Raw genomic sequence first — 71,110 nt, 5'->3', positions numbered from 1 at the left:
AAACTTCAAACTTTAAATTGAAAGAAATCGTTTCCTGAATCACTAGAGCGAGTGTTAGGAGAGATATAATGCTAGACTTTTAGCTTGTTATATATTTGAGTTAGTTATATAAATAGGCAAGGACGAAGTAAGAATTATAAATTTGAAGGTGCCGTAATCCATATACTTTTAGACTAGAATAATGGTAGGTTTGGCGTCTCAAATGAGATGCAAAATTCTTATCTAATCTCGTTTTATCTCATTCCATCTTATTCCTAAATATAATTTAAATACAAAATTTTCAAACTAATTATTACAATATTTTCAAACTAATCATTACAATGTTTTCAAAATTTTAAATAAAAAACAAAAAATAATTCCATTTTTTTCAAATTTCAAACAAAAATAATATTATAAAACTTTATTCTTATAATATTTTAACTTTATAATATTTTTTATTCAATTTCTTTTTTCCAAAACCTAAAAAATACTTAATTCAAATTATCTCACTATTATTCACAAACTATCTTACTACTATACATAAAATTCTCATCTTATCTCACTCTCCAAACCTGTCCTAAATAGTTGAGTTGAAATTTTTTAGAAACCCCATTAGTAAATTGATAAAAAAAAAAGCGAGTAAAAAAATAAGAAAGAAAATAATTTCCAAATTTGCATTCTACTAAGAAAATTGATAATTTTACATCTAATATTTTTATACATTGTTGCAATTAAAAGAAGAAGCTAAACTACGAAAATGAGCTACGTAAAAAATATAAAATAGATCAGGCACTTAAATGTCAACCATACACTAAGTTTTATATTTTTAATAATAATTCCAAATAATTAAAAATCTTCAAAAGAGAAATAATAAAATGTGAATATCATTGTATTCTAATTTTATTGAAATAAAACAAAATTGGAAAAAGAGGTAATTACCGTGTACAAAATCCTAATTTGATTCATGATGATAGAAAATGGTCAAATGAAAAACTGCAAACAACATGCAAGGTACATGTTGTTCTTAAATGGGAGACTGCCCATGTAAGAGCCAAATTATCACTTAGGGGGGGGGGGGGGAGAAGAGACAAATTGCCAAAAGTTGAGGAAGCAAACATAAAATCTAGGTAAAAGCATTAGTTATGAAATGTCTTTTTGTCGGAGATTTCGGGTGCCAGCTTGAACATGTATTCTATATGGAGTTATTTTAATTAGTAGTTCTACACTACACACCTGTATTTATTTTTTATATTTTTATAATTATTTATTCTACTAAGCAGCCCTACACTATACATATGATGAGGAAAAAAATAAAAAATAAATGCAGGTGTGTGGTGTAGGGCTATTGAGTAGAATTTATCTTCAATAATTAAGCTCGAGTGAAATCTCTTGAGACCACTGTGCGGAGCAGAGGTGTGAGGAACATGGATAGAGCGTTTGGTGTTTTAGGGACACCTACACCTACAGTTGATGTTGTAGGGCTGTCAGGATGATCGAACCTCCATCTACCTACCTTAAACAATATCCTATTGACAAAAGATAGTGAAACACAGTACAAAGGTGAAATCTTAAGAGGCAGTTGACTGGACTTCCAAGGAGGAAGCAGAAATTGAAGAGGAAATGGGTATGTTGACTGAAGATAGAAAATGTTAGCAGCAGGAGGTGGGTAAATCGCTCAGATTAGAGAAGAGGACGTCAACAACAAGTTCTCTGACGTTTGCCAGGTCGATTAGAGATTTAATATTTCCAGTGCAGTGGGAGTTGTGAGTCGTCCAATAAATGTGCTGATTGGGGGCGATATACATGAGAGACTAAAGTCGGACTCAACTTTAGTGCGTCTTCTAGCTTGACGATGGGAGATGTGAGCTACAGAGGTGATAGGGCAGGACTGATGTTGGAGAAAGTGGTTGGCATGTGGAGAATCAGGCCTCATTTGGAATTTGGACTCAGCAAAGATAAACTTAGTTTAGTCTAATTTTAAACTGAGTCTAACATCCAACACTCAACTCTCAAATCACTAAACTCACCTTAACTCAAAACTTCATTACACATGAGACTTACAACCCTTTTCAACTCAACATCTATTTACAAGCGAGACCTATAACATTTTTTAATTTTTCATAAATACATCCAAACTCATCTTAACATCCAAACTTTTCTTAGGTGGACTCTATAAAACTCACTCTACTATTTCAACTCACTACTATTCATAAAGAACTCAATTAATCTCCACTCAGCTTAACATCCAAATGAGGTTTCAATATCTAAGTGGAAGATTGTTGAGTTATGAAGTCTGATTGGTTCTGTGAGCTGGAAGAGGTGCAACCAGATTTCTCACTCGATTGTCACTTGACTTGGCGCTCGAGTGAAGCTCAAACAATGAGTTTGCTCGATATATACTCGATAATTGACTTGAGTGAAACTTGGATCGAAAGTTCACTAGAGGCTTGCTTGATAGTCTGCATGAGTCAATGTTGGATTGGTTGTGCGGTTGACACCCGCTCGAGCTAAGAACTTTATTTTGTCATATTAGAGTTTTCAGCATTGTTTTCTATATATATATATATATTATGTTTTGGGACAGAAACGTATTAGTGAGCATCAAATTGAAAGAACAATGAGAGACAAATAATGTAGAGCCCTCTTGAGAGAGAAAAAAGCCATAGAGAGATAGAGTTAAGATTGTGTACGTAAGTAGAGGAAAACTCTTGTAACTCACTGTGTGATTATAATTTTCTCTAAAATAAAATTTTCTATAGTTCTATAAATTTAAACATGTTACTAAATCACGTTAAATATTATGCGTCGACATGTGTGCTTATTCTTTTATTTTCTCAATTATTTTACTGTTGACCTTGTTATTATTGTGTGAGTGTGGTGTTTTTTCTAGCGCATTAATTTCTTCAACTCGCCTTGACTACAATATCAATATAAAAGAACAAATTAAGGAAATGACAATGTTATATATCACGCAAAGCAAGGAGACAATCATATTAATTAGTGTCCTTTTGTTAAAAAGATGGTTAGTAAATGGTTAGGCAGACATGCGTACGTATGTACCTCGCTATTCGGTATCATCTTTTGGTCAGGTAGAATTTAGTGTGATACCACCCGGTAAGAGAAAGTTCAAATCACTCAAAGTTTCTAGATAAAAAGCCTCCAAAAAAGTCTAGAATGCTAATTAATTCTAGCAAAGTGCGTAAAACCACCTATAAATGGCATATTTGGTCTACGGTTATTAGCAAAAATAGTAACATGACATAATATTTAAAGAAATATTTTATTTACAAGAAGATTATGTAAAAATAAATTTATAAAGAGGTTTTGCAAAGAGATATAAGCCCTAATATTTAAGGCATTCATGAACATGCATGATTGTTTGAAGGAGAAGGGAATCTTTCCATTCCATTCAAAAATTGGTCATATTCCTTAAATTCAAAATAATATTAGATTGTTTGATGGTTGTGCAAGTGCTTAATAAAGAAATCGAAGCTGTAGCTATGTTGGATCTTTTAGTGCATGAAATCAAAAAGCTTGAAGTGCTATATGTAGATTGTCAAGTACAACATGTTTATAGAGAATGAAATCGGGTAGCTCACAAGCTTGCCTGCTATGTTTGGAATGTTGAGAATCTATCAATGTAGTGGGATCACTACAACATTCTCGGGATTTTGCCATGGTTGAGAGTAGTCAAAAAAGGTTAGGATTAAGTCGCAATAACATTTATCCCATCAAATTACATTCGTGGGAGGTTGGTGGCATATAATAAGTGGGAAATACTATTTTTCCCACTGAAATTTTTTTCGTGGAAATTAAATGATATTTCCCACGAATATGGTTTGCAGGAAAATTATGATGGTGTTGTGGCAAAAGCTATTTGGATTTATTTACCTGTGGTCCTTTAAATTTGTTTACCTATACATATTTTTGGAGGGAATTCTATATTTCCCATGATGCCATTCATGAAAAACTGTGGTGGAAAATTTTTTTTTGTAACTGTATCTTCTGGTTACTGTTACACAATTGTAACCAACTTCGTGGTGCCTATTATATCATAATTTGGTTTGTAGTTGTGAAACTCTATCTTTTCCCACCATATTATATGATTGCTAATAGATTTTTATTGTCGAAATGAATAGTCGGAGACTTGTATTATCCATGATTACAATCGTCTCACTTATTATGGCAAACAGTTGCTCCCCCACTAATAGCTATTATGACAAAACTATATTTTGGGACAATTACTTCTTGTGGCAATCTATTATTACCCATGTTATGACAATTGCGGCAAAAGATTATTTCTTGCCACTTTGAGTAATTGGAAATCACTTAATGCCATTTAACCAAATAGTGAGAAAAAAATCTTTTATCCATACACTTTGGTCATGGGAAAAGCTAACTGGGGTGGCAACTAGGCATTTTCCACTACATGCAAAACTCGTGGCTATTGATTCTTAAAAACAGTAAAGTTGTAATTGCATCTTTTCACATCAGGTGTGCCAGTGGGAAAGAAATTGGTGGATGTTTTGTCATACCTACACAGTGGTGGCAAAACTAGGGGTGAGCATCGGCCGGTCCGGACCGGCACTGTTTGGACCGGACCGAATTGGATTCGGTCCGGTCCGGTCCCATTTTTAAGGGACCGAAAAGATTCGGTCCGGTCCCGGTCCGGGCGTTTTTCACCCCGGACCGGACCGGACCGGACCGAATAGAAATAAAAAAAAAAATATTATTTATATATATTATTGATATAATAGTTGTATATAATTAAATTATTAATTATATAATTATATATGGTATAAAAAAATATTAATAGTCTAATATAGACTATAGTTATACTAATATAGTTATACTAAATCACTATAACTAATACTTCAACAATAGTTATAGTGACCTATACTAATAGTCTACTATTAATACTAATATACTATTATATAATTTATATAGTTATACTAATCACTATAATTAATACTATGTATAGCTATATAATATATTTATCACTTTAATTAATATAATTTAAATATCACTATACTTATATTTAATGAATATATAAAAATCATTATAGTTAATACTTATATAGTTATACTAAAGCATTGATTTACCATAACTAATATTACTAATATATAGCTATATTAATGGTCTAATACTATTATAATTTGGGTAGTTATACTAATCATAATAAGTTAATAACTAAATCACTAGAAATATAACTATATATATTTAGTATGAATGTATTATTATATTATTTAATATATAACTATAATATATAGTACTAGTATATATTAATATATTATAAGAGTTATAGTATAAATATAATATATAAATTATAATATACTAAATCACCATAATAGTAACTAATACTAATATATAGTTATACTAATAGTCTACTATTATATAGTTATACTAATCACTATAATTAAAACTAATATATAGCTATACAATATACTTATATAGTTGTACTAATACTATTAGTCTATTATATACTCTAAAACTCAATTCTAATATAGGCTATATAGTTATAACTAATACTAATATTTATATTAATACTAATGATGTAAATATAGTTATACTAACTAATTGATTCAACATAACTAATATTACTAATATAATATAGCCAAATTGAATTATTAATAGTCTAATACTAATACAATTATATAGTTATACTAATCATAAATTCATAATAACTAAATCATTATAAGTCTATAACTATATATATTTAGTATCAATGTATTACTATATTCTTTAATGTATAACTATTAACTATAATATATAGTACTAGTATAACCGATCAAAAATATATATATATATATATATATATATATATATATATATAATACTAGTATATATATTAATGTATTAACATATTATAAAAGTTATAGAATAAATTATAATATATCATATATTTGTAAATTTATAATAGTATTAATATAGTTAGCTTAATATATAATATGTTAGTATTAAATCACCATAACTACATAGAGTATTAGTAATAAGAGTATTACTATTATTTAATATAGTATTACATATAGTATTACTATCATTACATATAGTTATTAGTTATAGTATTAGTACTAGTATAGTTATTAATACTAGTATAGTTATTAGTACTAATAGACTAATAGTATTAGTTATTAGTATTATATATAGTTACATATATAGTTATCACTATTACTATTATTATATATAGTTATTAGTTATAGTATAGTTATTATTACATATATTTATTAGTTATAGTATTATTACTAATAGACTAATAGTATTAGCATATTACTAATATATATATATAATAGTATACTATATGTATATATATTAAATATATTACAATATAATTACATAAATATTAAAAAAAATGTCATTAAATATTAGCATATTACATAAATATATAGTTATCACTATTACTATTATTACATATAGTTATTAGTTATAGTATAGTTATTATTACATATATTTATTAGTTATAGTATTATTACTAATAGACTAATAGTATTAGCATATTACTAATATATATATATATAATACTATATGTATATATATTAAATATATTACAATATAATTACATAAATATTAAAAAAAATGTCATTAGATAAAAAAAAAAAAAAAAAAAAGTCAACCTTGGACCGAATGGACCGGACCGGACCGGTCCTGATGGAGTTCGGTCCGGTCCAGGGTGAGAAAACCCTGGACTGAATAGGTCCGGTCCGGTCCACAAAACCTCCCCGGACCGGACCGGACCGGTGTGGACCGGACCGGACCGGACCGAACTCACCCCTAGGCAAAACGGCTGGGGATGGATGGCTGTAATTTTTTTCCACGAAATGGGAATATGGAAATAACCTGTTTTAAGGAAAATACAACCAATTTTACAGTTCATAGAAACCATCACCCATGTCAACCAATTCACATAATCCTGTTATCCCAGCTCAGAATCCAAGTATTTCCCTAAAGGCCATACCATACATACAAAGGAAACACTTACCATTGACTTCCATAATAGAAACCTGTCAATATACTATATATTGCCACTTGTACAAGATATACAAGGCATGCAAACATCCATAAAGACACAAAAGAGATTATGCAATCTCCCAACATTCATTAAAGTACCAATTCAGTACATATCTACAACCTTAATGTTAATTCATCACAAATGAAATCAAGGCCATGAAATTTACAGTTTTTTTTTACAACTGATATTCCAAGTACATGAGGGAATTCTATCTACTGGAAATTTAATGACTGAAATAGGATGAGGTGAAGGATATATAGATGGATTACTAAGCCTCAATGTGATTCATTTCCTGAATGTGTGTTTCAAACATGAGGGTTAATGCCTGTTGCTCCATTTAGGTCGGTGCTTATTCCTGAAAATTATCAAAAACAACCTTCTGTTAGACAATATACTTAATTGGGAAATGCATTACATGACATGCCTTGTAAAAGTTCTACATATATTGTGTATCAGTTTCCCCTATACATTATGAAAGCCTGCAATGTACTTTTGCCCATATATCATACACATATTGTTTTTGTAACTCCTGTGCATAATTAATCATCAAAGGGTTTGCCAATATTTAGAGTTGATATTCCCATATAAAAATCTATTTGCTAGTAAACTATTTTCACCACTATGATCTCATGGTAAAAGCCATGTTTTGCTCCCACAGCTCAGTTTGGTGACAATACCAGACTAATTGTCCCGATATTATGTCGTGGAAAAAGAACTCGTGGCAAAAACCAACTTTTGTTGTAGTACTCTATTGTTTTTCAGATTTCCTTAACTTGACAAATGTTTGTAAAAACTTAATTAAGCATGGTTTGTTTTCACAAATTAACCAGTTCAACTCAACTCATCTAATTAACTATCTCATCATTACAAACTTTCCATATCCCCATAAAAAATAAAAGAATTCAACATTTTTAAATCTCAAAATAAAATAAAATAAATAATTCAAGTGCTTTTTCAAATTTTAAAATAAAAATAATATTAAAAAAATATATTTTAACAATATTTTATTCAACTTTCAATTTTAATCTCAACTCATCTCAATTCGTTTTATCTCTTTTGTGAAAACAAACGATGCCTAATGAAATATTTTGTTCCTATATATAAAAATAAATTAAATATAATATTAGATATGTTGGACGTCATCGATTAAGTTGATAAGTAAAATGATCAAAACACATCCTATTTTGAATTAATCGAATACTATCAACTTAAAGCGAAACGAAAAGGATATTTATGAATCAAAACGAAGCTTTCTATGCATTGTTATGGTATATATTATCTTCTTTGCAGCATTGGACTTGTGGATATCATAGGTTTGAAATATGAAAGCCGGGGGTGCCTGCAGCATAAACAAAGGAACGGTCTGAAAAAGGCTCAAGGACACAATCAAAACAGAATCATATAAATCGGATACTGAAATATTAAAAGCCAGCCTGTGTAAGGGTTGAGGGTTGCTCTCAACTATTCAGCCACAAAGACCCCACTTTTTCAAAGGGAATCGAGTTAAAGCCATAGTAGAAATAAGTAGTTTAACATAGGTATCTGGCAGTCTACTTGATGTCTTGATCATGTTTCATCCAGAAAGAGAAAAAGAAGCATATTTCTCAGTTAAAATGGGCAAGCTGCGTCTACGGGTTTTCCTGAATTCTATCAAAAGTGAACAATTTCAATTAATTCTAGCAAAACAGCCATGTATATATTGGAAGAGATACATGAGCTTCTTCAATAATAGACAATATGGTGATGCAGCTATGCCGTTTTGACAAAGATCGAACAGCAGGTTGTTGGTCTTTTTTTTTTTTAGCCCTCACATCCACGCTAAATTAAAAGTCTGGGAAATAAATAATTCTGGGGACCAAACAGCTCATTTTTCCAACTAGAAAAAACAGTCATGTCAGAAAAATCCCCACTTTCTTTTTGTATAAAGTTTATCTTTAAGAGAGAGAAAAGAAGGGGGGGGGGGGGGGGGGCGGGGCGGTTGCCGTCCTTCATTTTTCAACCCTTTTGCGGCTTCATTTGGATGTTTCACCCTCTTGGTTAAAACCACTGATGACTCTTATATATATGTTTAATGTATTAATGGTACTGTCTCCATGTATAGTAGCTAGTTTTACAGCATTAATCCACAGGCTATGATGGGAAAGAATGTCCGTTTTGCAAGCTTTATCATATAATATATATATATATATATATATATCTCGTTGTGATCATTTTGAAAAATTTCTTGTGGCATATGATTTCGAAGCAGTCATATTTGGAGTACCATCACACGTCGGTACTGCATGCGGGCCTGGAATTAGAGGACCTAGTTAGCGCCAGGTCATTGCAGCGTGAATGCTTTCTAGGAACATGATATATATTCGGAGATAAGACAGGCCTAAAAGTTCGAGAAAGAAAATATAATACATAAAAATTTGGAGAACTGTGCAATTATGCTGGAAAAGATTCCTTTATTTATTTGTTTTTAATATGAGAATCTTTTTTAAGTTCTATATATGTAGATCTTTAATTTAGATATATATAACATTAGGTTCTTGATAGGTGGATGAAAATTAAATATTAAAATATTATATTTTAATATTATTATTATTTTAAAATTTAAAAATATTAAGAAAAAATTAAATTATTTATTATATTTTATATAGAAATTTGAAAAAATTATAATGATAAGATGAAAATTAATATTTATATATAGATCAATCTCTTTTGGATATATATGTTAATCCCAATTATAAAATAAGCCAAACAAGATTATATATCTAGGAAAGAAATTATATTTGTAATGAATGTGCAAACATCGTATAATCTTTAAACAAATAAATAAATATAAAATTTATATGAAAAAATACTAATTTTGAAAAAATACTAAATAGTTGGTAATGCTGCAAGACATACAAATTTTGTACAAATTATAAAAAAAATATTTTTGTTTTTTATTTTTTCAGAAAGTCACTTTTTCTTTTTTAAAGAAAGACATGAGATTTTATATTCTAAACTTGCACAGATATTTTCAAAAATGGAAAAGCTGTGGGCTTTTGTTACGTACGTGCAGAAGACAAGTGATGGCAGAGATCATCAGGGAATTGAGAACTCATCAAGGAAATGATGAAAGCGCTTAGAATTATAAACAAAGTATTTTAGGGGTTTTTTTTTTTTTGGTATGCGTTCATTATCAGACTCCAAAATGGTACTACGTAACTCCCATTTTCTTTCATTGTTATCTCCTCGGCCTTGAAAGCAACCAGTACCTTAGAACACTTTGCTATAATATATATATCATGGGGTCTTTATAATTATGCTAGCCTAGAGTGATCAGGCTTAGTACTTCAGTTCTAGCTAGGGATGGATGGAGCTAGAGAGAAGATGATTTCAGTTAAGTGGATGAAGGACTGCAGCCTGTATAAATGGAAACAAAGGTCGACAAAGAAAATGGTTAGGGCTTTCAAGTGTGGATGGGACTATTGCCATTTTAAAATAAGATGAGATTGGGATATTTTCAGCCAGGGCACCTGGTGATTGGCTGGGTTTTGTAGACGGTCTATGATATAGCAGTGGCAAGTACAAGCAGAAGCAACTCATTCTTGTGAGAGAGACAGAGAGAGAGAGGAGAAAAAAAGCTAAACAGATAAAGCACGCTTGGGAAGAAACTCATTTGACATTCTCACATAGAGTTGAGAGAGAGAGAGAGAGATGGGGATGTCTTGCTTTCTCACAAAGAGTTGAGACAGAGAGAGAGAGAGAGAGGAAGAGAGAGATGGGGATGTCCTGCTTTCGATGAAAGGGACGTGAGGCCCGGCCCGGTCAAAGGGAGCAATGCCTCTCATGGCAGGCATACAGTGCATTCCCCCTGGAGCTGAAATAATTGTCCCTCCCTTTTGATTAGACAAAGCCCTCCATTGAGTTAAAAAATCACAGCCCTAGCTAGCTGCAGCAACAAAACCAATTACCATAACACTTATGACTTCCAACTTCTCACTATATATGATACTTTCTAAAACACAAAGTTTGATGAATATAGTCAATGCAGCATCATTGTGAATGAGGTGCGCCTGCTGAAGATTTTGGGGGTGGAGGAAGTTCATTATCAAAGTCTCATCACCTGCAATACACGTGAATTGGCACGATTAATTGTTTTTTTTTTTCTTTTCCATCCACTCGATACATCTCAGTTATCACTTCAAACTTCAAAGGAGTCAAGTACTGTTCTCCCAAAAAGATAAAAAAAAAAAAAAAAAATGATTTAAGAAAAAGATACATGGCTCTTTAATTTGTCTGCAATAAATTCCCCTTCCCGGGTGGTGCTTGCTTTACCTCCTCACCATCTTTATTCAAATCTCTTTCGGTTTCTCTCTCTCTTTCAAACCCCATGGTTATGGCTCTGTCGCTGTAGTCCTAATTGTTTAGGAGGAGGTAAATGCACGAGTCTCTCTCTCTCTCTGAAACACACAGAGAGATACTGATACACACACATACATACATTGTATCATCTTCAGGCTGTTCTTCTCAAAGATCTGATGTAAAACACTAACTCGGGACCATCTTTCTCAAGTCTTGTTATCCACTTGCAGAGTGGGAAAACGAAATGAGAAGAAAAGGATTGATTATCAATCCTACATCATTTTCAAGCTAGCTCTAATATATATTAGACCTGCAGCCGGCTACCTTCAAGCCTAGCTAGTGTTGTCCAGTGCAAATGAAATCACAGATGTATCCCTCAAACAGTAACTATAATATCTGCAATGACCTGATCTCATATTCTGAACAAGCATTTTTGCAGTTGCCTAACCTTAATATTATCTCCAATTCAAAACAAGAAGACCCTTCTCCTTTATGTTTCTTGGGTCATATCTCCTCTTCTCCCTCCATAGATGGGAATGCTTTCCTCCAAAACCACCATGACGTGTTATTTCACCAGCAATCCATGGTGAAATCCGACAAGAACACAACCGGAACTGTCACAAACACGGTCGATTCGAGGAAAACTCACATCAATCGACAGAAAGTGGCCGAGCAGATCCCAAGAAAACGAACCTACAAGGGAGATCGGCACAGCAAGATTAACACTGCGCGAGGACCAAGGGATCGGAGAATGAGATTGTCCCTTGAAGTTGCCCGCAAGTTTTTCGGTCTCCAAGACATGCTAGGCTTTGACAAGGCAAGCAAGACCGTCGAGTGGCTACTCCTGCAGGCAAAAGTTGAAATCAAGAAGCTGGCAAGAGAAATGAAGCGCAGTTGCAGCGTTGGTGTCAAGACTAGTGCTTCTTCTACTTCCGAGTGCGGCGAAGTCTTGTCTGGCATTGATGAGGTTGCAATCTATGATGGCAATCAACAAGGCAGGGTTGTTTCAAAAGAGAGAGCCTCGACGTGTACAGCTCCTAAAGAGAAGAAGAATATTAGGCAGTGGCGGAAAAGTGCATTTCACCCTCTTGCAAGGGAGTCAAGGGATCAAGCTAGGGCAAGGGCTAGGGAGAGGACAAAAGAAAAGCTGAGGACTCGGAGACTGGATGAATCAAAATTATGTGAAGTGGATAACAACTCATGTGATTTCAGCCGATCACGTCTTTGGAGTCTTTTGGAAACTGGTGAAGAATCTGCTGGAACCCACAGCCATAACATGAACCCTTCCATGGAAGTACTACCTGAGATTGAAGAAGAAAGCTCTCATGCCCAAGATGATGGTTTAGGGGCTGCGGAAGACATGGTTAATGATGATTCTTTGGTGATTATTGGAAGGTGGAGCCCATCTTTGATTTTCAATACTGTGAACATCAATACTGGAATTTCCCAAGAGGCAAGTTCCATAAACATGTTTAATTACTGAATTTTGCAAATGCGTACTCTTTTTCGTGTTAGTTTTGTGTGCAATGAACAGCATGCATCTTCAAGAGGATAGTGTCATAGATGACCTAAAACTTTCAGATTACTGACCTCTCCATACAATTGTTTGCAGCATCATGAATTTACAGACTTTCCATTCTTTGGCAACAATAATAATCAACATGACAAGGATTATCTCTCGTATGTCTGGCGCTAGCTTGGATCAGTAAAGAAACATTTGCAGCATGACAAGTGGTGCCTTTTCCTTTTGAAATGTAACATATTAGAGAGAAGTCTCTCGTCTTACAATTCTTGTTAATTATTTAGTGAATGATTATTAATGGGCCTCTTTCATTCTAATAATATCATGTTTCTTTTAATTCGTGATCATGATCATCTGTTTCACATATATTAGGACTGAGTTTCACATAATTAAGTACCCTATCTATATGATGAGGTCGATTAATTGTAGGCTTGATAATGCTAAATTAAGATGTCTTCCGTGGTCAATATGCATTAAAACTTCATTAATTCCAATAAATATATAATTCCTTATTTATTTCTCAGTAATTCCCTTAATTTTGAAGCTTTTGCCAGCAAAATTTCCCCGAATACTTGTGTTTCTAGGCTCACTGCAGATTAATTAACCATGCTTTGATATTTTCTCTAGCTAGTACTGATCATCTATCTATATATACATGAGGGAAATTGAAGGCCAATTAGGGGGGTTGCTTCTCTATAATATTTTTGTATATTTTTTTTTTTTTGTAAGTGCATTACGTCAGTAAATGTTGATTTATCTTTTGAGATGTGATTGAATAGACGCTTCACTGATCCACTTTGAGGCCATGCTTTCAAAGTCCATTGACACCCAGGTAGTGAGATTATTTCAACATACCGATTATCACATTACTTTTACACAAGGAAATTATGCAAAGTTGATTTGCAACAAGTACACAACTAAATTCTAAAATGGAAAATTTAATTTTCTTATGTTGGGAGGGAGATGGATAGCCATCATGAGCTAGCTCATGTTCCTGTATTGATCTATTAATTAAAAGCTACTAAACTCATTAATGCATCATAGTTGATCTCCATGGCAAAAACTCAAGCTGTGAACTCAATTAATATCTGATCAGTAAGGAAGAGGAGGGAGAAAGAACAATCCCTATAATTAGTTGATGGGTCCCAAGGTGGACCAAGTCATAAAGATCCTTTACAAGTTTCAGGTGGGTCAATTACAAGATCAGGAGTTAGGAAGATCAAGGAAGCTATGCATGGATGGGGGTGCAATGCACTTGAGACTTGTTTAGCAAGAGCCCAACATTCAAGATGGGCTTGAGAGGAGGAGATCGGGTGATTTAGATTCTCCATCCATTGACTTGAGTTTGGTTTTCTTGGGTTTGTTTTTCCAATATTATTAGTGGGTCTCAAAACGAGTCAATTGAGGTTCACATCATTAGTACTGCTCTAGTGCAGAAAAACCCAACTTTCAGCTTATTCCGAATGAAATTAGAGACCTAGATATATACATCTTTCGGGGTTTGTCCAAAGAAGAGATATGGTTACCACCTAGACTTTTCTAGAACAGAAACTTGTGTCTTAAAGAAGCAATAATTGCTCTCACTTTAAAAAGTTTTACAGTGAATATCATTGTTGGCGGGCTATGATTATATATATATATATATACACACATATATGTATGTATGTATATATAGGAGGAGGAAGGTTGAAATATGCAGAACTAGTGGAAGTCAGGGTGTTCCATTTTCAATCTGTTTGTTGAAGTTGTGGGCTGCCCAAGTGGTAACATCTATTGCTTGTACTAGTCATTAATTATTTGTATTCAAGTATTAAAGGAAGGTATGTATCTATACTATTAATCGCTTTTCAAGGGGATTTATAAGATGGTAGTAATACTCAAATCATTTACTTTATGTAGCACATCATAGATGATCTCTCAGAGCTAGCTGTGAATAAAAACGTTTGTAATTGCATGTGTGTGTGTAAAGATGTCATCTCTCAGTCTATTTTTTTTTTTTTTCTTATCTGATCTATCAATCAAAGTGCTGTTGGATATATATATATATATATATATATATATTTGTCTGATTAGTTTTCTGTCTGCATCTTCAAATTTAAATTTTCAAGTAAAGATGAAATATAAATTAATTTTATTCTAAGTACTATCTCCATATATATCAAAGATCCCTTCCTTAGTTAATTCTGATCTTTGAAATGTGAGGGAAACTGAAAGAGAATTGTTGCATTGATTTTCCTTTATTAACACAGTAATTTTAACCAATTTCTTTAATTTTGAAAATATTAGTTTGGTTCCATGCATGGTAGGTATATATAAGTGCAGCACAGGAGGTTACTTTGGCAAATTCTTTCCTTATTTTTTATATCCTAATTATTAGCTAGCTATATATGTAAACATTCCTGTCCAATCTACTTGGCTGGAGATTTATAAGAAAACTTTTCTTAGTATCCGAACATAGGTGAATTAAAACACTTTCACACATGCAAGAGCTATCCTCAAATGCTTGGATGATTAGAAAAGGAAATGTTAGCTCATTCAAGGTCAAGATCAGGTCTAACTTAGTATATATGAAAGACAAACACTGAATTCAATCATGTCCTCAAATACTTTTGTCTCCTTAATTCCCGTTTTCCTGTAATTTTTTTCTTAGATTTAATGAGGATATATATTGGGAGGTGCTAAAGGAGACACATGCAAATTACGTGGATCAAGCAGAACAAAATAAGAGTAAGCCGCATTTAGCATAAGATCAGAAATTAAAATATACTGCGAAATATGATAATCACATTTATATATCCATATTTTGAAGGAAAAAGCTGGACCTCAAGTTGCTTGACTTTCAGGGATGAAAAGCCGGAAAGCTGTCAAGCTTGCAAGTGGTATATACATGTATACATACATACATATATATATGTATGTATGTGTTATAACATGCAAAGTATCTAAAATATAAGGATTTCATGACCATTAAAATTATGAGAATTAATTATAGGTCATACAGAACAATTTAACTGCATGTATCCATAATTATAAGAAAAACGCTCATTCATGTTCAATGGTCAATTATTTGTGATGAAAATGGCTACTATCTGTGATGATTAGACATTATGAATTTTGAGCAATATTTAATTTTAAGATGAGCCATTATAATTACTTTCTGATAGTTTAAACAATTTAGGGGAATGCTTAATTGCTATATAGGCTGCGAGGATAAACTAATTGGTTAAGGGACTGATCCTGCAGCAATTTTTCTTTCTTTCAAAGCTATGATCAGTGTATATATATATACATATAGTTCAGCCCCGTTTGGTTGTACGAACTAGTACTAATAATTTATGAGATTTCTACTCATCATCGTAAACAACACAGTCCTAAATGACCGGATTTTTGTTGACTTGTTGCTCAGTTTTAGTCCCACATCGGTGAGATTAAATTTCTCTGTAGGCCTTTTTGTAAAAAAGGGAAGAAGCTAGGTATAAATTTAACGTTTTGTTAGTGGGAAAGCTTTGTAAGTGTGTTTAAGGTGAGGAGAAAAATTGTATAATTGTAATAATTTTTCATATAGTGAATTTTCTTCTATGGATCTGGTGGTTTTTCTCCTGTTTAGGAGTTTCTATGTAAATATCTTGTATTGTTATTATTTCTCTATTTTTCTTGTTATTCTTTCAAATGGTAGATCCTAGGGGGGTGAATTTGGAATGTTCAAATTTTCAACAATTGGTATCAGAGCCACTAGGTTATTTTTGTGAGGTGGAGTTTTGGTGTGGTAGTGGTGTGCATAAGTAAATTGGTTGCTAATAGTCTTTTCGTTACTATAAATTGGTCGCAAAAGGCCATTTTTCTTATAGTGCATTGAAGGACAGACCAACACCTGAAGTTAGTACTGGTACTAGTGTGACTGGTGAAAGGAGCAGATCTAAAATGAGCGATGAAGATTGGGAGGATTTGGATTTGATAACAGCAAGTGCGATACGCCTGTGTCTGGCTAAAAATATTCTTGCAAATGTGCATGGAATATCTACGACAAAGAAATTTTGAGAAAATTTGAAAGTTGTCTGAGATGAAGGGCGTCTCAAATCATGTGTACTTGAAGAAGTAGTTTCATACACTACGGATGAGTGAAGGTACAACTATTTCAGATCATTTAAGCATTCTCAATGGCATTGTCGCTGAGTTAGAAGTTATTGGAGTGAAAATTGATAATGAAGATCATACCTTGAAACTCATCTGGTCTCTTCCACCTTCCTTGATACATGGGAAGGAGAAAATAATTTTTTCAGAGGTTACCAGTAAAATCTTTTCTGAAGAGAAAAGACTAAGTAGTAGAAATAATATTCCACTTAAGAACTTAGTAATGGTAGTAGCTGAAAATTGGAAGATGAAAAACTCCATGAAGAAAAAACTAGTCTGCTGGAAGTGTGGACAATCTGGACACGTCAAGAAAAATGGTCCAAGAGCTGGAGCAGGTTTGGCAAATAGCTCCAAGTCACTAAATAGAGATACTGGAAATGATGCTAATGTTGTGTCTCTCTCCATGAAAGACTTTGATATTTAAAAGAGACATGTACATTCTCGTGATATGTCGCTAATTTTCAAAATTACCATGATAGAGGATGTGTTAATGTTAGCGGGCTTATAAGTTTGCACACAAGCATTAGTTTGGCATTGATGTAAGGTGTGTGGTGGAAATTCATGTCGATGACTGATAAACTTTCAGGAGAGCCAAACATGGAAGTTACATCACAATTTTCAACAAGGTTGTTATTCGACATAGGCCGAATTGAAATGTTTGGAATTGATTTATTTTAAGTAGGTATGCTTTTATGGTGAAACATGATAGCGGAAGTTATGAAGATTTTCATTGAGGTAGAGCTTGGTTGTGGGACTAGTCAAAGTCATAAGGTAGAAATTGTTGATTTGTTGCTCCTTTTTAGTCCCAAATCGGTGAGATTAAAATAAAGGGCATAATCCTTTTTAGTCCCACAATAATAATACTAAAAAATAATATGTTAAACTTTCATTTCAACTCAAAATTTTAATCTTACTTGCAAAACCTGTCCTAAATTGTTAACCAAGACATCTCATCTAATCTCTTCTTTATAATTTTCACAAATTTCTATATAAAATATAATAAATAATTTAATTTTTTTAAATCTTACAACAAAACTAACATTAAAAAATTATATTATAATAATTTTTTTATTTAATTTTTAAAAAGAATCTCATTTCATTTCATCTTATTTGTATAAATAAAAGGAATCAAAATTCTTTTCTGTTAGAAATGAAAGCTGGCTTATTTGATTTCCAGCTCGTTGATCTATAAAAAATAATAAATATTAGTGTCGTAAAATGGTGGAGGAGTGTGCCCTCACGCATCGTCGTCCAAAATGACGCGTGAACCCCATGTGTGCCCATCACCAAAGCTCCAATCGCTACACTCGCCACTCCATTTGATTCCTGCGTCTGATATCTTCAAGATCTTACCATCTGTGCTCCTCCACTGCTGGCACATGGGCCCCATGTGCTGGTACAGTTCTTCGTGTTCCTTGGACGCCTACAAAATTGTGATCTGTCGACCTTCTGTTTCTACCTATCTTATTCTCCGAGTTGACAGACTTACCTATCTAAGTTTGTGGTGTGGATGATAGAGACCTTAAACCTATCTAAGTTTGCAACCCCATATGCAAATATCGTGTTTCACTATTTCAGTATAAAACTTGGGCAGACCTCTTAGAGGATTACCAAAAAAACACATTTATGGTTAGTGTTGTCTTGAAGCATGTTTCCATCTACTGGCCAAGAGAACATATATGGGACCTGAAATACTTCGTTTGTCGACCCAATTTCCCCTCTATGCAGTTTATTTTCTTTTATCCTTGTTCGGATGTTTGGATTTTTTGGGGTAGGTTTTCTTTTTTTCTAGTCTTGTAAAGAGTGATCAGACATGTATAAGATCAGAGTTGAATGAGTCATAATAGTCTTTCTGGCTTTTGCTTTAACTTTACAGCCGATTTCGTTGAACGGGATCAGTTTCTTGATATTACTATATCTTTTTGGTGTATTGATCCTTAAAGAGTGCTGAGAATTTATACCTTTTTTGGTGTATTATTTTAAGAGTGGTGAGTGTGATTATTTATTTAGAGCGGTTATGGAGCATATAATATATATGCAGTATCCTAAATTACTCTCTCTAGACACCCATTTGTATCTCTAAAAACCCAATACTTACCTAAATTTGCATCATCCCTTTGCACTATAAAAAAACAAAAGCAAACAAATTAACATGAATTGATTACGGACGCAAGGATATGCATGCTAGCTTGTAGCTTAATATTTAAGAAAAAAAAGTAGATTATTGGTGCGAATTAATCCAACATCTTTTAAGGCTAATTTAGTTCGAGTTATAATCTATACAATCATTTTGCATATTTTTTGTATACTCCATTGATGTAATTGATTAAATCAATTATTTTATATTTTTAAAAAATAACACATTCAATCATATTAGTAAAGTACTGTATAAAAAGTACTCAAAAGTTACATATAAAATTTTTGATTTAGTTATAGTAATAAATAAATCAGGCACTCCAAACCGTTGACAAATCTCATGTTATAATTTTAAAATTTTGAATTTATAATTTTTAAAATAATTAATGTCTAATGTGCCAAGAGTATTTCTTCGCACTGGCTTGTAAATACAATTCTTCCTTTTCGATCTTATAAGAATAACAATACTTATTATATGTATATGTTCTTTCTGTTTAATATATATAAATTCTTCTGTTCAAATACGTACATTAATGCTTGATCATAGGGCAACATGATATAGATCGATCTATGATCATGGCAATCATTTAGATTCCAAGTTGATTACCATCTAATTAATTTTTTTTCCTTTAATTTGATATAGAGCAAGCTAGCACCCCAACCCCAAAACATGAAAAATATTATTTTAATTTATTGTAGTTTCTTGTAAGTGCAGCTTGGGAAAAAAACCATTTATTTCTGAACCCAATTAACTCGGAAACCCTAATTATCAGACTTGAGCATTAAACCTCAAGATTTCTATTCCTTAAAAAAAATATTATTTTAATTTCTTGTACTTTGACAACCCCAAATACCTAAAAATATATATCGATAAAACACTGTTCGTTTGCTTTAATATATATTTCCCACACTGCTGGCTGAAAACAAAAACATGCAAGATCGATCATGACCATAGTCCTACTTTTGAGATGCGAATTCACTGTTTTGAGCTTGAAAACCTAAAAAATCTCTTCACTTTCTGATGCAAAGAATAAAAAAAGTTTTATTGAATCATAATATATAACTAAACCCTAAAAAAGATGCAGAAAGATATGATCAGCTAGCTGGGAGACACAGACCACGAACATGTTCTTAATCCATTAATTCCAGTACTCCACTTCCTGATGAGAACTATAAAAACCCCATGCCGTACTATATATGAAAGAAAAGCCTAGCTACATGGTGATCATGATCAGTACTATATATATGCAGATGCAGGAACCTTATAACAAACCCTAATAATGTAATATGGTTTGTCTTGGAGTGAAAGCTGGACCAATTTTATAAGTGGGGGAACCAAAACCAAAAGCTTTGGCTGATTACAGATGATCAAATGAAAGCCAAAGTGTTGTACGTACAGTTGGTGCAGTTTGAAAATGACCCTTTTTGTTCGGGTTGGCTGCAACTCATTATTAGTAAATAGAAAGTTATTGCCCCCTACCCCAACCCCAACTACTTGTAGTTATCCATGTACTACTTCTGATCCCTTTTCAACTTCGTTTTCCTTTTTCAATTCCTTTTCTATGAGGGCCACAGAAAAAGTTTTGTTGGCTGTATCAGTCTAGAAATCACGTGCTACAGATCATAATATTTTTTAATTAAAACTTTGAGATTCGGGAATGTTTGGATCATTTCATAATTTTTCATTTAGTAGTGATGAAATCATGGTTTGAGTGAAAATATTTCATTAGGTTTTGAGAAAGCAGTTCAAATAAGAATCATGAAAAGAGGGATCATGTACTCTTAAATTCATGAACATAAGATAAGGGATAAAGCACTTCAAATAAGAATCTCATTAAAGTTGTAGGATATTAAATGAAAAGAGGAGTGTTCTTTCTGAGTGTTTGGACGTTTTTATATATTTATACACAATTATCCTCGACAAGAATTGAGTCCCTCGACCTAGTACTCATCATGTAGCAGCTAGCTAGCTAGCTAGATAAAGGAAACTGCATGCTAGATTTTCCGTTGGGAATTTTTATTTTATTTTATTTTCATTTCGTGAGTAAGGAAGTAAATTAAGCTATTAATTAGTTTTTACTAAGTAAAAGCCCCGTGCATGACAGTAGAGCCATCCTTTTATCTAATTGAACAGCTTGTTGCGGATGGAGGACCACAACTCGTGTTTTTACTCCTAAAATATTGGTTTTGAGGAGGTCAGATTAATTGACCACACGTTGCCTAGATTTTCGTGAGAGTTTTGAAGATATAAAATGATTTACTCTTTCATAACCGATCGATTATTTATATGTTTTTCTTTATATATATATATATAAAGAATACTAATTTGTTTTTTCGAAACGGAATATTCTATATTTTGCAAAGCTATTCATTAATATTTAATTTAGTTTATATAAGTTGATTTAATTAGTTAGTAATTAGATGCTTGATTATGTTCAAGATCATAGCATTTAGTTTGATTAGTTTGACAAATTGTGTATAGATGAATTTTTAATAGTTAAATAGACACTCTTGTATTTTAATAACCATATAATTTTTAAGTTCATAGTTGATTATGAATATTAGATCTTATAAACTTAAGCTTTGACCAAAACAAGTTGAGTTTATATAAAAGTATTTATTAATGACACGCTTATATTCATAAGGATTTAAATGAACTCACAGTATTAGAAACATCATTCTCTATCATATTTTTTTGTTGGGAACAATAAGAAGAAAAGGACAAACAAGATTTTACGTGGTTAGGTAATATTCATATACATATAGAGTTGTAGAAGATTTTATTTTCTTGAAAGTTGAAACACATAGTGTAGCAAATACAATGAGCGGCTGTACAGAAATACAATATATGTGTGTGTGTCTTTGTGTGGCGAAACCCTATTTATGGTAATTAATTAGTCTATAAACCTTAATTATGGGTTGCATAAATCTTAATTCGGTTAGGCCTACGCCTATTAGCCCAAGCATAATTATCGGATTGAGTCATCAAATCAGGTAGCCGCAAAATAAACCAAGCTCTACACAAAAAATCCCAACATTTTTAAATACTTAAGATGTTTTCATTCTAACCTTAAAAGTAAGAGAAATGTTTTGTTTATAGAGATATCTCACAAATGTAAAGCCATTTATTTTGCTGGGATCTAAACTTTGGTGGGACCTAGAAGTTTCTTCACTGCACATACAATTGAGTAAGTATTTCCTCCCAACTCAACTAGAGTAGTACACTATAACCCTCCTCCCCAAATCTCTCATGATCTACTTTATCAACATAATAAGGAGGCCGAGTTTAGATGAGCAACATGTTAAGTGAGTAAGGTCAAGCAAGTAATACATCGAGCGAGCATGGTACCAAGCGAACAAGGAGGAGGCAAGCAAAGTACTGAGCAAGCAATTTAGTGAGTGAGCAACGAGTAGGCAAGGAAAACACTCGATGAGCAAAATAGGTGAGGAAGAGTAGTAACCAAAGAACTTAGACCCCCCAAGGTTCCACAAATGAAGCATATCACACGTGATGTTTAACCAATCAGAAAGCTTACATTATCATGTAAAATATTATAGGTTCAATGCAAAGCTTGGAGTCACGCATGATTAGCTTAACTTGCAGAAGAATTGAGGTAAGTGACTATGATCATGTTCTTCGATATATATATGGTAAAGGTTTAGAAAGGAATATATATTTGTATGTAGTATTAGTCTTTGTTGACAGCCCTTTTTTACGAACCCTATTTATGATGAAAGATGTTATATGATTTTAGAATAGTATAAATGATGGTGTGACTAAATACTATATAGTATAACTATTTATTTTAACGAATGCAAGATAAGACAATATTAAAGAAAAGAAAAAAAATGAAAAGGTATGATTATATGTGTTTGATTAGGTTAATGAATGGGCCAAGATAAGGACAATACCATGAGTTTGAGACGGATGACAACGCCAAAATATATCACTAGCGGTTGACTTAGTGATGACTCATTCTTGAGGTTCGATTTTACCCGATAGCTATGGGAATAACCATTGATCACAAGGGTTGTTAACTCTAACATACGAGGGTTAACAGAGTATCACATCCATTTAGGATGAGGTTAAGGTAATAAATGATTAATACTTGAGGTTGAGAAAAAGAAGGTTGTATGTTTGTTATAATATGAGGTAAATGTTTTATGTATGCTTAAAAGTAAAGTTTTTCTTAAAAACCAATGATGTTTATTGAAATAGTATATTTATATTATGCTTTCTGCATGATGTGGGTATTATTGAGTATTTAACTTATTTTAGTTATTTTTATGTTTTCCCACCTTAGGTGAGGAAGGTTGTGAGGATGTTGTCTAGGAAGGTGACATTGATTATGAGGCTTGAGGCATTGAGAAACGATTTTGATTTTACTTTTACAATTCAATGATTTATATTTTCCACGATGTGTAGCAAGTGACATAATATTTTCTTTCAATAAGTGCTACCAAATAAATTCTTTCTTTTTTAAAGATTTCTTTTGCTAAAGCATTAGGTGTTTTTATAAATGCAAGTAATCTTTTACACCTGGCACAAATAATATATGTTTTAATGTTAGTAGCACAAGTTCCTCTAATTTTACAAGGCCTAGAGGGATGTAGTGTTACAACTGTGTTTCAATTATCAAGTGTTGACCTATAAGAAGCTTGTCCATACTTAATTATCCTGTAGAAAGATATATTTTTTTCCTAAAAATATGCAAAGCAATGCCTCAAAATATTTTCCAAGTCAACATGCACATTAAGGAGAAAGATATGTAGCCATAACTCATGTTCGAGAAATGATTATCCATTAAAAGTGGAGACCTCCTTGGCTCCTGGAGGCCGTAGTGAATAAAAAAAAGGATGTAGATAGTCTAAAAAATAGTTGTTCAAACAAAGTGAACATCCTTCCTCTCTCATCTTCATAAGAAGAAGTGCGAGACAATACTACCTCTCATAGAATTTGCTCCTTTATACTCCTCCATCCTTTTATTTCAATAAGAGGAGAAAATATCTTGACTACAAAGATTGTCCCATTGCTCGACATATATCAATTTTCAAATAGATTCCGTAGTTTTTCCCTTCCCATTAGGGGTTTTCCATTTAAGAAATTTAGCATTCCTGCTTGTATGTTGATTGATTTTTTTAAAATAGTTAGTTTATTTTATAATAGATTGCCTATATAATTTGAACAAAGAAGTTTAAAAAATACAACGTTTTGCATTTGATGTCCACACTACCAAACTGGTAACAGAGCTTGGACGTTGTTTATTTGTGTGACTTAAATGGACAGTTCATTTAGTAGCAAGATTAAACACTCTTGCTCGACATATATCAATTATTCAATTTGGAACACAAGGATGGAGGATGTTTCGTATTGCGAAGAGTTGTTTAAGCCTTTTGATTAGGCTTGGGCTAAGTTTAAAAATAAAACTAATGAGTATTGGAAGAAACTGAATAGGGAAACTGTCGGGCATTTTTCTCGTTTCTTTTCACAAACCATCTCATTTCATCTTATCTAACCATTAGAATTTTTCCAAATTCTCATACAAAATATAATAAAGCAATTCAACTTTTTCAAATCAACAAAAATAATATTTAAAAATTATATTGTGACAATATTTTATTCAACTTTTATCTCATCTGTATAAACAAACGAGGTTAAACAATGGGTTTATCAAGGTATCTTCCATTATGTAGCCAAATTGATGCTTACAATCTTTGGAAGGAAGAAACTAGAAAGTGTTTATGATCGAAAGTTTGCGCAAAACAAAATATTTATAATGAAAGTTTGTAAGTTTAAAATATAAGGATGGACAAAGTGTTGCAGAGCATTTGAAATTTTTTTATTAATTGTCGAATGATTTGTGTCTTTCAGTATTTAGCTCTCAAAAGCATGATAACCATTAGTACTATGAAAGATAGTATGTTCAATGAAGATGCAAGAAGAAAAGAACATGGTATTTCTTTTTATTCAGAGGCACTTGTTACAGAAAAATAGAGGAGTAAAAGGTAAAAGAAAGAAATTTTGTGATGATGACAATTATGACAAGTAAAGAGGAAAATCGATTTCAAGAAAGGGATAAAATTTCTTCATTATAGTAAGATTAGCACATTAAGAAAGGGTGAAGAAATTTTATAAATGAATAGTTGAAAGAAAGAAATGAGGAAAGTAAAGATGAAAAACACACTACAGCAATTGCATTTGATAGTGATGTGTTCATTGTTTGTGATGATGCTCAAGCTAATGCTACATGCTAGGACTCTATATAAGTAATTGATATAAAAACTTCTTTCCATACTATCAAATATAGATATTTCTTCTTTTGTTATACTAGTGACTGTTTTGATTGGGTTAGAATGGGAAACAAAGCAAAGTATATAATTGTGGGCGTAGGAAATACGTAGCTCAAAATCGATATTTGAAGCAAATTTCTTCTCAAAGATGTCAAACATATTCCTAATATGCTCGTCTAATTTTTATTTGAAAATTAGATGATAAAGGCTACCACAATTACGTTGGAGGTGGAAAGTGAAAACTGAATAATGACTTTTTTATTCTAGCAAGGGAAATGAAGATCAACACTCTTAATAAGACGTATGAAAGAAAAGTTAATAGAGATGATTTTTTTACCTATCAAAGAAAAAAAAAAGTTAATAGAGATGCTATGGCTATTAAGAATGAAGTCTCAATTAAGTTAGTTAAAATGTGTTTGAGCAAATAATGGTAGTGAATACAAATGATTATTTCAATAGTATCGTAGAAATCTTGACATTAGGCTTTAGATAACAGTTCCTAGACACCAAAACAAAAGGATGTAGTAGAGAGAATGAATAAAACCATTTATAAAAGAATTGGGTTTATGCCCTCTTGCAAAATTGCCTAAATCTTTATGGGGTTAGGCAATGTAAATAGCAATTGACTTGGTTAACTTTTATCTATCAATTTCTTTAGATGATGATGTTCCTGAAAGGGTTAAATAGGGAAAGATATTTCTCATGCATTTGAGGGTGTTTGGCTGTAAAGCTTTTTGTTCATGTTAATAATGATGAGACATCCTAAATGAATAGCAAGTCTAATAATGATGAGACATCCTAAATTAATAGCAAGTCCAAGCAATCTATATTCTTAGGTTAGACAAATGAGGAATTTGGTTTGAAATATAAGATTCAACCAAGAAGAAAATTCAAAAAAGCGAATATGTAATTTTTTTAAGACCAAACCATTTAAAGTTCAGATTGAAAGGGTAAGGTATTTCAATGATGAACTTATGAATTTTACTCCTCCTGTTATGCATGATGAACATGTGGGAGATGTACAAAAAGAACATATCGATATTGTTAGAAATGGTGAGCATGCAATTGATCATGCGGGACCAAAACAATAACGTACTAGAGTAAACTCCTTCAAAACACCTGATGAAATTTAATTAAAAAGATCACAAGAGAGTGTCAGCTTTTCAAAAGGTATTGCCAAGAGGTTATGCTGCATCACCTGAAATAGGAGTGGTTGAAAGTCATGTGATAAGAAATGAAATCCTTGAATGAGAACTACATCTATGAGTTGATAAAATGAGAGTATTGGAGAATAAATAGGTGTTCAAATTGAACATAGAAGTTATTGAACCAAATACCTCACAACTAAGGTACAAGACATGATTGGTTGTAAAGAGATTCAATAAGAAGAAAAGCATTGATTTTGAAGAGACTTTTTCACTTGTGATAAAAACGTCATCTACCAGAGTTATCTTGAGGTTGGTTGCCAAAATGAAATTAAAGTTTGAACATATTAGTGCGAAAATTGGTTTCCTTCATTGAAAGACTTGGAGGAGGAAACAACATATACAACAACAAGAAAGGCTCGTAGCGAAGGGCAAAGAACATATATGTGTCGACTAAAAAAAAGTTTATATGGACTCAAGCAGGCACCTAAATAGTGTTACAAGTATGAATCCTCTATGATTGAGCAAAGGTATGATGATATAACTATATCAGATCATTATGCCTTTATTAAGAAGTTCTATGATAATGAATTTATTATTCTCTTGCTATATGTAGATGGCATATTGGTAGTTGATCATGATTATGAAAAACTTGAAAATTTGAAAAAGGAGTTGAGTAAGTCTTTAGCTATGAAAGAATTGGGATTTGCAAAACAGATTTTTGGTATGAGGATCTTTTGCGACAGAGAGAATGCTAAGTGGTGGCTATCTCAAGAGAGTTATATTAAGAAGGTACTAGATAGGTTCAACGTGGGTAAGACAAAACTAGAGAGCTCTCCATTTGTAGGTTATTTAAAGCTAAGTTTCAAGTATAATCCTACAAATAAGAAAGAAATTGAAGAAATGCAAAATATGCATTAAGCATCAGCTATGGGTAACTTAATATATGCCATGGTATGCAAAAGGCTTGATATTGCTCATATTGTTGAAGTTGACGGTCAATTCCTCTCTAACCTTTGTAAAGAATATTGGGCAATTGTAAAATAGATTCTTAAGTATCTTAGAAGCACTTCCAGGATGTGTTTGTACTTTATGGCAAACATATGTTTGGTGGGTTCATGAATGCGGATATGGCTACTGATATTGATTTTGAATTCTATTTCAGGGTAATTGATTACTTATTCAGCGGAAGCAACATCATAGCAATCCAGACTATAGAAATGTAGTGTTTTGTCTACCACAAATGCAAAACATATTGCCATCACTGAAGTTAGTAAGGAGTTGATATGGATGAAAAATCTCTTAGAAGAATTTGACCAAAAGCAAGAGAACTATAGTTTTATTGTGACAATAAGAGTACTATCTATCTTAATAAGAAATTAGTTTTTATTCAAGACCCAAGTATATTGATGTAAGATATCACTAGATTCATGATGCATTGGAGATGAACTCGTTACAAATTAAGAAAAGTTATACTAATGAGAATGGGCCAAATATTACGAAAAATAAGGGTGGCACTTCGTGTTCGTGTGTTTTGTTTATGTCATGTCAAGTCATAGATATTTGATCTCACTTAAATAAATAGTGACATGACATGACCTATTTAATAATTAATTAGAAATGATTCAACATGACACAACTCATATGACCTCTTTCAACCCTTTTTACGTAAATATGTTGAACAGGTCCGTATAATCCATTTGACACGATTAATATAATCTCATATAAAATTTAAAATCTAAATTTATTAGTAACCACAATATCACCAAAAAAATAATAAAACTATATACTAACAAAAATATTAATATTTATGATATTTTAACCTATAATAAAACTAATGTTACAAACCCAACAATATTAACCTATATGAATATGAGTTTTGCTACATACAAACACAGTCGCGCACTAATCTGTGTACCAATACTGATTTATTCATGCTTAAAATTTAAATTAACATTATTTTTAATAAAATCTACTTTTTGACTAATCACATCACATTGGTGCACAGATTAGTACACAATTATACTTGCAACTATATTTTTCCTATGAATATAGGTAAAAAATTACAATCCTAACAAGGGCTTTATGAATTAAAAAAGAAAGAAATAGTGGCGTTGCGCATATGCATCAAGGGAGAGAAGATAGAGAAGTGTCGTGCAAAATGATAGAAAAAGCTTGATTGTGGTTCAATTTGATGAAGTTTCAGTATGTTGTTTGTGATGATACATAAGAGCTCCATATTAACGGGTGTTGATCGTTGAAATCTCTCTCCATTTGCTTGTGGCTAATACTAATAGCTGCTTGGTGAGATCTTTCTTGGAATTCTGGTTGCAATCCACTTGTTTGGTGATGATTTATATGTTAAACCAATAATATAGACATTCTTGATATACATGTAGCATCTGGAAATCATTTTATATGTAAATCCATTATTGTTGATAGTGGAAGTTATAATTGAACAAGATCCCATAATTTTTTCCTTCGTATTAGGGGATTTTGCACGTAAAATGAATTTGCTATTTTACTTGTGGGATATAATGAGTTTATTTTATACTATATTCCTTATCTAATTTGCAAGAAAGATGGTTATTAAAAGTATTCCATTGTGTATCTGAGGTTCACCCTTTCATATCATGACCTCTTCTTCTTTGTCCTCGATTATAAACAACCCATTGCATCTCATAACTTTTTAGATTTATTGAAAATATAAGCAGGATGGACCTATGTGTAAGCCGGGGAGCTGAATTTTTATAACATCCCAAAGACTTTCTTTCGTATGGTTTTTGCCAAAGGTACTTCACATGCTAAATGCAAGTATGGAAAAATATATTCAGGAGTGCCTTAAACGTACTTCACATGCTACAATGGGTAACTGTTTACGTGGTACTGTGGTTGTGGTCTCACAAAGTTGGGCCTACAGATGTCCTACCCATATTCGACGCTGACATTTTGGTTTGGGAAAGCAGTCAAAATGGGCCTTCTAATTCTTCTATGGCCGGATTAGAAATGATATGTACAATGATTATATAATCTCTATATAAAAATAAATAAATAAATCTTAAAATTTATATTAAAAAATTATAAACTCTACTTTCTTTTTAATAATAAAAAAAATGAGTTAGCGAAACTTCACTACGGTAACTCTAGAATACTGTATCTAGCAATTACGTACTCATGTACTGAGTGATAGAGAACTTTTTTTTGGGACCGGATAACACAAGAATGGAAGCCGAAGGAAAGAAGGCAGGCATGCATAGGTACGAAAGAGTAGGAGGAGAGGGGTACTGCATTCATGCTAGGAATACTGCATTAACCATCCCAATTCCTACGTTGACTGCAACACAGCACAGTCAAGAGTACGGAGGGAATGGGTAAAAGTGAATGGTGTGGGGTGCATTAATTCATGACTCAGCCAGAACCACTCTACCTATCCATTTCCACAAGCACAGTGAGGGAAAGAAAGAAATAGCTACAATCAAGCATTATCTGCATAAGCTGCCTCACAGAGGAAACTAAAGACGAAAAAAGCAAATACCAACAAAAGAGAAGCATCGATCGACCAAACATATCTACATTTTTATCTGGATAAAGTTGCTTGCAAAAGAAAACACGTTACCTGGGATTTAGCTTTTGGGCAATGTAATATTTGACCTCTAACACTCCCATGCATCAGCAGAAGTGCGGCCTTCTTGAGCAGCAGCGCAGCCATTGTTGTTTGTGCTTGGAATGATCTTCTTTTAACACACTTTACGTGTATCAAATGTGCATTAGAACAAGCAAAACTTGCATTACTAACCGCAGAAAAAACACGCCCCGAGATAAAGAAAACAGATAGATTTGAGTCAGTAAAATTATACCAACCTTAGGATTCTGCAACTTGAACTGATCTGCAACATTTTTCCTTTAAACTAATTTCTGAAGTTCTGGCACATTTATCTAACCGTTTCCTGCCAATGAAAGTTTGGCTTTAAACACAGGAAGTTTACGCCCACTCATCGGCCACCCAAATTGAATCTTTTCTTGTTTTTTCAAAAAGATGCGACGGGAGTTAATAAAAGCCAGCATAATGATGGTAATAATAATACTATTATTGTTATTGCTGGGTACAGCACATTCACGTACGTAAATAAGAAGGATCAAAGGGAGCTTAAGCCACCAAGAAGATAGTGAATTAAGATTGCATGCAGAAGTAGAACCGTGGGATAATAAAAACCATTTGGCTTCTGCAAATTAAAGAAGGAAGGACAGCGATTAACGGAAAGTGAAAGCGACAAATCGGGAAAAGAAAGATGCAGCAATTAAAAACAAATAAATGATGCGCACCAGCTAGCAGTTCTCGAATTCAGACCGCAGCTGCTGCTGCTGCGCAGTTAGGCGGGGTTTGAGCTGAGGATAAGGAGAGTGTTTTAAGAGTACGTAAAAGCAGAACAAAGTGAGAGAACTGTTAACAGTCTGTGAGTGAGTGGGTTGTAATTAGAGAGCTGAGGCTCTGCATCCGTTCAACTGCAATCGTAGCTTGGTGTGTGTGTGTGTGTCTGTGTATGCGTGGGTGATTCAGTTTGCCTGGCTCTTGCTACAGTAATAGTAGTATTAATTGCAAGGTTGTCCGGCGGCAGCTTTTTGTGTGTTTCGTACGTAGAAGCTGAAACCCTTTCCAACCTAGCTACGCTCTCTCTCTCTCTCTCTCTCGATCTCGAACTGTACGTGTTAGCATCCATGCTCGAGCCTGTGAACTCGCAAATCCCGTGTCACCAGCACAGAGCATCAAGAACGGGTACAGGTAATTGCGGAAGAGAAATAATTTAGCCACTTAGAAATCGCCAGCACAGACTATATGCTGCTGACCCGCATAAGATAAAATGAGAATAAAAATTAAAAGTTTAATAAAATAACATTAAAATATAAATTTTTTATTTTAAAATTTAAAAAAATTAAATTATTTATTATATTTTATATAAAATTTTAAAAAAATTATACGAGTATATGAGATCAAACCATACTAAATATATAAACAAAGATGTATTAATATAATATAATATAATATGTTAAATATTATTTTTAGTGTAAAGTATTTCTAATAAATAATATAAAATTATGTCAATTTATTAGTTTATTTTTATGAGATCTTTAATTTGTAGTTGCAATACTTCTCTTTTTAGAAATATTGTTACTAGTCCATAATTTTGTATATTATCGATTATGAGGGATTATCAAGAACTTTCCAAAGTAAAAATACATAGAATTTCCATTTCAAAAAAAAAAAATACATAGAATTTCATCCATTGTGTAATGCAAATTAAAATTGATATTTGCAAAAATTAATACATCATTAATTCGTTTTTCTTCAAAAGGACTTAGTAATTAACTTTTTAAAAGTTTAATTAAAAGATAATTAACTTGTGGAAAGTTATTTTAAAAGATAGAAGTTTTCTTGTTTTGTTTTTGGCTCAAAACCAACAATTTTGCAGCTCAAACTATCATTTTTTTTTTAAGAAAATTTATATTCATTATCCCTACATTACACATCTGTCTTTATTTTTTTTATCTGTGTGTAGTGTATAACTGTCGAGTGTAAGAACTCTTTTTTCAATTTTAATTCCATTAAATTGTTTTTATTCTAATTAAGGTTATAAAGTACGTATTTTTTCACATAAAATAAGGGGAAAAAAAGGAAGATTTGTAGGCTTAGAAAATAAATACAAAGGGGAAGAGAAGTAGAAATTATCAAATTAATAGTGTACCTATAAATCCAAGGATACAAATAGAAGGAATCCGGAATTTCTATTGAAAATCCAACTTTACACGCAAAGATATATTAGGCAGGGTAGGCTGTTTTGTGTACCACAAAATCTTCCCTTGCTTCTGTAAGCACATAGAAAACTATTTGATGCGTCATGAAATTATTTTTTATTTTCGATTTTTCAAAGGAGTGGAATCACTAGACAAAAACGCTTAATGAAAAATTTTCTTTTTCAACATTTATATTTTGGGTTTATATGAAAGTAATTTTGGTTGTATATATATATGCTTTCTTTAATTAGGAAACCAAGTTAAAAGTAGGTCTTAGCTTGCATCCGAGCCCCTTTTTTTATTTTATTTTATTTTTTTAATTCAAACTAGAATTCGAAAAATCGAGCTCATCCGGCCGGAATTTATACCGGCTTATCTAGATGTGGGTATGGTTATATAACGTAGATTCTAGATTAATACTCGATACCCATAATCAAATTTCACATTTAAAAAATATTTTTTAAATAAAACGATGTCGTTTTGTATATGTGACTCTTTTAAAATGATTTCTTTACAAATTCGAGTATCCGATTACCTAGTTTATAGTCAGATACCAAGATTTTATAACTGGTTATAACCAAGTTAATCCAAATAGATATTCAAATTGTAATATATATAATCTCAGATGCGGATTCAGACATTGTCGGATATCCAAATCTGTATTGGGGTTTACACCCTTAAAGAATAGGTGTACTTTTAAAAAATTAAAAAAATAGAAGTAATTTTTATATAGTGTGTATATGAAATGAAAGTAAAGCTTATATAGATTTAAAATCTCTTCTGAAAATTGAAAATATTTTCAGAAAAACAAATAAGGTCTAGTAAATTTTAATAAAGCCATTTATTTTTTATTTTTTATTAATCTGTACCATTTATTTAATTTAGAGGTTATTTTGATGATAAGATGAGATGATATAATTTTAGATAAAAGTTGAATAAAATATTATTTTTTAATAATATTATTATTTTAAAATTAAAAAAATGAATTGAGATTTAAAAAAATTAAATTATTTATTATATTTTATATAAAAAATTTATAAAATAATAATTATAAGATAAAATGAGAATATTTCTAAGTACAATCCGCCCGTTACACGCTTGATGTGTCTGTGCTGTCAAAAAGCACTTTAACCTCCGAATGTAATGTCGTTTGCCTTCATGTTTTCTGCATGCTGGTCAGTCTCGCAGCCAGAGTTTCTAAGATCTTCTTTACAATGAGGATATAGTCATACATATCATGCTGACCAAGGCTGCTTCTGTTTCTGATTCTTCAAACCTTTTTCAGATCTGCTTTACTGCATGCGAACAGTATACACATCTCAAGCCGATCCTACTTCAACTTCCTTTTTCTTTCCTATAATTTTATGCAGAGCCCTTCTTTTCTAAGATGAATTTTGTGAGATCTCACACGGTTGGAAAATGATAAATTTTTATTCTTACAATGTTTAGTGGGATTTAAAGTTGTATTTGATTATTGAATCAAATTCAACTTATTTTAATTCATCTTAAATTAATCATTGATAGGATCCATTATTTTTTACACTTCTCATAAAAAAGTTAAACTTATCTCAACCTAATTCATATATTTTAATCTAAAAAATTAAACTCATCTTAACTTTAAAAAGTTAAATTCATTTTAATAAGATCCATAAAATACTATTATTAATAACTCAACTTAATTCATCTCAACATTCAAATTATATCATTAACTAGTTCTTTTGAAATGTACATCATGTGACTTGAGTCTTCCATCAAGACGTTACGAATTTAATATCTAATTTTACATTGTTATACATGTGATGTAAGAAAATGGTTACATTGAGGATGGTTTGGATTAGAAGTTCATTAATAGGACTGTTTAGGGTTTCTACTGATCTGCCATGAGTGATGTTTTGGTAAGCAAATCTTATGGATATTCTCAATGAGTTGTAGTGATTAAAGAAGATATTATATATTTTCCACATCCTTGCAAGACTTTCATGCATCTCAAGTTGAGGGCTAAAAGCTGAAAAGAGGGGATAGCTGATGGGTTATGATGAGATGTAATTGTGAGAAGATTAAGGCTTAGTTTAAATAGTCAGATGAATTCAGATGATCTATAAATAATAGTAGAATGATTTGAATTAATATATTTTATAGAGTTTTAAAAAATGAGAGAAAAAAATTCAATTGAAATATTGTTAGAATATAATCTTTTTAATATTATTTTTATTTTAAGATTTAAAAAAATTAAATTATTTTTTATATTTTGTTTAGACGTTTGAAAAAATTGTCATGATTAAATGAAAAAGTTAAAGATTTAAAATTAAAAATTATTTATATTTATGTTTGTGGTATTTAAATATTGAGATGAGATTATATGAATTTAAAAGATTTTGGTGTCGGAACCTACGAAGATGATAGTAATTTGATGGCAATAATAGATTAGACTTTCAACTTGTTTCCACACGGATCCTAATTGCATTGTCTTTAGGCCTTAAGGGAAAATAATAAGATAGGCCAATACAAAGGCTCTAACCAATCAAAGTTTTGTAGACTTGAGTTGTCAAATCTTAAACATATGAGGTTAAGAAACCTAATGAAGTAACATGTGTAGAATTTTAAATTTTATGGCTTGAACACTAATAACACTTGGAGTTCATGTTACACTTTGAGTAGAATGCACACAAGCAATATTCGATTGAGATGAGATTTTTATAAATTTATAAATAATTATATTAGAAAGTCTTTATACCATATACCATTCACATGATATAATTTATACATGGGCTTTGCTAGACGCAGTCGGTAAATGTAGTCGGCTATACGGAATAAATAAAAAAAAATTATAAAAATATATTTTTTTCATGATTGTACAGAATGAATAAAAAAAAATTATAAAAATAATTTTTTTTTTTATATAGGTCCTATATTAATTCATTTTTTTCAAAACGACTGCACGCCGATTGTATTTACCGACTGCACAAATCATTTCTCTTTATACATTGATTACCTAAAAAAGTTGGCGGTGTATCATTTGTTGCTCAATCACAATTAGAAGACAACAATATATGAGTAATTTTCCATTATAAGAGAAAATATATAAAAATAAAATTTTTATAAAAATGACTTTTAATTAAAGCTAGTAGGGAAAAAACAAGGTATAATGAGAAGAGAGACTAACCAGACCTCATATGACTCCGTTTGGATACATGGATACATGTTCAACATAGATCCAAAATGTGTGGACAGCAATGTTTGGATTTAGAGAGAGAGAAGGGGGGGGGGGGAGAGAGAGAGAGAGAGAGAGAGAGAGATCTATATGTGTATATATACACACGTGAGGCTCGAGACTCCATGCCACAGGCAGCGGGAGAAAATTACAAGTACAGAGAATAGCTGCTTTTTGTTGACCATTTTTAATGGCTTTTAATTTATTTTTATTGCAGACCATTTTTCTGTCCGACCAAATTTCAAACAGCAAGATCTAAAAGATGTAAGAGTTTACTCCTTTAATTATTAGATACAGAATCCTTTGCCTACAACTTCAGTAAACCTTCTCTCTCTCTATGTATATAATTCGTACATGCATGAACCCTACTTGTCGACCTTTCTCTTTCTTCTTTTATTGTTTGTTGGTCTCCTTTCCAATCTGCATCACCAACAGTTACCTAAATTCTGAGAAAAAAGGTCTTAGAGCTTGCAGCTTGTTTTCTTTTGAGTAGTCACAGCTTCAGCAACAGTAACTGCGTCAAAACATTCAACAACTTTGCCTTGAAATCTTCACAGTGCCGAGAGCCCTCCACGTTCTGCTATTCAATCTCTTCAATATCTACCCATCATATATTCTTTTAATTTTTTAATTTTTTTAAAAAATTTTAAAATTTATTCTTTAAACTTTTTCTACTCCTTATTCATATATTAAATATTTAATAAAAAAATAATTAAAATTAAAAAATATAATATGTGAAAATTGTGTGAATAATTAAAGGTTGTATAGCATTTTTCCTCTCAATATTATCCTTGTAGAATCTTTTCGTAAGGGAGAGCTTTTGAAGTGATCATGCGACTCTCATGCCAAAATAATATTTTCAAGACACTTTATAAAAATAAATTTATAAATTAATATAATTTTATGAAATGTTATGTAAGATCTATTTTATAATTTAACGTATTATACAAAATCATGTCAGTTTAAAAATATATTTTTGTGTTAATCTCTTCGTAGTTAAATTATCCAGCTCACTCATTGTGAATTTGTTGATACACAGCAATGGTTAAATTTATTAACCATGTATCAACCAATTGATTGAATATCAATAATTTTTGTTTTTATATTACTATTCACAAAATTGTGAGATACTCCAAGTATCCAAACGAGGACTTGCGATGCCTAGATACGAGAATGTTTGGATATATATTCGTAAGAGTTATGTTATGTATATATATATAAAGTCACTTTTATATATTTTTTATATATTTTAATGATATGATTGATCAAAATAATTATTTTATATTAAAAAAATAATACAGCTAATTATATTAATTGAATACGTAATAAGTATTCAAAAGTGACTGCATATAGAATTTTTATTTCATAATGGGTGCCACCAATTTTATAAACTCTATTTAACCATCTCTCAAATTTTTTTTAATTATAAACTATTTTAATTAAAAACTCTCTCTTTCACACAATTCCTCATGGCCATCTTTACTTGAGTAGAGCTATGGATTATAATATTATATGGTATGTGAAAACCACCACAGCGTTCAACTTTTTTTTTTTTTTTTTCCTTCGCAAATAGATTTCATTAATACAAGAGAGTAATTTGAACTTGAAGCATACATAACAAGAGGCCAGGAAAACTTATTTTGTTGACGGTGTTTAATATACCTTGATAAATCCAAAATAAAAAAGATAAAACCCAAAGGTAATAAAAAAAATAAATTATATCAATAATAGAGTGAATTGTGTGGTTTATAGCATTATTCATTACATGCAGACTCCTTATCTCTCTATATTGCTCACCATTATTATCAATTTGTTTTCATTAATCGTCGACTCTGAGTTGGCAGTCATGGTTTATTTTACATATTTATTTTTTGAAAAGTACTATAAATATAAAAGAATTTAAAAAAATAAATTCATTAACTGACGTGATTTTATGTGATATAATAAATTTATTTTATAATAAAAATGATTTTACAATTTAAAAAACTACATCCAGAGTTATATCAAATTACGTCAGATTGTAGAATTATTTTTGAGTAATCCATTTGTAGGTAAAAACTTTTATCTTATTTTTAAGTTCTATATTTGGCTAATGTTATAAATTACACCTTTATCCACACTGTTAATGTGATAATGCTCAATTATAACCTTTGTACTTTGATATTTTAAATCACCTACTCGATCTATACATTTAACCATGTCGTGTTTCTCTCTCTCTCTCTTGGGACCATCCAATTCAAATAAAAATTAGTAAGAAAGATTAACGTGTGATTTGGATGTTGAGATGCGATAAAAAAAATTGTAAATAGTAATAAAATAATTTGAGTTAATACGTTTTATTAGATTTTAATAAAAAAAAGAGAAAATTTTGAATAAAATTAAAATATTATTAAAATATAATTTTTATTTTGAGATTTAAAATAATTAAATTATTTTTAATATTTTATTTGAAAGTTTAAGAAAATTGTAATGATTAGATAATAATTATATAAAAAATTAAAAAATAATTATATTAAAATGATATTTAGATATTAAATGAGACAAAAAGCTCAACATCGAAATTAAATGAGACGATCGAGTCTGCAAAGACTTTTTTTTTTTTTTTTATAGAAAAACCTTATAAAATATCTTGATTTAAATTGTAAATTATTATTTTTGTTCAAATGAGAGGCTCTTCAGTGTACTGTCGAGCTCATAACTTTTCTTATATATGAGAATCCAAGGCGATATATATATATATATATATATGGGCTCGTTTCTCTCATCTTCCCAATGCTTCTACTCTTCTCTCTTGGAAAATAAAATTAACCAAATATTGGGAGTTGATACGATCAAAAGCATTTGGTGGGCTGGGAATTAGAAGATTGTTTGATATAAATAGGGCACTCCTCACTATTTTACCTGAGATCTCAACTATTTAAACGTTCAAAGTAGAAATTTTTAGGTATTAAAGGGCTCATAACAAAAACCCAAATTGTAAAGCCCAGCTCATAATATATTAGAAGCCCATTTGTCTAATGAGCCTTGAGAGGGCATAAAACCAGTTAACAAAGCCACAAGGCCCAAGATCATGAAGTGACAAAAGGCTGAGAACGATATTGGACAAAAGGCTGGCACGGAACAAAGGAAGAGGACTACACATTCGGCACATTCACCTTATGCTTTGAATAGTAAAATAAAATGGGATGATTTGTAAATAGTAATAAAATAATTTATAAATAATAATAAAATATTTGAGTTGAGATGTTTTATGAGGTTTAAAAAATAATAAAGAAAAATTTGAATAAAAATATTATAAAATTAAAATATTGTTAGAATATATTTTTTTAATATAATTTTTGTTTTAAAATTTGAAAAAGTTGAATTATTTTTTGTGTTTTGTGTGGAAGTTTATAAAAATATAATGATTAGAAAAATATTTGAAAATTTGAAATTAAAAAGTATTTTTATTTATAGTGTTTGAATATTGATATGAGATAAGATGAGTTGAGATGAGATATAAAGCTTTCAATATCCAAACCAGGCTTTATTCTTCATCCCATCTCTATTTTGGGTATTACCTTCATAGTTTTAAAAATTATGAACAGGGAACAGACATCAAATTACCAAGTTCTATTTTGGGTTCATTTAGGGTATTATTACCTTCACAGCTCTCTCAATGCAATGAAATTCTCGAAATCCGAAATTTGTGAACTCCAAAGCCAGTATGACTAAACTATGACTTAAATTATTAAAAAATGTCCATCACAAAGCATTTAACCTAAGTTGCACCATAGGTCCACAAGCAGCACTTCTTCACATTTGTGAGCCTCATAATAAAAACCCAATTTGTAAAGCCCAGCCCATAATATAATAGAAGCCCATTTGTCTAATGAGCTTTGAGAGGGCATAAAACCAGTGTACAAAGCCACAAGGCTTGAAGTGACAAAAGGCCGAGAAAGATGTTGGACAAAAGCGGGGGAATGGAACATAGAGAAGGACTACACATTGGGCATATTCACCTAGTCATTGTTTGAAAAGTGACATGAGATAAGATAAGATAATTTGTAAATAATAATAAAATATTTAAATTGAGATGTTTTATAGAGTTTTAGAAAATGATAAAGAAAAAGTTGAATGAAAATATTATAAAGTTAAAAATTGTTAGAATATAATTTTTTAATATAATTTTTGTTCTAAAATTTAAAAAAGTTGAATTATTTTTTATATTTTGTGTGAAAATTTAAAAAAATTGTAATGATTAGATAAAAAAGTTAAAAATTTAAAATTGGAAAGTATTTCTATTTATAGTGTTTGGATGTAAAGATGAGATAGAAGGTTTTCAACATCCAAACCGGGCCTTATTCTTTGTCCCATCTCAATAAATAGTGAAACAAAGAGTATGAGAAAGCATGAAAACTTGTATAAATTATTAGGCATAGTTAAATTTTCCTTTCTCAAGACTTGTGAACGTAGGTTTTAATGATGAACTGCCTAAATCCCTATGTCTCGCGAGATTTCTTAATTTTTATTTTTTACATTTTTTATTGTTTAAACCATCAACAAGCACTCTAATACATCATCATCGCATTATTGGCATCCGATAGATGAAAAAATTATCAATAGGGATCAAACATCAAATTACCAAATTCTATTTTAGGTTCATTTAGGGTATTTACCTTTGTAGCTCTCAATGTAATGAAATTTGTGGTCAAATTGAAATCATACTGTGAGACTTGCAAGTTTTTATGAATAAGATCATATATTCATATAGGGAATCAGAAAAGTAATAATTGAAAGCTACATAGGCTAATCCTAGAATATTCACTGCTATTTACATAAAATGAAAAAGAACTAACGTGTTTTATGTTAATACGCCCCTTCGAGTCTAATTTGGTGTCAAGAACATTGAGACTCGTACAAAAAATAAATAAATTTGTTTGGCACTAAGGGCTTGGTAAAAACATCAACTAGCTAGTCTTTAGAACTGCAGAAGGATACTTCTAGGGCTTAAGCAGCTACTCTATCTCTCACAAAATGATAGTTGATATCTATGTGCTTGGTCAGTGAGTGATCAACTGGGTTTGCAGATAGGTACATGGCTCCAATCTTGTCACACCAAAGTGTAGGAGGTTGAGATAGTGAGATCCCCAATTCTTTAAGCATGGTTTGTAGCCAAATCAACTCTGCTGCAGTGGAAGAGAGTGACTTGTATTCAGCTTCTGTGCTCGATTGAGCCATAGTCTTTTGCTTCTTGGAGCTCGAAGAAATAAGGTGATTACCCAAAAAGACATCAAAATCACCCATAGGGCGCCTGTCATCTTGGCATCCTGCCCAATCTGCATCATTAGAAGCAATTGGTACAATTCATGAGATGCAAAAGGGTCAGATCAAGTAGTGACAGAGGTCACAAAGGATTCATAGAGAGGACCTAATCCTGTAAGCAGATAGGAGACTAACTTTTTATTTCATGGTGGGTTACTTGGGTAAATTGGAATAATATTTGTTCCCCTATTCGAGAAGGAGGTTTGGGTCTTCGAAAATTAGAAGAAGTCCAAGAATCTTTATTTATGAAGCTTGCTTGGAACTTATTGACAGGTGATTCTTTATGGGCCAATTTTTTCAAGTAGAAGTATGTGAAAAATCAGCATGTGACTTTGGTAGATCAACGAAAAGGTACAGCATTTTGGAAGCAAATTGTGGGTATGATTCCAAAGGTTTTAGGCAATTCTTGGTGGAGGGTGCGGGATGGTAATGTGTCTTTTTGGAGAGATCATTGGCTTAAATCGAGGGCTCTTATCAACTCTTGTGATATATCTGATTATCCTCTATTGAAAGTCCGGGAATGTGGGCTTCAAAATGGTTGGGATGTGGATTTGTTACATAGATTGGTGGGGGCAACTAAAATGGAAGAAATTCTAAATTGCCTCGGTGAACAAAAAGAGGGTGGAGATTTATTGATTTGGAAGCCAACTCTGAATAAGGTTTTTTCCTCAAAATCGGCTTGGGATTGTGTTCGTGTTCGTGCACCAAAATCTGAATGGGCTACCTGGATTTGGCATTCAGCTCTTCTAAAAAAATATTCGGTTACCATCTGGAAGGCTTTGCACTATAGCCTTACTGTTGATAGTCGTATTAGTTCGTTGGGCATTCCTTTGGCCTCAAGATGTGAATGTTGTACACAGGGGTGTATGGAAGATCAAGATCATGTCCTCGTTTATGGGATGATTGCTGCAGACATTTGGAGGTGGGTATCTCTACAGTTAGGGATGTCTTATGACTCGCAGAGATCTTGGAGAGCAACTATGGAGTTGTGGTTTAGGCGTGCTACTCATTCGACTCAAAAAGGTACTCTGCTTGCTCTTATTCCTATTATTGTGACTTGGTCCCTTTGGGTGTGGAGCTATAAGGCACGTATGGAAGGTAAACATGTTGCTGTGAGCTCTCTCTGGGGTTCAATTAAGGCAGCCATTGCATGGGTAGGTGTTAGGTTACGTGCTAGTAAGAAGATAACTGATGGAGATGAAAGAGTGTTAAATTTTTTTCTCTATTCCAGTTAAACATGTGAAGAGGAAAAACTTTCTGTTGGTGAAATGGATGAAAACTAAGTCCGGGTTGGTTTAAATTAAATGTGGATGAGAGTTCCTTGGAAAATCCAGGACGTATGGGTGCATGGGGCATTATTAGATGAGAAGGGGAATCTTATTTGGGCTTTTGCGAAGGAGTTGGGATATGGCTCTAATAATGAAGCTGAACTCATTGCTCTTTGTTATGGTCTTCAGTATTGTCAGGACTTAAATATTGGAAGAGTGGAGATTGAATTAGATTTGCTGTTAGTGGTTCACTGGTTGCAAAAAGGGCGTTGTGGTATATGGTATCTTGAAGATTATTGGAAAAAAATACAAGTTATGGTTGCAACCTTGGAGGTCAAGATCCAACATATATACAGAGAAGGCAATGCAGGAGCAGATTTCTTGGCCTAATTTGGCGTCTGATCAGAAGAATGATACATGAAGTTCATACAATGACGTGCCTCACTTGCTTAAAGGGATTTTGAAAGTGGATAAAATTGGTCTTCAGGCTATTCAGTTATAGGTTTGTTTTTTGGTAATTTGTTTGTTTTTTATGCAGGTTGGTTTTTTTGTTTTTGTTGTCTTGTGTTTTGGTTTGTTGGTTTTGTTTGGATTTTTTTAGCACTTGGTTTGGGCTAGTTTATAGCGATTTTTTGTATGCCCCAAAGTGTCTTTTTGTTACTATGGTATTCCTCCGCTACAAATGAGGATTTTTTAATAAACTTGGGACATGGCTGCTATGTGGGTGGCTACTGGCTCTTTAAAAAAAAAAAAAAAACTTGTGGCAGCTAAGGTATTGGCAAGGGATCTCACTTTTCCAAACTATTCAATGATGATTTGATCACCACGAGAAATGTTAGTTAATTGGAAACGAATTTAAAATCCTTTTGCTTGGGAATGGGATGGAAACATGGAACGAAGAGACATCCACAAAGAATGAGATGTGTTTGCTGATAACACATGAACAATGACTGAGTCAAACAGGGAAGAAAATAGGACACTGAGAACGAATTGATTTGCACTTATCCAAGAGTTAAAGTTAGGATTGAGTTTAGGTGACTCATCTGAAACAGAGGGAAGAAATTTTTCTGAACAAGGCAGAGTTCTATCAACATAGTAATAAAGATCTTGCTCTCTAAGGTAAGTTGACATCTACACTTTCCATAGCAAATAGTTTTCGGTGGTTAGCTTAAGAGTAACTACATGAGAAAAAGAGGAACAAGGGATGAAAAGAGCTGGATGGAAGGAGTTGGAAACATAGCAATGGATCGAGAGATTGCTAGTCGAGCAGCTTTTATACCATGTGAGACTTGCAAGTTTTCATGAATTCCATCATGGGTGGGTCTACACCCACTGCTCCCAGCTCCCAGCATTAGTTCTATTTAGGTTTTTTTTCTCTTTTTTTTTTTTTATATGTATTTTTTAATACTTTTAAATATTTTTAAAAAAAATAAAAAAATCAAAATATTATTAAAAAATACTTTCTTAACCACTAAGTAAAAAGAAAAATTAAAAAATAAAATAAAAAAATCAAGCGGTAACAATGAGCAATAAGTTTGAGTGACGAGAGTAGCATTTTTCTTCCATCATATATTCATATTCGAGGCAGTACTGTGTATTTATACACATATAAAGAGAATCAAATTTGCGACAGGGAATCAGAAAATGAATAACCAAAAGCTATATAACCTAATTCTAGAATATTCTATTGCTATTTACAAGAAATGAAAAAGAACTAATGTGTTATATGTTAATATATACAATCTCGAAATCCGAAATTTGTGACTTCCAAAGCCATTAATATGACTAAACTATGACTTACATTACTAAAAAATGTCCATCTCAAAGCATTTAACCTAAGTTGCACCATAGGTCCATAATTAGCATCTCTTCAACTTATTTGCTCGTATGGATGTATCGATATTCGTGTGTGACGAAGTTACCATGACGTATGGCCGGTGGTCTATGTTCTAAAAAAGGGAAATGCTACACATCATCCCACACCACACACTTTATATATTAAAATAATATTTTTTATTTTTTTTATTTTTTATTTTATTTTATTCTTATTAAACTAATTAAATTATTATATTTATCATCTACACATTACATATTTATTATAGAAAAAATAATAAAAAAAATTAAAATAAGTGTGGTGTGTGAAGTGTGAGGATGATAAAAAGAATTTTCCTCTAAAAAATTCCCACAATATCTTAACGATGCACCATGAATTATGATGGTGCATATTTAAATTAGCATAAATAAAAATTACCCCTATATAGTTATTTTAATTTTCATCATTTTTGGTCGCAATTGTTGATTTTACATAATTTAAGATATTTTATATATCAACCATTTAAATCATGGCTTGTTAGTTCAAATATATATGCCAAACAATAGCGTGACCGACGAGGAAGATAATTAAATTAATAAAAAAAATATACATATTAATTAATAATCACTTTAAACATTATATATATATATATATAAAATATCATATATATAAGTCAAACCCTTTTTCATGACCAGTGTATGCATGCATTAATGATACATGATGCAATTATATTATAGTGAAATACCCCTTTTTCATGTTCATGATCAGTGTATGGATGCATTAATGATACATGGAATTATATTATAGTGGAATACTTTTCAAAGTTACTGTTACAACGAACCTCAATATTGATGCAGACATGCCGTGCCGTCACAGCTACTACTGATCATGAGGTTAATTTCTTAATTTCATATCAGAACAGATGGGGGTCATATAATTAAGTGATCATTAATTAAACCTGTCCTGCAATTTTGAGCTTAATTAATGAACATATTGATCTAGCTAGCTTGGTGTAAAGATAAACCAAATTATGATTCTGGTTAACATCAGAAAGAAAGAAAATAATACTCATCAAACATATATATATCAGACATGATGGAAAAATATGTATACTCAAATATGTTTTTTTTAATGCTTTTAATATTTCTGGGTGTCTAAATAAGTATGAAATTATCTTTTACAGATGATACGTACAAATTAATTTCAGAATTCCCACTTGGGTGTTTTTTTTTTTTTTTTTGGAGGAAGAAGAAGAAGAATAAAGAAAGATTACAAAGAGATCTACCAGCTGCAAGCATATGATCATATGAAAGAACCTCATTAATGGTGCAATGGGTTTGGACCAGTTGGGACAAGTCGTTTTTCAACTCCATAACGCGGGTCAATCTCCCTTCCAGCTGGTCCAGGCTGCACTGGCATGTGACTACGTCGGTGATGGTGGTGATGATGCTGATGCCGATGCTGATGCCGGAGGAGCCCGGAGAAGTCGATTTTGCTAGCCATTAGTTTCCTGTTGCTCAAACTTTGATCAATGCTGCTGCTGCTCATGATGATATTCTTGGTATTGAAACTAAAACATGACCCATGAAAGAATATTAACGGGAGAAGAAAGAGCCAAAGAATGGTAGTGAAAAAATGAAAAAGCCTCAAAGCCATGGTCTGGTAGGGGGGGCTGTGGAGAGAAGGGAATCAAGGGATGGCATCCAGAGAGGGAGAATTTGAAGGGATAAAGGGAGAAAAAGTGCAGTTTTTAGAGAAGAGAGGGTTTTGGAAGCTTGAATTAATGTGCTAGGCTAGCTAGCATATGTAAGAAATGTTGCAGAAGGTTGACATAGGCCGATCGAGACTATTGTTTGCTTCCATGAGACTCTGGTACATATAAATTCACCATAGCTAGTTTATTTCTATATTCTACAGAGAGAGAGAGAGAGAGAGAGAGAGAGAGAGTTTAATAAGGTCCATTTGATGCGGAGAGGGGGCAGAATTGTCGAGCATTCTTCTTCCAATGAAACTTCCTTTGCGTTCAAGCAACTGAGGGCCATTAAAAGCAGAATTAAAAGCAGATTGTCAAACATTGGATTATAATATATATATTAATTAGGATAAAATATAACAGTTATGAACTGTTGCGATGGTTCATATCTTTTGTTATATATGTGTATGTCATGTGTATTAGAAGTGTTAGATTTATAAATTTATAAATTGATATGATTTAGTGTAATATTTTATATTAAAAAAAATATAATATGATATCACACGTCGAGTCAAGTCAATTTATAATATATTTTTTAAATTTCATTGTAGACCTATATATATATATTTTCCCTAATGAACCTTTGATCTCACAATCCCAACCATGTATTGAAATCTGATCTTAAAATATTTCTCATAACCTGTCTAATGGAAAGAAGTCTCTCTCTCACAATTGAAACAACAAGAAAATGTTGTTTGGTTTGATGGAAAATTCTTCAACGAAATATTGGATTTATTTTTTAAAGCTGGGTTTTCATTTTCGGCTAGAAGGAACATAACATTCTCCCTGGGCAGGAAAAAAATAGTCCATCCGAGAATCACCAACCTGGATGGATTAGCTGAATTCAGCCGCGCACGACTCCCCTAGCTGTGCAGCCAAGGCCCAGAAAGTGAGGCAAATTTAGACAACTTAAGACGACATGTGTGCTTGGTAACGTGGTAGACAAACGTGCCCCTTTCCAAGGTCGTTATATGGCGCTAAAGACTCGGATCAATCTGGAAAAGATTAGAATGACCCATCCTCATGATGGGTTTATTAGTGGGTGTAATATGATTATTATGTGTTATGGGAGATAGGAGAATTGAGATGGCTTGTTCAAGTAATACCAGCTTAACGTATATTCATGTATTTATAATGATATTTAAATATTTGAATCTACATATAGGATAAGGAATTTTGAAATACAAATTTAAAGACCATGACTATTGTATTATATAAAGTCTAAAACTATTGCTTTATTCAAGACTTTTCTTACTAGATTTATTGTATGATTTCCTAAATTGATTGAGATTTATCTCTAGAGTCTTCAATTCTATTATATCTTTGAGTTTGGTGTGGGCATCTTTGTTGAATTGGATATCTTGTCTAACATCCTCCTCAAGTTGATGGGGAGAGATAGAAATATCAACTTGTCATGAAGTAGTAAAAAGCGGCAAGAAAAAAGGCCTTTAGTGAATATGCCCTAGGGTTGATCATGGGGAGAGATAGAAATATCAACTTGTCACGAAGTAGTAAAAAGCGGCAAGAAAAAAGGCCTTTAGTGAATATGCCCTAGGGTTGATCATAAGTGGAAATGTAATGAGATTGTAAATCCTTGTTGAAAATATTCTCATGGATAAAGTTAGTCCACTTCAATGTGTTTCATCCTAGAATGAAACATGGAGAAATTAGTGGATTTGAAGTTCACGAAACAATATTCCTAGCAAATATAGCTCACAAATTGTGAGAGCCATAGACTGTTACTTAGCCTCTATCCTGAATCTAACCACTACAAGTTGTTTCTTCGCAACCCATGAAATTAAGCATGGACCAAGATATATGATGTACCTTGTTATGGATTTGCAATCATCAGGGCTACTAGCCAAATGGAATCACAAAAGCCGTGTAGTTGAAGCCATGCCACTTGTGAAGTGATCCCTTAAGATACCTTAATGCTCGCTTAGTAGTAGTGAGATGAATAGATATGGGATTTGCAAAAATTGGCAAAGCTGGTTGACACTATAAGAGATATATGGTTTAGTCAATGCAAGATATTACAAAGAACCTACCATTGTTCAATAGTTTTATAAAATCAAGCAAAGGTTTGCCAAAAAACTTGGAGAGTTTGCCACCTTAACAATAAGGAGTTGGTGCAGGTGTAGCACAGGCCATCTTGGTGTGATAAAGAAGAGCTATCATTCCTTGATGTAGATGAAGGTTGTCAGTAGTGCATGTGACTTGAATGCTCAAGAAGAACGAGAGTCGACCAAGGTCCTTGACTGCAAACTCAGGCTCAAGTTATAAATAAGTTGAGAAATAGCAATGAAAGAGTTATTGGTGACTATTATATCATCCCCATAAATAAGAACATAAATGCATATATTATGATGATCAAAGGTGAAATTGGAGGTGTCAATACTATTATCAGCGAATCCAAGTTCCAATAAGGCTTGTGAGAGGTGTATGAACATTCCAATAAGGCTTGTGGGAGGCGTATGAACCAAGCTTTAAGGGCTTGTTTTAACTCATAAAGTGATTTCTGAACTTTGCAAACATAGTTAGGATACTAAGGGTCTTTAAAGGCTTTAGGTTGCTCCATGAAGACCTTCTCTTCAAGAAATTCATGTAGGAAGACATTACAAATATCCATTTGTCTAATAGACTGGCTATGGTGTACAACAAGAGCTAGGACTAGTTGAATGGTTGTTGGTTTGATGGTTGGGCTATATGTCTCATTGAAATTAATGTCGTTTTCTTTATTAAAACCTTTCACAATTTTTGGATGCATGACATATATGATTGGCATAATGCCCCCTCCCCCACCTTTTGCCATGTGAGACTCCTCAACTGATTAGCCATGCAGTTAACAGCTTCATCTCTAGCAAGAACAGAGGAGGTGGAAGCATCTCCTCATCATCCCTTGCCTCAGGACCATAGCGAGGGCCAAGGAAGAAAGCCTCAGGAGACGCTACTGTTGAACCTGCTCCAATCTTAGGGGCCTTACCAAAATCTCTCACTAGGTGAGCAATGCCGTTATAGGCAAGTTCAACATCCCCCAGAATAATGTCCTCACTTGCGAGACCACCCAAACGAACATCCTCCTTTAGGGAGAGGACTCAACAACATCTCTGAAGGAGGGGAGAAAAGAAGATGGGATAGAAACTTGGTCACCACCAATCCTCAGCTTAAGCAGAGGAGTCTCCCTCCCCCCCTCTCCTCCGAGATGGTAGTGGCCAAAGAGTGGAAAGTGGAACTTTTTTTTTTTTTTTTTCATTCTCTTCTTTAATTTCTTTTACAATAGGAGCTTCGCCGCCCTCCTCTTTGCTTTGGACATCACGGTCACCCAGGGCACGAACTTCACCGCCCTGTATTCCCTCATGGGTCGCCTGGTCTACAAGGCTCAATTAGGGGTGTAAATTTTAACCGGTAAACCGGACCGGACCGGACCGGTTGTGCCGGTTTTGAACCGGTCCGGTTTCGGTTCCGGCCATTTTTAAACCGGACCGGCCCGGACCGGACCGGTACTATTTAATATGTGTATATTTTTTTATTTATTTAATGTTATATGTTATATATTTTATATTATATATAATTTTTTTATATATAATATATAATAATATAAATTATAATTATATATAAGATAGTGTTATTTTAATTTATAAAATAAAAGTTTAATCTCAAACATGAAAATTTAATTGATCATATGCTTTAAATATATAATATTATAAATATATATTATTTATTAATAACATTTTATCATAGATTCATAAGAAGTAAGAACCTAAAAAGAAAGAAAATCACTCAAATATTATTACTAAATTTTAATGGCCTAATACACTTAAAACTCTTTATATTTTTTTTGATAAGTACATAAGACATTAGTAGATAAATATAAATTATATATATTAGCATATAATTTATATAAAGCCATACCAAAGCTATACTAATAGCATAAATTTTTTACATAGCACTTTTTTTTTTTTGCATAGCAGTCTTTTTATATAGTAGTTTTTTTTTAAGTAGAATTTTTTGACATAGCAGTTTTTTTTTTTTTTTTTATAAACAGATTTTTTTATAATAAATATATATTTTATTAAAACCGGACTGAACTGGACCGGAAACCGGTAAAACCGGAATACCGGTTTAGGAGGGTATTCGGTACGTAATCGGTTTTGAAAAATATAAAACTGGTGCCTACCGATTCGGTCCTAGATTTTGTCTAAAACCGGACCGAACTGAACCGGTTACACCCCTACACCCCTAGGCTCAATGAAAAGGCGGTGTCGACATCCGCATTAACCTTGCCACTTTTCCTAGGAAATCGAAAGCTTCGAATGTGGGAAATTTGAAGGTCAGGCTAGATGTTGAATCAAGATATTGAGAAGAAAGATCAAAATCAAAGGTGGTTGTCAAGTCAGAAATGGCTTGGCCCATCAAGCCCTTGACATCATCAAGACCTAGAGAAGGTACACGCAATTGGTGATAGAAGGCGAAGTACCCTGAGGTTGGTTAGCCACGGGGGAGGAGCCAACACTTGTGCCTAAATCCCCTTTCTTCGCCACAAGAGAAGGTGTATCTGTATTAGTAGGGCGAGAGTGCTTCCGTGAAGCCTTTGGAGTAGATTTAAAGAAAGGCTTCGATGGGGGAGATGGATCCACGACAATGGTTAGAGGAACAGACGACCCTTGACCTTTAAACAATCAAGCATTACAAAGAAATAGTCAATATTGGCAGGTGTCAGAAGGGCCTCGGTCCGAAGGGTGTCCTCATGGTTAGCTGCCCAGGCACGAACCATGTCGACACGGGATTGCTCTCGTTCAGAAAGATGTTCCAAGGCCGCCGCCAGGCATTTTTCATTGGGAACAATACTCCAGGAGGCTCTAATTAGGAATTCTCGGTGTGTAGCCTCTAAATTGGGAAATTCCCAACCTATGCCAGAGACCAAGTAAAACTTTCTCATCCATTGCTTGGTGTTTTAATGACGACCCTAAAAATGGGCCAACCACTAATTCTTAATCCAAAAACTGAGAATGTTGCTCGGAGACCTTCTCAAAGAGTAAAACACCAAAAACTCTTGGGCGGTTAAGTTTGGGTATTCTTCCTTAGCTAGCTCCAAAACCATACGGAACATGATGCAAGAACAAAGAAGAACTCATCACGCATGAGAATGAAGCTATGCAGGGGCTAGCCGAAGAAGATCAAGAACGTCGCTTATTAGGCGACAAAAAAGAAATCACAAACTGTAGGTTAGGGTGCAGACAAGGAGGGCTACTTTTTCAACAAACCCTTCTTCATCAACATAGCCACAGTGAGGGAGTTCTAGAAGTATTGAATCAGGGATCCTGTAAGTGTTGCACAGATTCGCCAAGTCCCTGAAAATGAGGCTGGAACACAACCCAAAACCTTCGAAGGTTGGGACATCTTTAACAGAGGAAGACTTTGGGGAAGTAGAGGTTTGAGATGTGTTTCGCTAGACCATGAGAGAGTGAAAAAGTAGAGAGAAAGAAAGAGATGGAGGAGATTAGGGTTGTAAATAAAGAAGTTGAGATAGAAAGATTTCAAGAATGTAAAGAAGACATGATGAAATCGGGAAGAAAATGAAAAATGAGAAGGAGTAGGGAAATAAAGGGTAGGTGAGAACGACAGATCATCATTACCTGACTAAATGACGTGATTGAAAGAGAATGTAGCGAAGGTTACTAGGTAACATATGCATATTTCTCAAAGTTTGAAATTCCTGCCTCTTGGTAAGTAGAAACGAAGAGCAAAGCAATAAATGGGCCAGCGGGGTAGTCTAGAGTTTCAAACTACCTTGGTAAAGTAAAGCAAGATATTTATGGATCCTTCATAGGTAAATTCCCCCATGCTTACATGTAAAAGGAATTAGCGGGGTAACTGGAGGAGTTAATATTGGTCTAACCCAAATCTGAACCCAAAGCCTATCATCCCTAAAGTAACTACTCAAAGGAGTTGTGTAGTCTAATACAAGACCTAGCCGCCCTAATTATTAGGAGGGATAAACCCTTAACCTTATGAATATGAATAACGTGGTAATTTGATAATTCCGATATGTTAGGAATAAACATTCTAATGGCTAAGCATTGTACAAAGTTGATCTGCTTATGGTACTCATCCAATGTTCTCCACACTTATATATAGAGGCAACGGGTAAATTTCGAATCATCTAATTAAGCATTCTTGAATTATTTTGCCTCACTTATTATTGACTTAGTGTAACAGGCACACAGTGCTGCCTACGTAACGATTTGCACGTTAACGATCACAATCGATGGTGGGACACGTTTTTTACAAAGTGCCTAGTGATTAGATTTCTTATAGATTTGACAAGATTTTCAAGCTTTAGAAAAGAGAAAATGGCTTGGTAGAGAACCCAGAGCCTTGTTGATTGGATAGTGTTTGAGAGTTGTTCAAGGGCTTGCCTTGCTGCTGAGAGCAATTTTGCTAGTAGGAAATTTTTTTCTTATTATATTGATTTTATTTCGACTTTTGGGTGAAGAAGGCAATACTGATGTCAGCTACAACATGCTTAGTTTGTGCTTCAATAAGTTGCTTATAATTAAGCAATTCAACTTGAAAGTCAAGAAAGTTGATAGTAACATCACGAGTCACTAAGTTCAACAAGGTAATGAATGGGTGATAAGGAAGATTTAGGCCTCCCACTTTATAGGATATCGGATCCTTTTCATTTACTGGCTTGCCAACTGATGAAAGCTAGTTAGACTAGTATTTGGCTGTTAATAAATAGTCAGAGCAATATCAAAATCCTTGGTTCAAGGTCTATAGCTATTTATTGAGATAGAAAAATTTTGCTCATCATTCTCATAGATCATACTTATTTTTTTTATTAAACTTTTTTTCTCTTATTAAATGTGTGGTGTATGATGATAAGTAGAAGAATTCAATTAGTTAAGAAGAATAAGACAAAAATATATTAAATAAATAAATAAATAAAAATAAATATGGTGTGTGGAGATAATGAGTATCAAAACTCATTGAGATATGAGATTCAAGATCAAAAGTGTGGAGCAAATTGATTTCCAAGGTATCAAAACTTATCGAGAGATGGTTAGTCCATAAATTGTAGACAAAACCTTTTCAGAAAATGTGACATTCAACTATGCCAAGATAAATTGATCATTCTTCTAGCATAATAGAAAATGTGGTCTTCCTAATATCATCAACAATAAATTGAGGAGGAAAAGGAACTGAGCCATCAACAATGCTGAGGAGGCCATGGCTATGCAGTATTGGCATGAACTGAGTAGTCCAGGGAGGTAATTGGTGCCGTCAAGTTTGACAAAGAATGATATTGGGGATAACAAAGGTAGTGGAGGATGCACTTCAAGAGGCCATATAGGATTGGGTGGCCGGCTAGCTAGCTAGAGTGGCTCTGATGCCAAGATGGAAAAATTAAGATGCTTCGTTCAAGTGATACAAGCTTAAAGCATAGTGATGTATTTATAATGATATTTACATATTTAAATCTACAGAAAAGAATTTTTGAAATACAAATTTAAAGACTTCAACAACTGTATAAAGAGTCCATAGATTTTGTTGTCTTTGAGTATGGTGTGGACATCTTTGGTGTGCTGGAATATCTTGTCTAACAATGGGTACCTTGGATTGTCATGTGTAAAGAAATTAAAGACTCCAGTTTACTACTCTAAAAGTGTCTTTTCTCATTCCTTAGTTAGTCCAGTTGCATAATTTCTAGATGATATGAGTTCCAGACTGCAAACTTGTTATGAATACATGATGTAAGAGGGTTTATCTGTAAAGAATCGGATCGAAATTGAATAAGATTGTCGAGATCATTTCTGATCATTTTTCAATTTGCATGAAAATTATGGGGCAGCTCCCTAAGAGTACCATCCTTTTTCTTGGTGGTAGTTTAAGGGGAGAGAGAGCGAGAGAGAGAGAGAGAGAGATATGCCAATGCCACACTTCCGAGTACTAATTATCTGAACTTCAATAACCTTTCCAGCAAAATCTTATCTATCTTCTCTGCTTCATCAATTCCTTTCCAAACATAAGAAAGAATTTCCACCAACAGAAGATTGCATAAAGGGTTGAGTATGGGGGAAGTAATTTCTTGGCCATTTCCAACGACTTTCCTACTAGCTACTATATATTATCCTTTAGATCATATATATAACTTCAGCAATATCATACAAATTTCTTGTCCATTTCCAAGATCTTTCTTTCTTAATCTTACCGGTATCATACAAACTTCTTGTCCATTTCCTAGGTCTTTCCTATTGTACGTGTTGCTTCTACACTGTACATGAATATTCCTCATGAATTCTTTCTACTCCAATTCTTGGCTCTTTCTCAGTGGCTGGTGACCCTAACAATCATCAGGACAGATGAAAAATAATCAAGTAGATAAACACGTATATTAATCATATTTAGTATTTTTGTCATGAGTTTTAGATAAATATCGTCGTCTCAAGTTCTCGACCAAACTCGAAGGTTTTAAGAGGAAAAAAGATCGGTATAAAGTAGATCACAGTATAATATTTACTGATACTCGCGTAGATTTTTCCAGTGATTTTAGATACGTACTGAAATCTTGTAGGTTTCACTAAGAAATGCAATGATTCTGTCAGTTGAAACCCTCAAATTCGAAATATCTTGATCTGATAAGTTTGATCTCTAAATGAAAATCAAGGTTTTGGATGAGGATGGACCAACTTAGGGTTGTAAAATTCATGGTAATTAAGTTGACACGAGTACTATGGTCAATAGCAAAGTCCATTAACCATTGAATGATCATCACTGTACTTGACCTAATAAACCAAGCCAAAATAAATATAATTATTAATGCAGTTGACCAAATTAACCAAGCCCACAGACTGTTTAAGAATTAAGAAATGGAAGGTGGCCTACCACTGGGAATTATTTAGTGGCTTCTTATCTGTGAAGTCCATGTAGAGAAAACTCTGGGACATCATGATCACGAGCAATATCGATCACACATGACCACAAGTTGCATGCATGCATAGGATCAAGTTGTAATTATAATACATTTAAATATATATTCAGTAGTACTTTGATTCTTAATGAATCTGTCCTTTCATGGATCTGAAAGATTGGTTTGGAAACATAGGGATGTCCAGTATGAATCCACTGAAATGGATTCAAATATATAGTTTACAATTAAGTGGCAATTATCCCTTTTTTTTTATTAATATTAAATAATGTTAGATACAAGCGTAAGATAGAGACTGAATAGTATTTTTTATATTTTTTTTAAAAAGTAGATTCTACTATTTTACAAGAACTTGTATGAATATTGTCTATTTAATATTTGTACAAATTATTTATCTTTTTATATATTCTATGAAGAAAATATGCATGAATGGAACTATTAAAATTGTCAATTCAAACCCAATTTACGGGCTCAGTTTGAGTTTACCTATTAAGATTGAATACTTTGATCATATAAAAAGATACAAAAATTATATATATAATCATTTTTGCATACTTTTTTACACACTTCATTTATATGATTAACTGCATCATTTTTTTAATATGAAATAACCGATTTGACCAATCATATTAATGAAATATATAAAAAAATATATAAAAATAATTGTAAGTAGCAGAACTGATCAGTCTTAAAAGATGTAAAACTCAATTTTTTCACAAGCATCAAATGGTGTGTAAATATATTAATTGGGAATCAGGGTAAGAATTTATAATTCCAAATTCAATGTTAAATTGAAAAAATAAAAAATAAATAAAACTAACGGCAGCAATTGGTCAAAAACGATTGGTGGATCCAAAAGAAATGAGAAACACACAAAAACGCACAAAACTTTCGGACGCAAGGACGACCATACGCCGACCAAGTTGCCTGCCCACTACCGAGATAAGATAATAATAGAGTTCGGAAAAGATATTTACAGTATCATTCTCTTTTAGGGAATAAATATAGATTTTATATGAAAAAAATGTTCAACATTTACATAATTTATAATTATATTTAATATTATTCAATAAAACTTGGTCTAAAAATTTATATCTATTTTTTCAGAAAAAATAAATAAAATTAAAGAGAAATACTGAAGTCACACATGGGAGATTTTACTGGTGATTCCGACAGTGTTAATTTAATAATTAATAAAATATTTTATAGTAATATTACGAATTTTTTTAAATATTTAAAATTAAATAATTTTTTTCACTGTTGAAATCTCCATGCGTGACTATTGAGCCACTCTAATATTAAATTAGAATTTTGTTCACGCACGACACCCTGTGTTGGCTACCGTACGTCACTCTTGTTCATTGGGTTTCTAGCACCGAGTGCACGACACGGGGAAATCATGTTCCGTAAAGTGGGGGGTTTTACCTCCACATACTAGTGGTTAAATCATCCTCCACTCTTCCACCCTTGTCTATAAAAAATTTTTTATATATCATAATATTATTTTATTTATATTTTATTAAATAAGATATAGTTAATTTATCATAATTAAATAATTATTTATTTCATATTTCTATATTATTAAATTATAATAAATACACTACATTATATATAATAAGATATAAATAAAATAATGATATAGTGTATAATATTATTCTATTTATAAAATACAGTGATGATAATTATAGTTATATTGGATAAAAGTTTCAAGTACTGCCGTTAAGCTTACTATTAAAAATTAAATTTTAAATTTATTTTAAAATAAGAGTGCGTTACTTACATATTTTAAAAATATAAATATTATTTTTCTATAAAATAATAAAGTGGACAACTTACTAGTATTATTTTATATAGGAATCTTCTAAACTAGGGCCCTTTCAAGTCACATGCCACGTCATATGCCTTTTTTCTGTTTTTAAATGTCGGGGCTATTTTTTTTTTTTTTTTTGATATTGGGGATTGGGGAAGGGATCGAACCCAAGACCTCTTTTATGAAGGTTGGGTCTCATGCAGCCACATGCTCTTGGCTATTTGAAAGGGCAATTCCTATCCCATAAACAAGTCTAAATACCAACACCTGCCAAATCCCAAAGTCCAATTCCAACCTCTCCAAATTTCCTAACCCCAAACTCAACTCCGCCTCAAAGTCCAACGTGCATTCTTCTGTCAAACAAATAAATAATATTATACACTATATTACTATTTTACCTGTATTTTATTATATATAATATGACGTATTTATTACAATTTGATGATAAAGAAATATGTAATAAATGATCATTTAATAATGATAAATGTGTCATATCTTACTTAATAGGATGTAAGTAAGATGATAATATAATGTATATAATTTTTTTTTAACCTCTTGCATGAGTCCATATCACAAGTGTATTGTGTGTGCGGTTACAAAGGACCTCAGAGTAGCATTTCTCTTTTATATATTATGAGCATAATGATCATTTCAATTATCATCCATGTTAATTAGAATATTTTGAATTAATAAAACTCTATATTATTCGATAAACAATTAACCGCTTAACTTATCTAAAAAATCACCAAAATATATATAATGTAATTTCCCATAAGTTTGCTCGAAAAACGAATTTTTTATAATGGGAATTTTGTTTTTCTAATCATCAATGCATTAAATAAAATTGGGTGGCCATGATTCAAAAGCCACATTATAGTGAAAACATTGTTGAAAACGAAATAAGAGAACTTGCACTTGATTAAAGCTCTATTACCATGTAATCCCTTGTTGCATCAAAAGTAGACCCTTTCATGTGGTCCAAATGTTGGACAATATAGTTTCAGTTGGAGGTCACAATTGATAAAGGGGCATCATGATCTGCTGTTTTGATGTGCTTGTTGGGAAATTTCACCTCAACTACCTACAACTTCCCATTCAGGGAGAGTAGTATGATAAAGAGATAGTCAAGTTGTGTTTGATTGTTGAACTAAACTTAACTTATCTCAAGTTAATTATTGATGAGACTCACACTATTTTTTAAACTTTTTATAAAACAAATTAAACTCATCTCAATGTATTTCATATATTTCAACCTAAAAAATTAAATTCACATCAACGAGATATATAAAATACTATTATTTAAAATTCAACTCAACTCATCTTTATATCCCAACATAGCCTTAAACTTAGGTGGTCATATCTTTGATGATTGTTGGAGAAAGCATGTGGTTGTACTAAAACATGGGGTCACTTACTAGGCATAGGACCAAAATATCGAAGAGTTGAGGAAGCCGTCGGTGTCATGCTTATCGCCATTGAATTCGTAATTTATAGTGATATTTTAGCAACATGGAATAGTTGATGATTATAATTCTAAGTTGTTCAATAAGATTAACGATTGGGAAGTTTCGAGGTGTGGCGTATGTGAACGGTGAGCATTTAAAAAGTAATAGATTAAAACTTTTTTATTTTTCTATTTCAAGGAAAAAAATGAGTAGAAAATATACAATCTAAGTTATGGACAAGATGGAACAAGAGAGGAGAGGAATATGATTGCTTTTGAATTTTTAGAGTGAAGAATGGGGAGGATGGATTTTAAGAGAGTAGTTGGTTGAGATACTAACTCATTGTCATTATCTCACCAAGTGATGAATTACAAAAATCTTTCGATAAAAAGAAGCCACCAAAATCCTAGTTTTGGAATTTCGGCATCTATATATTCGTAAGTCAGAATATTATTCAGAATGTTATTCTTTATTTTACAACTTGCCATCTACAGTTTTATATATATTTATATATATATATATATATATATATATATAATTTGATGTGGCGAATCTCATGAGGTTGTTTCAACAAGCAATTAAATAATAAATATTTAAAATGTATCATATAATAAATATGATAAAAAATTTTTTTACATATAGTTATTTTTACATACTTTTTATATATTTTACTGATATGATTCGTCAAAATAATTATTTTATATTTAAAAAAAAGATGCAACTAATTATATTAATAAAATATGTAAAAAATACGTAAAAATAAATACACATAAAATTTTTATAAAAATAAAGACGAAACAATTTAAGATGAAGAAAAGTATTATTTAATATCACCATTAATTATGTGGTGTAAATATAGATAATTTTTTTCTCTCTCTCTCAACTATCACATAATAAATACAATTATTAATTTGTCATAATTTAATTTAAAAGATAAATTTTAAAATTTTAATTTTACAAATTAATTCTTATTATTTAAATACTATGGATAATATATTTTAAAAGAAATGATATTTATAGTTGAAAAATATATAAATATTGTATAATTTCTTTAAAAAATAAATAAATATAAAATTAATATGATAAATAATATTTTAATAATAAATCTCAAACTTTAAAAAAAAAAAATTACGGTAGACTCCACGATTATATTTAATTACGCCAACTATTCGGAAATGTAAAGGAATGGCCACCGGTTATCACCAGTCACCTAAAGGCTAAACCCATTGCTCACATACGCCTATATATATATATATATATATGAGCACTCGTCATTAGGACATTCATTCTCACTGCCAGTTTTGTACGACACAAACTCCGACCAGAGACAACATGTTCCGCAAAACTCCAGAACATGGCTCCTCCGGCTTGTCGAAGAAGAAGCAGAAACCAGCAGCCAGCTTGTTGATATCCATGTCGACTTTCATGGCTTTATGCGCCGAGAGAGCCGACCTGGTCTCCCGCAAGATCAAAGCCAAGGCGACGAGGACGATCAGGGGCACTCAGAAAAAGGATCCTTCATCTCCGACGTTCGCTTCCCGGCAGAAGCAGCTCCTGTTGAAGATAAGCAACAAGGCGGTCGGATTCATGCACCGGAAAAGGATCGGAAATCACGCCGGCGTCGGGACTGAACCGGAGGAGTGGAGTGACTGTGGGGTCTGGCAAAAGACTATCTTGATGGGGGACAAGTGTGAGCCGTTGGATTTCTCAGGCGTAATTTATTACGATAGTAACGGGAACCAGGTAAGCGAGGATCCTCTCAGGACGCCACGTGCCGGTCCTCTGCCCGGGTATATCTCACTGGCTGGGAAAGCGGATCATCTGTGAGCACCACTGTTACCCGCGGGGGATTTTTCATGGAGTTCTGCGGCTTCACACCTGTCGTTCGTGTTGGCGTGTTGTGATAGCAGTGGTTAGGGGCTAGTAAGGCTTGAGGCAACCCCCGGTGATGGTCTTTTGTTAATGTTTTTGAAAGGTCGACAGTAATTGAGGTTGTATCGAATTATAAGGTCTTGTTTTATGTAGGACACAATATTTAATAAACCTCATTAATGTTTTTAGCATTGTGACTATATTATTCTGAATTTAATCATTCAATTCGATCATATAATTAAAAACTCTGTATTTAATATTTTGTAAAATATTTTTTTTATCAAATATTTTGTTTAAAGTAATGTTACATGCAAGTCATGAAGTACTCAAATGTCTTACAGTTGCTTTAAAAAAGAATAGAATTGATAATTAAAAAATTAATTTTTATTTTCATATTAATTCAGTATTTATTCATAATTTTTAAAGTGATTGTATAACGTTTATATAATTGCAACTATAATTTCTTTTTTATTTTTTGCTTAAGATTTTGAATAGATATTATTCAAGTTTAGTATATTTCACTAATTATTCTAAAATTTGACTAAAAAAAAAAAAGACGACTAAACGATTTGTTTTCCGAGTATTTTTAATGGTTTGTTGAAGAAAGTATGATTATTTAATTTGGTTTTTATTCATCATCTCGATGAATAAAAAGATTATTTAAATTGATAAAGTGGCATGAAAATTGCTCTTCAAATATAGTTATTATTTTATAAAAAGTTTTGAACTAAAATCTTATAGTTCTATTCATTATTTTAAGAGTAATACTACATACAGTCGTGAAATATGTAAGCACTGTATAATTATTTTGAAAAAGAGTAGAATTCACAATTAAAAACTATTTTTTATGTAAGTTTTATATTTATTCATTTTTTTAAAAAAAATTACGCAGTATTTACGCACTTCACAACTTTAAATATTATATTTTAATCACCTTAGTTGAAAAGCTTATGGTATTCAAGTTTCCACTAAAATTTGTTCCATCTTCATTTGGTATGTGTGGAAGGGCAAACCCACTAGATAATTAATAATTATGGTATTCATCAAAGTATCTTGAGAATAAGGTTTTGAGCACCAAAGTCTATCGCATACAAGATAAATGAGATGTTTATCGAGATGAAAAATAAATTATTTGTAAGTTTAATTTCTTACAGATCCGGCACTTCAAACACTATTGAAGAATAACATAAAGTTATTAATGTTTTAACTTTTTTTTTTATAAGAGAAATATTTCGTAGATAAAAAAAATCATACATAAATAAATTTAAAATTAACGTGATTTGATATAATACATTTGATATACTTTACAGTAAAAAAAAGATTTACAATTTTATGTATCGTATTAAATCATATCAGTTATAAATCATATCAGTTAAAGTTATCTTTTATGAGATCATATTGTGAGTCAACATTTATCTTTTAGAACTATAACAGATCTTATAATAAATAATTTAGCCTTTATTTAGGTATTGAGATATTATCAGATATTCTCAAACTTGTTATAATTTTTTTTCTAAATATCTCTAAAATAAAAAATACTTTTTATTTTAAAATTTTTATTTTTTTATTTAATCATTATCTAATCATTATCTAAACATCAAATCCAATTTTTCTATACTTTCAAACAAAACATAAAAAATAATACAACTTTTTAAAATTCCTACACGAAAATTATATTAAAAAATATATTCAAAAAATATTTTAATTTTATAACATTTTTATTTAACTTTTTTTTTCTCTTATTTTTTAAAATTTAATAAAATACTTTAACTCAAACCATTTATTACTATTCACATAATTATAAAATATTCTAAATATTCAAAGGAGCCATTATTATTATTCAATAAACTAGTTTGGCCATCAAGATTTCTCATTTCAAATACAAAATATTTATCTCATCATTACAATTTTTTTAAATTTTCATACAAAATATAATAAATAATTTAACTTTTTCTTAACTGTTTTAAATTTTAAAATAATAATAATATTAAAATATTATATTTTAATATTATTATTATTTTAAAATTTAAAATTATTATCTGAAAAATTTTAGTAACCAAACAGAATCCAGAGGTAATGGTGTCGGAATTGTGGTCTTGTGACTGATTTTTGACGAAAGCTGTCAATGTTTCTTTTTCAGTAGTTCCAAGAAATTGATTTGTAGTTCTGGTTCACCTATCAGCTTGGGGAGGACAACGATTATCCACCTCAGGTAGAAATTCCCCAACCATTTCCTACGTTGAAGGGGGCTGAACTACTTACTCCATGTACCAGATTTGGTTTGGTAATTAGAAATTTTTATTTTATCATTATAATTTTTTTAAATTTTTATATAAAATATAATAAATAACTCATCATTTTCAAATATCAAAATAATGATAATATTAAAATATAATATTTTAATATTTAATCTTAAAATTCAAAATTCTCGTCTTAAAATTTTCAATGACCAAATTGAACCCTTTTAAATGCTTATAAGTACTAATGTTTTCTTTTGCACCCAAAAAAGAAAAATAAATAATAATCAAGCAGTTTTTGTGCTGATTATGCTGTGACTTGATACGTTAGATTGTAAAATTATTTTTAATATAAAATAAATCTAATTGTTCATGTGAAACCACTTTAATTTATGAATTTATATTTGTATAATTTTTTTGTATTTATAACAGTTCTCTTTATCTGTTTATCTTCAAATGCTAACAAATAAAAACATAATAGAACAAAACCAAATCATTGAGGTGAGCCTTGGAAGCATGTTTTGAGAATAGAATCAAAAGAAACAGGAGTACAAAATGTAGATCAAAATGTGAGGATTAGTAAGAAGGGAGTAATGTTAGATTAATTATTAGATAATCATGTTTAAAAAATTACTAAATTCAGATGATATGATGTCACCTGATGACGTCAGATACCCTATTTCCCCTTGGACATGTTTGAAGGGAATTCAAGAGGAGAATTCTCCATTGAAAAGAGAAATAGCATTGGAATATTGGAATTTGAGTGAAGTTGGTGCAAAGTCATCGTTCATGTCATCCGGAGGTCTCCATTTGCTTGAATTTTGTCTAAATTTCTTATTTTTTTTTCCTACCTTTTTATTTATTTATTTATATGACCAGACTTTTCTCTAAGTAAGAGTATAATAAATAAAATATAAATAATATTATATAGAACCACGAAACATCGACTAAGAAAGCTCACAAATAATCAACAATAATGTAGCAAGTACATGGTGGTCACACACCCTACTTAATAGGACCAATCGTTACCCCCTTGCAATTAAATTGGCTGAATAGACACTTCAATGCAAGTTAACGACGGGCTTTTATTATTAGGTGTGGGTTAGGTATAACTAGACCAATATTTCTATTTATAGAGTTTTGCTATATATAAACACAATCGCGCACTAATTTGTATACTAATATTGATTTATTCATACTTAAAATTTAAATTAACACTGTTTTCAATAAAATTTATTTTTTGATTAATCATATCATATTAGTGTACAGATTTGTACACAATTGTACTTGCAATTATATTTTTTCTAATTTATAATTTACTTTTATCATCGTTCCTTCAATATTGCATCTTATCGTATCAGATGATTGATTCACAAATTGAATATAATAAATAATTTTCAATCATTTAATATCACGTAATAAAATGAATTAAAGATTCTGATAAAAGAGATAGTGGGACCTATTTCATACACAACCATATACCATAATGACAAAATAGATTTGGATACTCCAGTTATGTCCACGTAAATGTTGTAAGGTCTATTTTATGTATTTATCTTTTTTCTATTTTAGAAATAACTAAAAAAGAACAAAATTTGAAAGAAAAATATAGACATATAAAATTTACTCTACAATATTTATAATTGCTCGAGTGGCTGCATTAAATATGATGAAATGTTATGTGATTCACATTATATGTCTGTCAAAGAACCTAGAATTTGGATTGGAAATATGGAGAACCCAAATCTAATCAATTTGAGAGTGATTATGCAGAAACTCTTTATCACATGGTTTATTATTTATATTTATAACATTGGAGTTAAAGCCAAAACAATTGTTTTCTTGTTTTCTTTACTTTTTTAAGCCTTATGCCCATTTAAATATTTAGAATATCTCAGTAATTCTTATAAGAAAAGACTCTTTACAACTTCTCTACAATTGGTGGGGCTCTCTCTAGAAGGAAAGCATCTTCTCTAATCTCAATTCAACCTTATTTTTCCTATTGTATTGAAAGCTTAATGGCTTCAAGATGGCAAGAAATCCACTAGCATCGACAAAAACAAAAAACTATTGCCAAATACAAAAAGCGTGCTTTTCACGCCTTTTGCTAACAATTTGTAGTCATACGCTTGCATAAACAAACTTTCTAAGGACCCATATTTAGAGGCCATTACAAGGGATTTACAAGTCTTCTCAAAGTTTGCCCATGGATATCTTCATTTCATCACATGACAATCAAGGACAAGTCTCAAGATTTAGTTTTCTCAATTCTCGTAGACTTCCTCTATTATGGTGGAGTTTTATTGAAGATTTTTAAGAACTTCTTATTTGATAAGTCTACCTTAAGAATCACTAACATATATGTTAGATATAAAATAAACTGGGTCCAACCCATTAGAAGCGCAATACCAAGAACAAAAGAAAGAAATAAAATAAGGAAAAGATAAAACTAAAAGAGGTTGATCTGGATGTAAAAATGTAAAAGTGACATTAGGTAAGTAAGACTCAACTACTCTTAAAAAATGAGACATATATAAAATGATAGAACCACCACAAACCTGAGGCATCTAGCAACTCTATAAAGTAAGACATATATTCTATTAATATAATTAATCAAAATAATTATTTTATATTTAAAAAAAATGATGCAACTAATTATATTAATAAAATATATAAAAAAAATACGTAAAAATAAATATACATAAAATTTTTATAAAAATAGAGTGGAATCAATTTAAGATGAAGAAAAGCAGTATTCAATATCATCATTAATTATGTGTTGTAAATATAGATAACTTTTTTTCTCTCTCTCTCTCTCAACTATCACATCATGAATACGGTTATTTTATGGGTTAAGTCTCTACACAATATATTATTTACTTGTCATGATCTAATTTAAAAGATAAATTTTAAAATTTTAATCTTATAAATTAATTTTTACTATTTAAATAATATGGATAATATATTTTAAGAAAAATGATATTACAATTATAAAATATACAAATACCATACAATTTCTTTAAAAACTAAATAAATATAAAAAAATAATATTTTAATAATAAATCTCAATTTAAAAAAATAAAATTACAGTAGACTCCACGATTATATTTAGTTATGCCAACTATTCGGAAATGGAAGGGAATAGCCACCGGTTATCACCAGTCACCTAAAGGCTAAACCCATTGCTCATATACGCCTATATATATCTATATATATACTTACATATAAAGTGCGAATCAGCTTAATACAATATTTTCGTCTACATTTGTTTTTTCAATTTTACCCTTTGCATTGCCTGAAAATTGTGATCTTTTTTTTGTTTTTTGGCTTACACTCGTTTTGCTCTTTTTAAATTCTCACCACCTGACTTTTTTCCACAATTTTATTTCCGATTATGCCCCTAACTTCTATTGTTTACTTGGTTGTGCTACCTACCGTTTTACTTCACCGCCTAAATACTATTGTTTTTTTACGGATTTATCACTCACCACAATAAATAAGGCTATTTCGCCGCAAATAGTCACATTTTTGCCGTAAATATATATTTATGGCTAAAAAGAGTTGCTCGAAAGTAGCCACAATTTTAGAGCCAAGAAAGACTTATCTCGGCTATTGGCGTGGGCAACAGAAATATTTGATATGTCTGACGACATCTAGTTGCCGCAAAAAGTCCCTTATTTGGCCACAAATACTTCTGGCCAGCTTTATTATTATTATTATTATTATATTGATTTTTATCCACTTAAATAAAATGAGCTTCTTTTCCTTCTTCATAACAAATAAAATATTTCTTTTTCTCACACGTGCTCTAGAATTAATTGAAATTTTATAAATTTCACTTGCACGAAGTAAATTTGTTTTGGTCCAACAATAAATTTCTCTGCAAAAATAAATATTGAAATAGCTCCTCTAAAATCTATATGCACTTAATTTTTTTAAGCTTATAAAATCTATAAACGATTAGCACTACTGTTGAAGTTTGCTGATGTCATTAAAAAAAGCAAATGGCCTCTTTACCCATGAAATTACAAATTTATTTAACGAGAAGTACTACTGTTAATATTTGTTGATGTCATTAGAAGTGATATAAAACTAAGCCCTTTATAACTTTGGATGTCGATCACTCCTAAGATTTATTAGCTAAATTTTTTTGGCATCAAAATTATAAAAAGGTATTTATAGCCAGATCTACATAAATTAAAAACAGGGGAATTGAAATTCAATATAGATATAAACTAACCAAGCTTCAAAAAAACCGAGTAATGAATCCTAAAAACTCTTTAATTATGATTCATTCTACTACAATATATGGAGCTAGCATTTCTCTCTTAGCATTAGAAGTAATTTCTTGTATTTTTTACAGAACTCAAATCTACCAATGGAGCTGGGAGATGTTGATCTTTTCCAGCTATTTATGGCCATTTCTACAATATTTTGAAGCCCACAAATAGAGCAATGCTGAAAATATTTGGTCTAGGTATGTCAGTATACAACAAGGAGAAAATCACAATAAAAGTAACTATTTCTATAAAAAAGTTCACAGACAATTTAATCTCATGTTCTGCACCTACCCTTAGATTACAAAAACATTTATAATCGAATGAAAATTGGACTGGGTTCTGCTTGGCTACTGAAATTTCTCAGATGAGAATTTTGAGTTTTAAGATTAAATATTAAAATATTATATTTTAATATTATTATTATTTTGGGATTTGAAAAAGTAGAAAAAATGTTAAATTCTTTATTATATTTTGTATGAGAATTTGGGAAAGTTGTAATGATGAGATGAGAATTTTATATTTGAGATGAAAATTTTGCTTGGCCAAACAGTACCTTAAAAACAAAGAAAAACAATAAACATATAAGATAAAAACTACATAAATCGGAAAGTTGTAATGTGACGCCCCCAAATTCCATTTGGGATCGGACGGACATTTGAAGCGTCGAGACATGCAACACAAGGTTACCTGCCCCCGTTCATGACATATAAGATGCAATAATCCTAACATGCATCTAACATTATGCAATATTCGCAGCGGATAATTTTTTTCTTTAGCAATACTATGCACCAAACTGAAAATATCCCAATACTTAAAACATACTTCATAAATAAAGATACATTGAATAACTAAGATCACAGCACTATTCCAAAATAGTTATGATCCAAAAGTATTGGAGATGCAACTCCATCGTACAAGTAGTAATTTAACTACTATATTAACATTAACGACGCACCGTCATTCAGTCGACTGTGTCTAGTTAGTCAGCTCCTAATCTTCCTTCAGGTCCTGTAACAAGATCTACCATTCGGGGGGAATGGTAGTTGGGACTACCACAGTGAGATTTGATTACAAATCTCAGCAAGTTAACAAAAAACTTCCATACAGACTAATGATGCATGTATGACAGTAAAAGCATAAATGCATAATCAAATTCATAAGTAATTAAAGCATAACTTAGCGTACAACATAGCATAATTGACATAGCTTAAATTGAATCATGAACTGAACTTGACTTAGCATGAACTTGCTCTGAAACTTGAATTAACATGAAAAATACATACTCCACAGTTGTTGTGGCCCCATGTATTCTACGTGTAAATACATACTCCACAGTTGTTGTGGCCCCATGCATTCTACACAAACTTGACTTAACATGAAAAATACATACTCCACAGTTGTTGTGGCCCCATGTATTTTACGCATCACAATTGTAGTTAAATACATACTCCACAGTTGTTGTGGCCCCATGTATTCTACACAAACTTGACTTAACATTTAAAAATACATACTCCACAGTTGTTGTGGCCCCATGTATTCTACGTGTAAATACATACTCCACAGTTTTTATGGCCCCATGTATTCTACACAAACTTGACTTAACATTAAAAATACATACTCCACAGTTGTTGTGGCCCCATGTATTCTACACATCATAATGTACTCAAGATGAAATGTGACTGGAAGACGAAAGGACTGAAGTCCTGACGTAACATAACGTGACTTGAACATAACTTAGAATACATGACCAACTTGAGATAGAAACATTTCGTAACATGGCATAACATATAATAGACAACATATTTAACATGACATACTTGCAACAGTGAATATTACATGACTTGACATACATGTAATAGATGGCATACTTAGCATGACGTACTTGTAATGTACAGTAATACATAACAGAATATATTATGTAACAGATAAAAATTGATGACAGAATAAATTCTGTATAATAGACAATTACGTGATAACTTGGCATGGCATGACATATATGATAACACACATACATACACTGTAGTTCTTTTACTTAGCACACATACACAGTAGACTGCTAGTAAGTTAAAAGCTAACTTACTTCGATCTCCGCGTTTCTTATAAAACTTCAAGTGCGACCACGAGGAACTGTAATTAGTGATTCTAAAAGTTAGAACTAAATCACTAAATATTTGAAATATGGAAAATACTAACTTAAAGAGTAAAATTTTCATTTTACTCTCTACATGTGGAAAAATGACCGTTTTACCCATAACTTAAGGATTTTGCATACTAACTCCAAAAGTTTCCAAAATTTACATTCCTCATGTAAATCTTGTCCTAAACTTAAATATCAACTCAGAAAAATTTAAAACAAAACACAACTATGAAGAACACACTATGGTCGAAACATCCATAGGCCATTTTCCTTTATTTTTGTTGCAATTCCTTCCAACTTCAAAACTCATGCTTAAACCAAAATTTTGCAACAAACATCTTCCAATCCTAAGTTCAAAACCATACTTAAAACATCCATTTAGAAAAAGCTAATAATCAACACCAAACTTTTTTGTAAAAAGATCCAAGCACTTGAATCACAAGTTTTGACCTTAAATCAAAACATCTCCAAGAATTTCAAAAATCAAATCTTACTTCTAACATATTCATAATATCATCCTAACATCAACCATGCTTTAAATCATCAAACTAAAGTCACCAAAATCACAAAATAATATTTGGAGTTTTTGGTTTTACACTTAGTCCAAAAACATAAACTTTTCCCTCAACTAGTTTTGATAAATCTCTTGATCTATGACTTATAAATATATGATCTTCAAACCAAACCATCACATGGTTTAAAAAGATGTCCTAAAACATATATAAGTTTCTAATTCAAGATCATATGGTTAGAAATTAACCAAAACATAAATTTAGCCAAGAATATCCACACTTTGACTTATTTGAATATCTCTTTGCATAAAATTTCATATCTTTGAAACTAACATCAAATATCTTCAAAATAATAATATAACATGTATATAAGATGTTTAGGATCCTCCAATAAAATTATCAAAGTCATTAGAATAGGTTTAGACCACCAAAGAGTTAAACTTTCTCAAAACAGAAACTGTTTTTCCTCTTCCAGTTTCTAAGTTTCTAAATCTAAGAACATCTTTCATCAAAACCTTTAATCATGCAAAAATCCTCAACCAATAGTCACATATACATGTTAACAATACTCCATAAAAATTTCGGACCAATATCTATCCATTAGCTTGGTCAAAAACTCCAAACTATAACATACTCTCCAGATTCACGCCCAGAATGACATTTCCATGGTTAAAAATACTTTTGACTAACCAAATGATCATGGAATGATACGAAAAATACATCTACGGAAACTAGACTCAAAGAGGAACAACTTATATGAAGGAGACTTTATGATAAAACACTTACAAAAGCTTCGAAATGGGTGTACAAAAGAACTCCTAAAAGTTGTCCGAGAGAGAGTGTTTGGTATTCTTTCAATGGAAAGCATAAATGAAGATAATTTCGTGGGGAGGGGTGGCTGGAGATACTTGTGGATAAGATATGGAAGAGATGAGGCTGGAGTGAGAGTTAAGTGTAGGACTCTCTTACCCGAAGTGAGAGTTAAGTGTAGGACTCTCTTACCGGAGTGAGAGTGGAGTGTAGGACTCTCTTACCTAATAATATCTACAAAAATCAACTCAAGATATTTTTACCCAATAATATCCACGAAATTAGCTTAAAATATTTTCTAAATGTGGAGTAGACTTGGAAGAGTAAGGTGGTTAAAATCTTTCCATGTGTATTTTAAATCTATGTTCTTAAGATATTTTCCAAATGTATATTTTGCTTAGGTATCATGATCTCACACCTTGATTTCCTTCACAATTCCATCTAATGGTTTCTCTTTGTGCTAAGTATCTAATACTATTTATTATGTGAGGTTAAGATCTTGCCAAGTATCCAAATAAAATTTCGCTAACCTAATTTGGACATTTCACACTGTGATTTTGAAAACACAGCGTTTAGTACGTTTACCGAGATTACTATTCACTCCAAAAATAAACGTAATAAACTTAGTACTGAAAAATCCTAAATATTCAATTAAGCCTAGTGGTGTAGACTATAATGTATTCTGACACTTCTAACTATCTCAAATAATTAAAATCGCATTTCTGGCACCATAGTGAGTGATAACACTAACTATGTTGACAGGCTAAAACCTATGCGATTAGTCGATTCGTGTAAACTTACGGAATTTTCACGAGGTTCTTAAGGTCAAAAGAAATTCCACAATTGAATTTCTAGCGGGCTGTTACATGTAAGCTCACATATAGAGAAAGAGAAAAAGAGAAAGTAACCTTAGTGAATCAGAGAGAGAGAGAGAGAGAGAGCATGATAGATAAAGTTAGAGAAATAGACCTGCGTCAACGAGAAGACGGATGGCAGCAAGAAGACGGCGTCGGTGGCAACTATCGAAAATCCTGTGAGAATGTTAAATCCCTAGAGAGAGAGAGAAAGGGAGGGACAGAGGGGGAGGGGGGAAAGTGACGGAAAGGGAGAAGACGAAATAAGAAGAGGATTAAAAAAATTTAATACAACTACTAGAGTTGCGGTAATAAATCATTTAAAGCGGCCAGCGAAATTGTGACAAGCCTTTTTCGCTGTAACAAGTTATTAAAACGACCTTCGATTACGGAATGGAGTAATTTCTAGCAAGATTATTTCTGGCGATCAAAACTTGTAGGAAAAAGTATTTAATTCCGACTACACTTCTAGTTAGCGACAAGATTTCGACTGAAATAAAAATATTAATTACTTCCAGCTATATTAGTATTGCA

General features: G+C 31.8%; 3 protein-coding genes and 1 long non-coding RNA gene across 4 annotated transcripts; 3 read left to right on the top strand and 1 right to left on the bottom strand.

Moving 5' to 3' along the window:
- Positions 1-10,576: 10,576 nt before the first annotated feature.
- Positions 10,577-31,106, bottom strand: LOC122298609. The gene is made up of 5 exons (XR_006239474.1): positions 30,872-31,106; positions 30,671-30,771; positions 30,410-30,495; positions 30,165-30,293; positions 10,577-11,084 (listed from the first exon to the last, which is right to left on the bottom strand). It is a non-coding gene; the product is annotated as an uncharacterized LOC122298609 (long non-coding RNA).
- LOC122298608 (transcription factor DICHOTOMA-like) lies at positions 10,969-13,192 on the top strand. The gene is made up of 2 exons (XM_043108429.1): positions 10,969-12,776; positions 12,936-13,192. Exons 1-2 carry the CDS (start codon positions 11,679-11,681, stop codon positions 13,017-13,019), a joined length of 1,182 nt encoding a protein of 393 aa, XP_042964363.1. The 5' UTR covers positions 10,969-11,678; the 3' UTR covers positions 13,020-13,192.
- A 10,127-nt stretch (positions 31,107-41,233) lies between the features above and the next one.
- LOC122298926 lies at positions 41,234-42,511 on the top strand. The gene is made up of 2 exons (XM_043108771.1): positions 41,234-42,007; positions 42,188-42,511. The coding sequence occupies exons 1-2, from the start codon at positions 41,234-41,236 to the stop codon at positions 42,509-42,511; spliced, it is 1,098 nt and encodes a 365-aa protein (XP_042964705.1).
- A 16,634-nt stretch (positions 42,512-59,145) lies between these two features.
- Positions 59,146-59,937, top strand: LOC122299450. The gene has a single exon (XM_043109750.1). The coding sequence runs from the start codon at positions 59,207-59,209 to the stop codon at positions 59,699-59,701; it is 495 nt and encodes a 164-aa protein (XP_042965684.1). The 5' UTR covers positions 59,146-59,206; the 3' UTR covers positions 59,702-59,937.
- The last annotated feature ends 11,173 nt before the right edge of the window (positions 59,938-71,110 follow it).

Source organism: Carya illinoinensis, chromosome 16 (assembly GCF_018687715.1).
Source record: "Carya illinoinensis cultivar Pawnee chromosome 16, C.illinoinensisPawnee_v1, whole genome shotgun sequence".
NCBI lineage: Eukaryota > Viridiplantae > Streptophyta > Magnoliopsida > Fagales > Juglandaceae > Carya > Carya illinoinensis.
The sequence above is the reverse complement of the archived record's forward strand: the minus strand, read 5'-3'. Positions and strand labels throughout refer to the sequence as shown.

Coding starts and splice junctions, on each gene's coding strand:
- LOC122298926 (XM_043108771.1), top strand. CDS start 41,234: ATGATTCCAAAGGTTTTAGGCAATTCTTGGTGGAGGGTGCGGGATGGT. Junction 42,008..42,187: donor TTAAGGCAGCCATTGCATGG/GTAGGTGTTAGG, acceptor TGGAAAATCCAG/GACGTATGGGTGCATGGGGC.
- LOC122298608 (XM_043108429.1), top strand. CDS start 11,679: ATGAAATCACAGATGTATCCCTCAAACAGTAACTATAATATCTGCAAT. Junction 12,777..12,935: donor ATACTGGAATTTCCCAAGAG/GCAAGTTCCATA, acceptor AATTGTTTGCAG/CATCATGAATTTACAGACTT.
- LOC122299450 (XM_043109750.1), top strand. CDS start 59,207: ATGTTCCGCAAAACTCCAGAACATGGCTCCTCCGGCTTGTCGAAGAAG.